We start from the raw sequence: 72,089 nt of genomic DNA, 5'->3' as shown, positions 1-72,089 counted from the left end.
ATCTATTGAGATGACCATATCGTTTTTCTCCTTCAGTAGCTTTAAAAGAAGCCATGGCATTTCTACCAGGAGAAATCACAGACATTTTCATATCCAATTCAGTTGTTTGAAATATCTTGAAATATTATATCACTCATCACTACTTCAAAATTACTAAGGTTTTTGGCTTCCAATAGATCACCTGTGGCTGCAGTCTTCTTGTGCGTAGCTGCTCTTAAGCAAATATGAGTCTAGACGTTCCATATTCTACATTGGTTGTCCAAAGATATCCATGGCTTTTCTGCTATTTCATATCGACAAAATTTTTTCTGTTTCTTTGAAAAGAGAAAGCTGAGAACATCTGGAAACATTTAGAACTCTTCCAAAACTTATTTCTATCACAATGGCATCAAAGTTGACCATGAATTCATGATCATTTCCTTTTAAGTTATATTGAAGGTGTTGATCTAGGACAAAATATTTATTTCAAATAGAGTTGTACTTTGGGGCTTCCAGTGGTTAAGACTCCATGCTTCCAGTGCAGGGGGCACAGGTTGGATCCCTGGTCAGGGAAGATCCCACATGTCGTGTGGTGTGGCCTAAAAAAAACAACAACAACAAAATAGAGTTGTACTTTAAAAGTCAAGCAATTCTGGTGTTTCTTACAAGAAGGCTCTGGTGTTTTGCTTTGTTAAATGAGATATGGGAGCTGTCATTTCATTTGCAACAATATATTTTTGTGGAACAGTCTTCTTAATGTTTGTAATTATTAAAACAAAATGTCAAAATGGACTGAATGTCTATTATGACATGCATATTGCCTTGTTGTTTTAAAATGTGTGTTTTATTATTATTCAGGTATTGCAAGGCCAATTGATCAGGAGAGGACCGCCACTGACAAGATAGTTGGTTATTGTATTCATCTGCTCAGCTGCTATACCCAAACACCACAGACTGGGTGGTTTAAGCAACAGAAAATTTATTTCTCACAGTCCTGGAGGGCTGAAAGTCCATGATCAAGGTGACAGTAGGGTTAGTGTCTGATGAGAGTTCTCCCCTTGGGATGTAGAGTGTCACCTTCTTACTGTGTGCACACAAGGAGAGAGAGAGAGAGAGAAAGAGTTCTCTGGTGCCTCTTCTTATAAGGATACTAATCCTATCTGATCAGGGCCCCACTCTTATGACCTCATTGTTTGTTTTTTTAATTTTTTGGCCACACCACACTGCATGTGGGATCTTAGTTCCCCGACCAGGGTTCGAACCCACATCTCCTGCATTGGAAGCGTGGAGTCTTAACCGCTGGACCACCAGGGAAGGCCCTTATGACCTCATTTAACCTTACTTCCTTAGAGGCCTCATCTTCAAATACAGACACACTGGGGGTTAGGGTTTCAACATATGAATTTGGGGGGACATAAACATTCAGTCCATAATGGTTATGCTCACAGAAGAGGAATGTCACACCATGGGGTGGGGGTTAGGGTCAAAGGGAAGCACTGGAGTCGATCAGGAGGCAGAGTGATTGAGGGGAAAACATGGACAAGAGCCTTTTGTGGTTTCCATGGGAAGGAACAGGTGAGGCAGGATGAACAGGCTTAAGATTGTCTAGTATGAGTAAATTCAGTGGGCTGTGAGGCATAGGGGCCATCCCCAGTTGTCTGGTACCTGGCCCTGGGGTGATTAGAGCAGGTGGACAATGGCCCAAAGTATGGAGCCAGACAGAGGATATGGGCTCTGGACAGACTGGTTTGCATATGAAAGACATGTCGCATACCATCTCTAGGAACTGGGTAGCCCTGGGAGGGGCAGCTCTCCAGGATCAGCAAAGCCTTAAGATGTCAAAGCGTCAAATACAGAAACTAGACAATGTGGTTATTACTTTAATTTGCCTAAATTTTAAACATACTTTCTCGCTGCTAAGTACCACACATATTACCCAAAATTTGTTTTATCTTAATGTGTTGGTGTGTTAGTTATTTATTGCTCATAACCCAAAACTAGTGACTGAAAACAACAAACACTTAGTATTTCACAGTGTCCCTGGCCAGGAATTCTGGTGCGGCTTAGCCAGAAGGTTCTGGGTCAGAGATCAGCCTAGGCTTCAGTGCTGTTGAGGCTGGATGGGGAAGGATCTGCTTCTGAGCTCACACGTGGTTATGGGCAGCCCTCAGTTCCTTGTCACACGGGTCTCTTCACAGACTTACCACAGGATAGGGCAACTGGCTCCCTACACTGTAAGTCACCCAAGAGAGAGGGCGAGGAAGTCCCCAAGAAGCCACAGTCTTTTTATAACCTAATCTCAGAAGTGACGTCCCATAATTTCTGCCATATTCTATTCATTAGAAGTGAGTCACTAGGTCCACCCCAAATCCAAGGGGAGGGGGCATGAATACCAAGGGCAGGATCATTAGGGGTCACCCTCAAGGCTACCTACCATAATTGATAACTGTATTTCAACACAATTGCTTTTCCTTGTAATTCAATGTACTTATTTTTCTGCATTTAAATCATTAATGCTAAGAAATGATTAATGCTAAGACCCATTCTAATAAAGGGTCCAAAGGCTTCTCCAGCTATACATAGCATATATAAGTTGAGACCCTGCTCTAGTGCCAGACAGATAAGGGTTCAAACCCTGCCTCATCTACCAGCCATTCGGACCTTCAGCAATCGCTTCAACTTTGCAAGCACTGGTTGCTCCAACAATAAGGTAAAGATAATAATAGTATGTATCACAAATGTGTTGTAGAGATTAAATTAGATTGTGCATATAAAACATCAACATTCTGCTTGAGTATCTTAAGCACCCAATAAATGATAGCTAGTATCAGTATAGAAAAGAATGTATCTGAATCTCACACATATGCATAGTTTTCTATTTCACGTAATTACAAAGTCCAAGGTCCTGTTTACTGATGGTTGTGTTCCACTCTTTCCCCCTGTTGTATACCTTAAATATCTTAAGGAACATATGTGATGAAGTTCAATGTCTGTACCTCTTCCTGCATCAAAAAGGCCCATGTACAATATTAAGTATTATTGTACCCAGAACTATGAATACAAATGACATCAGCATAGGAACCAGATGCTGGGCCAAAATTGTCCATTGGGAGGGGATGCATAACTCAGAAGCTTCTCACTGACAGAATCTCAAGCCTGATGATTTGCATTTTCAATCAGTAGAACATAGACTACGCAGGACACGGGTAAAGAGTGGAAGGAGAATTGAGGGAAGATCAGTCTTTCCAACTAGCTGTTCCTCTGTGCCATTGCAGTTCAGAAAGGAAGAGGCAGGGAAGGGATGGCAGCTACGCCGTTATGTAATCTGTTTGTGAAATTCTCTTAACAGAGGGAATTGGAAACCCGAGAGAGTCAGGAATGGCTTGCTGCCTACACTTGTTCGTTCCTGGGAATACGAAAACCAGGAAGATAGGATTTGAAAGAGGCAGGCCCAGCACTCTTACACTTTCTGATCCGGGACCTGGATGCAGGTAAAAATTGCTGGACGGCACTAAAGAAGCCTCTGTCCCAGGCCAGTGTTCCTCACCTGGTGTGGTGGCCCTGACTTACCAGCGCACACACAGATCAAGTTACAAAGAAGGGACGTCTGTCACCACAGAGAAGTAAGCACATGAGGTGTTAGTTTTGATTTCCCAGCAATCATGAGGGGAAACTGAAAATACCTTGTTCCCCTCTACTCCCCACCCCTCCCCTGCAACCTCACTCTCATTTCCTGGGTACAGTTTTTCAAAACCATACCAGAGAATTTGATTTGAAGTATATTGATTAGCACTGGAATTAAAATTAAGTCACTCAGGCCAAGGGTACATGGGATGTCTCTGTATTATTTCTTACAACTGATGTGAATCGACATTTATCTCAAAATAAAAAGTGTAATTTAAAAAATGGAGCTACTCAGAATGCACCATGACAGGAAGTAAAAAAGAAGAACCTCCGCACCTCCAAAAAAAAAAAAAAAACTCCTGAAAAATCACCTTTTTGTTATTTTGTTTGTTAGACGAACTTCCTCAGTCAAGCTACACCCATATAGATGCTATTCTGTGCCAAGTGGAAGGTCATGCAACAGAAAATGACACTTCTCTTCTCCTTTCCCCTTACCAAACTGACAAGTTCCTCAGTGCGACTGTAAAGAATATCTCTGGTGGTATAAACAAGAACTGCTAAGAGTATTTGTCCCAGAGAGGAAGACAGGAGAGGGGCCCAGGAGAGAAAGGAAGATAAGCCTGTCAAGATAGATCCTTTCAGACTTTTTGAATTTTATATCGTGTGTACATATTACCTAGTCCAAAGATATTATCCCCCAATCTCACACAGCCTTCGAAGGTCCAGCACAACATGAGCAGCTCTGTGAGCCTCTCCCATCCTGCCAGTTTGGCTCTCAAGCCTGGCTGCCAGCTGAAAAACCTGAGAGCTTTTTGACAAATGCCCACGCTCAGGCCACTCCCCAGACCAACTGAATGAGAACCTGGGTGGAGAGGAAGTCAATAGGGATGTTTAAAAAAAATTCCCCAGATAATGGTAATGTGGGCCTAGGATTAAGAACTTCTGCTCTGGAACTTTATGGAGCCAAGATTCAAGCACTCACCCTAAAAGTAAACACTGAATAATTGGTTACAAAAATTAAAAACATTTGCACACCTTTTATTTCATTTTGTCTCCAGAACAACTCGGTGAGCTGGGCAACATTGCCCCACTGCCCAGAAGAGGAAAGAAGAGTCAAAGTGCAGCAAGTTACCAACGATCCATTTGAGCTTTTGGGTTCTATAGTTCTTTGTTCTTCCTTGTGTTTGACGGTCTCCCCTGAGATTAAAACTGCATTTTGTATTCACCACCCAAATCCTAGCACAACACCTTATACACAGGTGGTGTTCAACTACAATTTATCAGCATAGGGAAAATGAGGAGTCCAGCAGAGCAGCAGGAAGTGTCTCTTAGTCATCCAGAGCTCCACAGGTGTGCTCATGTAAGAGGTTTCCCAGATTATGAGTAAGAGTTAACCTTCTGGTGTCTCTTACTGCTTGTTTACACTTATCAAATCACCACAGTTGCATGTTCAAAATGCGTATTCCTGGGCCCCAGATTTATTGAACCAGGATTTCTGGGGATGACATTCAGGGATATCTATTTTTTTCAAATATATATTTCTGTGTGCGTGTGTGTTGAAATACACATAACACAAAATCCACCATCATAACCATTTTTAAGTGTGCTGTTCAGTGACACTAAGTATATTCACATTGTTGTGCAGCCATCACCACCATCCATCTCTAGAGATTTTTCATCTTCCTAAACTGAAATTCTGTACCCGTTAAAAAATTACCCCCCATCCCCCTCTCCCCCAGCACCTAGCAACCTTCATTTTACTTTCTGTCTTTGTGGAGTTGACTACATTAGATACGTCATAAAAGTAGAATCTCACAGTATTTGTCTTTTTGTGGCTGACTTATTTCACTTAGCATAATATCTTCAAGGTTCATCCACATTGTACCATATAGCAGGATTTCCTTCTTTTTTAAGACTGAGCAATATTTCATTTTATGTACATGACATATTTTCTTTATGCATTCACTCATCAGAGGAGATCAAGGCTGCTTCTACTTCTTGGCTATTGTAAATAGTCTACAATGAACATGGATGTGTAAATATCTCTTTGAGATCCTGTTTTCAGTTTTTTTGATATATACCCAGAAGTGGAATTGCTGAGTCATATAATAATTCTATTTTTAATTTTTTGAGGAATCTGCATACTCTTTTTCATAGTGGCTGCACCATTTTAGATTCCCATCAACAATGTGCAAGGGTTTCAATTTCTCCATGTCTTTGCCAGCACTTGTTACTTTCTTTTTCTTTTCTTTTCATCTTTTTAATTTTTAATTTATTTTTTGGTCTTCGTTGCTGCACACGGGCTCTCTCTAGTTGCAGCAAGCAGAGGCTACTCTGCGTTGCAGTGCGCAGGCTTCTCATTGTGGTGACTTCTCTTGTTGCAGAGCATGGGCTCTAGGCACGTGGGTTCAGTAGTTGCAGTATGAGGGCCCTTGAGCCAGGGCTTCAGTAGTTGTGGCTCACGGGCTCAGTTGTTGTGGTGCGCAGGCTCAGTAATTGTGGCTCGTGGGCACTAGAGTGCAGGCTCAGTAGTCGTGGCACATGGGCTTAGTTGCTCCATGGTATGTGGGATCTTCCCGGACCAGGGATTGAACCCATGACCCCTGCATTGGCAGGCAGATTCTTAACCACGGTGCCACCAGGGAAGTCCCTTTTCTTTTCTTTTTTTTTTTTTTTTTTTTTTTTTTTTTTGTTTTAGTAGTGACCATTCACTACCAAATGTGAGGTGATATCTCATTGTGGTTTATATTTGCATTTCCAGGATGATTAGTGATCTTGAGTATCTCTTCATATGCTTGTTGGCTATCTGTAAATCTTCTTTGGAGAAATGTCTATTCAAGTCCTTTGCCCATTTTCAAATTGAGTATTTTGTTTTTTTGTTGTTGAGTTGTAGGAGTTCTTTATATATTCTGAATAGTAATCCCTTATTAGATATTTATGATTTGCAAATATTTTCTCCCAATTCTGTATGTTGCCTTTTTACTCTGTTGATTGTTTCCTTTGCTGAACTGAAATTTTAAAGTTTGATGTATTCGCATTGTCTATTTTTACATTTGTTGCCTGTGCTTTTGGCATCATATCAAGAAATCATTCCCAAATACAATATCATAATGTATGACATGTTTTCTTCTAGAATATTTATAGTTTCAGGTCTTACATTTAGGTCTTTAATCCATTTTGAGTTAATTTTTGTGTATAGTGTAAGGTAAGGGCCCAACTTCATTCTTTTCCGTGTGGATAGCCAGTTTTCTCAGCACAATTTGTTAAAGAGACTCTCCTGTCCCCACTGTGGTGTTGAAGATAATTTGATCATATATATGAGGGTTTATTTCTAGGCTCTCTCTTCTTTTCCATTGGTCTATATGTCTGCCTTTATGCAAGTACTATATGATTTTGATTACTGTAGCTTTGTAATATGCTTTGAAATCAGAAAATATAAGGCCTACAACTTTGTTTTTCTTTCTCAAGATTGTTTTGACTATTCAGGGTGCTTTGAGATTCCATATGAATTTTAGAACAGATTTTTCTATTTCTGCAAAAAATGCCATTGGAATTTTGATGAGGACTGCATTAAATCTGTGGGCTGCTTTGGGTAATATTAAATTTTAACAATGTTAAGCCTTCCAGTCTTAGAACATGGGATATCTTTTTATTTACTTATGTCTTTTTAAGTATCTTTCAGCAGTGTTTTGTAGTTTACAGTGTATAAGTCTTTTGACTCCTTGGTTAAGTTTATTTCCAAGTATTTTATTATTTTTGATGTTATTTAAGTGGGATTCTATTTTTAATTTCATTTTCAGATTGTTCATTCTTAGTGTATAGAAATGAAACTGATATTTTTGTATTAATTTTGTATCCTGCAAATTTGCTGAATTTGTTTATTAGACTTAACAGTTTTTTGGTGAAGTCTTTAGAGTTTTCTGCATATAAGATAATGTCATCTGTGAATAGAAATATTTTATTTCTTCCTTTCCAATTTGAATGTCTTTTATTTCTTTATCTTGCTTAATTGTCTGACTAGGACATTCAGTACTATGTTAAATAGAAGTGGTTAGAGTAGGCATTTTTGCCTTGTTCCTGATTTTAGTGGGAAAATTTTCATGTTTTCACCATTGGGTATGATGTTAGCTCTGGGCTTTCCACACATGGCCTTTATTATGTTCAGGTAATTTCCTTCTAATCCTGATTTCTTGAGTTAATGAAAGGGTATTGAGTTTAGTCAAATGCTTTTTCTGTATCAGTTGAGGTGATCTTAAGAGTTTTTCTTTCATTCTGTCAATATAGTGTATTTCATTGACTGATTTTTGTATGTTGAACTACCCTTGCATTCCAGAGATAAATCCCACTTGGACAAGGTGTATAATCCTTTTAATGTGTTTGCTAGTATTTTGTTGAGGATTTCTACCTCAGTATTCATCAGGGATATTGGTCTGTAATTTTTTTTCTTTTAGTGTCTTTGTCTGATTTTGGTATCAGGGTAATGCTGAGCTCATAAAATGAATTTGGAAGTGTTCGTTTCTCTTTCTTTTGGGGAAGAATTTGAAAAGAATTGGTGTTAATTCTTCTTTAAATGTTTGGTAGAATTCTCCAGTGAAGCCATTTAGTCCTGGGCTTTTCTTTGTTGGGAGGTTTTTGATTACTAATTCAATCTTCTTACTAATTATAGGTCTGTTTTGGTTTTTTATTTCTTCATGATTCAGTCTTGCCAGGTTGTATGTTTCTAGAAATTTATCTATTTCTTTTAGGTTATCCAATTTGTTAGCATATAATTATTGAAAATAGTTTCTTATGATCCATTGTATTTCTGTGACACCAGTTGTAATGTCTCCTCTTTCATTTCTGATTTTTATTTGTTGAGACTTCTCTTTTTTCTCTTAGTCTAATAATGGTTTGACAATTTTACAGATCTTAAAAAAAAACAACTCAATTTTGTTGATTTTTTTCTACTGTTTTTTTCTTTTCTCTATTTCATTTATTTTTGCTCTAATCTTTATTAATTGTTCCTTCTGATAACTTTGGGTTTTGTTTGTTCTTCTTTTTCTGGTTTCTTGAGGTGTGAATTTAGGTTGTTGATTTAAGATCTTTCTTCATTTTTAAAATATAGGTATTTCCCTCTTAGTTGTGTTTTGCTACATCCCATAAGTTTTGGTATGTTGTGCTTTTGTTTTCATTTGTCTAAAGATATTTCCTAATTTCCCTTGTGATTTACTCTTACCATTGGTTCAAGGGCTAACCTCCCAGTTTTATGAGAAGAAAGTTTCTGTCTAAATGAGGCTATAGATCAGGACAAAGCAGGGCAACCTAACTGCAAGGGAGGCTGGGAAATTTAGTCTCACTATGTGGCCTGGAAAAAGAAATGGGCCACAGCCAAACTGCCTGGGTTTGAATTATGGTTCTATCACTTACTAGTTGTGTGACCACAGACAATTTGCTCAATTTTTTACAGCCACAGTGTCCTCTGTATAAATGAGAGTAATACCTATCTCATGGGGATGATATAGGGAATAAATGAGTTAATATATGTAGAGTACTTAGAGCAGTGCTCAGCATCTAGTAAATGCCATGTAAAGGTTAACTATTAACAGCATTAATACCCTGTAATCAAAATGCTCTACACCTTCACCTCTGACCCAGAGTAAAAGCTGAACTCTTTACAGAAGAATGACTGCAAAACCCTTAAACAATCTGTTCCCAATTAGCTGCTGCTCCCTTCACTATTCAGACCACCCTGACCGCTTGCTCTTCTTCGAAAGAGCCAGGCAAGCCCACACCTCAGGGCCTTTAACTTCCAGTGTCTCTGCCCAGAAGACTCTTCTCCAGGTGTTTGCATGGCTCACTCCAAAACTCCTTCAGATGTCTGCTCAAATGTACCTGCCCTGAAAAACTGCAAGCAGCCCCACTCCAATACTTCATATTCCCCTTTCCTACTTTATTATTTTTATATCTTCCACTGCCATCTAATATGTCATGTATTTAACTTAGTTTTCATACGTATCTTTCTTCCCTGCCGGGCCTTAAGCTCTACAAGGGCAGGATTTTTTTCCTGTTTTTTCCACTTCTGTATCCCCAACACCTACAATAATGAGTGGCATCAAGTGGGTATTCAGTAACTATTTATTCAACATATCAATAAGTTAGCAAATGAATGAATGGTGATTCTCCACTGACACTCTAACATCTCTGGTCTTATTAAATGTTTCTCACAATTGTGATGACTATGATTTCTGTACCGTCAGATATACCACTAAAGGGGTTCAGAACAAGACCCCAAAATGTGCCACTCTGGCATGTGGATTATTTTGAGCTGAAGACAATCAAGACCCAGCAGACTCAAGAAGAACTTTTACCTCTCCCTTAACTGCTTAAAAGAATTTAGTTAGGGAACCTGCCCAGAAAGAGAGCTCTTACCAGAGATAACTTTAATCTGAATGACCCAACTGCATGGCAGAACAAACATCTAATGACCAAACATCTGCCTTTCTCATCATTCTATAAATCACCACCTCCCCTTTGAAGCCCCAGGCCCCATTCCATTCCTTAGCTCAGGATGACATATAAGCCACAATTACCTGTGGCTCATATGTGGTCTCATTGTTTTTGTGGGGCTCCTGCACAAACGTAATTAGATTTGGTTTCCTCCTGTTAATCTATCTCATATCAATCTAATTAACAGGCCGGCCAAAGAACCTAGAAGGGTAGAGGAAAATACCTCCTCCCTTACACAACTCATTAATTATGTGCAACATGCAAGCTGTCTGTTTGAGGTAGACATAGAGCAACATATGAGACAAGGAATTCCATTGTCTCCTAGGAGCTGTGGTTTGACCAGGAACTGAATTACCTGAAATTGGGACAGTCCCAGAACATCCAGAAAGCAAGATTCTTGTAGTCTTAGACCATAATCTGTAGAAGAGTGGCAAGAATAAAGTTTTTGGTGCATCTTTATAACCCAGGGGCCAGTGCAGTGACCCACTCAGCATGTTGAGTCTAGCATATTCTGAGCCTGGCAACATCCAATGACAGTGGTTTATACAGTATGTTAAAACGAACCTTAATTAGTTACAACCAGAATGCAAGTAACTGAAAAAACTTCCACACCACCCCTTTTTTTTAATGGTAGTGAATTCCTTCCAGTATTACAGTCTTTTGCAATTGTGTCTGGAAATCACTTTCTTGTCAACTGTTTCTATGATTGTGTCAATTTGCTGGAAGAGAGCAGTGCAGAAGTCAGTTTTTCAAGGTTTGCATCAAGTCAAACAGCACTTTTTTCCCCATTAAGGTGGGATGTTCTTCCCTTGCTTAAAGTAGCACTAACAGAATAGGTGCTAGTTCCTCACCCAGGGGCTAAATTTAATTTTTCTCCAAAATGAGTGTATTTAAACAAACATTTCACAGAGTGTGTATTGAACAGGATGTAAAAACACCAAAAGCGGTTTCACTGGTCTGGGTGGGGTTGCACTTTCTACCCACAGTTCAGTTGCACCCACCTGTGCAGTAATTGAATCCTCCTACAAAACAAAACAAACTTGAATGTGTCTGGCTGCAGCCAACAGCAATTAAGGGCAGGGTCCTGAAGCTTTGTTTTCCGGAAGGAAAATACTTGGCTGTGACTCCCCTCCACACCATGGTGCTCCCACCCCCTACCCCGCCCCAGCCTGGGTGAGGTTCCTGTGTTTTACTCTCCCAAAGCACCCCTTCGCAATGCTTAGCATTTGTGATTGTCTGTAATTATCTGTCTTCTCACGGTACAACATCAGCTGGGGAAGGGACCGGCTCACTTGGATCACATTCACTACAGTATCCTGGATGCCTGGCACAGTAAGTGCTCAATAACTGTGTATTAAAGACCAACTGACTGACAACCTTCTAGCTGTGATTAACATATGGGAAAGTCAAAAAAGCACCGCATTTAATCAGAGCACCTGAGTCCCATCTTGACTCTACCTTTTCTAGCTTTGTGACTCTAGGAAAGTCACCCAGGCTTTCTGAGCTTCCATTTCTTCATCTGCAAAATGAGAATTATAATAATTATATCCTCCTCTAGGGCATTTCCAAGGAGCAAATGTGATTATGGACCTGTAAGTGCTTAGTAGACATTCAAAGCACATCAGCCAAATTCAGCTAAGTGGTGAACATTTCAGTGTTGATGCTATAAAAGATGGTAGAAAATGGGTAACTTAAAAATTGTAGATATGGCCATCTCTGTATTTGCCATCCGAAGTCAGTTTATTTGAGATTAAAAGGATATTCATCACATATGGGAAATTGTTGAAGTGACAGCAAACAAACACACATTTATTATCTACCTTCTCTTGTTCCAACTACTTTACTGCAAGCTCCTTGAAGCCAGGGAGCTCACTGAGTGCCAAGTCCTAGGTCAGGGTCAGGCCTAACTGTATTCAGTACATGTTTACTGAATGAATGACTACCTGATCTAAATGATCACTACACTTCCTCCAGCTGTTGAATCTGCCTGTTCCTTCAGGCACAAGGCGTGTGACTAATGCCCGGGAATTGAATTTCTTTACCCATATCCAAACTCTGTCCAGCTTTTAGTGTTTATGAATCCACCCCTGAACTTTGTTTCCTCTTCGCATAGAATTATACCTAATCACAAATCCTCTGGAATAGCCAAATGACACACTAATTTCTACGGGTACCTACAGATTCTGACTTCCCAGGGATGTCATAAGGACACCCATCCAGGCAGAAGTTCTAGGAAACTGGCCCAATAAGAAAAGTTGGGCTTGGGAGGAGGAGGAAATGGGAGTTGTTGTTCAGTGAGTATAGAGTTTCAGTTTTACAAGCTGAAAACTTCTGGAAATTGGTGGCACAGAAAGTGAATATATTTAATAATACTGAACTGTGCATATAAAAATAAGTGAGTCAGTAAGTTTTATGCTATGTGTATTTTTACCACAATATTTAAAACTGTAATCACTGGAAGTCTCCACCATACACTCAAGAAAGAGGGTAAGACCCTCAAGGGACAAAGATATTGCATTTTATTTATAACAGATTTTATATAAAGCTTAGGTGTTCTTATCACCTCTGGAATTCTTACAGATATTGATACATAGAAGCACTGATCTATAGGGTCAAATGGAATAAAATATTGAATATCATCCAAATATTTCATATTCCCAGACTGAAAACTGAGTTTAGAAAAGTGTGTTCACACTATAAAATAGTGTATAAAAGTTATTAAATGCACAAAAAACATGGACCCAAATTAACTCTGACATTTTAGAGTTTTTTCCCCAGCTTTATTGAGATATAATTGACATATAACATTGTGTGAGGAACTTCCCTGGTGGCCCAGTGGGTAAGACTCCACACTCCCAATGCAGGAGGCCAAGGTTCCATCCCTGGTCAGGGAACTAAATCCCGCATGCCACAACTAAGGAGTCCACATGACGCAACGAAGATCCTGTATGCCACAACTAAGACCCAGTGCAGCCAAAATAAATAAATAAATATTAAAAAACAAAACAACATTTTGGGAGTTTAAGGTGTACAACCTGTTGATTTGATACACTGACATATTGGAAAAGATTACCACCTGTAGCCAACACTTCCATCGTCACATGATTACTGTTTCTTTTTTGTGGTGAAAACATTTAAGATCTAGTCTCTTAGCAACTTTCAAGTATATAATACGGTATTATTAGCAGCACTTCGGTTTTGAACAAAAGTTTTGTAACTAGAAACTTCTCTAGCAACAACTGCAGACCTGGTTTTTGGCTGTTAATGTTCTACAGCTCCATTCAAGTTACTCTGCTGAATTTGCATGCCTTTTGTCTTCTTGTTTCACAAGGCAAGCTTACTAAATGCCTAAGAGAAATAGGAAGGGTTTCAATATTTACATTTCCCTTCTTTAGAAATTTTCTTCAGAAAATTATCTTTAGAGATAAATTTCATCCAACAGCTTTGCCGCTTGTCATATTTAAAAATTTTTTTCAATGACAGCAACATTCTAATCACAGCAAAGTACAGTTAATCCAGGGCTATCTTGCATTCCTCACTCAGTTTTGTTTCTTAAAGCATTCAGCACCTTTGCCCCTGCCTTTTTACAAAAATGTTCTCTACTGCTTTGTCTCCAGCTGTGGTTTTCTGTTTTTTCCTCCTCCTTCTATGACTCTATCTTTCCTGCTGCCTTTGCTCACATGGTTCTCTCCTCTGTTCACTCAGTGAATATTTCTGGAGGGACTGCAATGTGCCAGGCACTGTGCTCCCAACAGGGAGCAAAATGGATGTGGAGCCTGCTTTCTTGGGGTGCCCCTGAGAGCAGAGAGACAGATCTGGATCAAATCATCACAGTAAAAAATGCAGACTTGCGAATCCTGCCACCTGTGGAACAAAAACAACATTCACAGGAAGATAGACAAGATGAAAAGGCAGAGGGCTATGTACCAGATGAAGGAACAAGATAAAACCCCAGAAAAACAACAAAATGAAGTGGAGATAGACAACCTTCCAGAAAAAGAATTCAGAATAATGATAGTGAAGATGATCCAGGACCCCGGAAAAAGAATGGAGGCAAAGATCGAGAAGATGCAAGAAATGTTTAACAAAGACCTAGAAGAATTAAAGAACAAACAAACAGAGATGAACAGTACAATAACTGGAATGAAAACTACACTAGAAGGAATCAATAGCAGAATAACTGAGGCAGAAGAACAGATAAGTGACCCAGAAGACAGAATGGTGGAATTCACTGCTGTGGAACATAATAAAGAAAAAGGAATGAAAAGAAATGAAGACAGCCTAAGAGACCTCTGGGAAAACATTAAACGCAACAACATTCACTTTATAGGAGTCCCAGAAGGAGAAGAGAGAGAGAAAGGACCTGAGAAAATATTTGAAGAGATTATAGTCAAAAACTTCCCTAACATGGGAAAGAAAATAGCCACCCAAGTCCAAGAAGTGCAGGGAGTCCCATACAGGATAAACCCAAGGAGAAACATGCCGAGACACATAGTTATCAAATTGACAAAAATTAAAGACAAAGAAAAATTATTGAAAGCAGCAAGGGAAAAATGACAAATAAACTACAGGGGAACTCCCATACAAATAAAATACAAGGGAACTCCCATAAGGTTAACAGCTGATTTCTCAGCAGAAACTCTACAAGACAGAAGGGAGTGGCATGATATACTTAAAGTGATGAAAGGCAAGAACCTACAATCAAGATTACTCTACCCGACAAGGATATCATTCAGAATCAATGGAGAAATCAAAAGCTTTACAGACAAGCAAAAGCTAAGAGAATTCAGCACCACCAAACCAGCTCTACAACAAATGCTAAAGGAACTTCTCTAAGTGGGAAACACAAGAGAAGAAAAGGACCTACAAAAACAACTCCAAGACAATTAAGAAAATGGTCATAGGAACATACATATCGATAATTACCTTAAATGTGAATGGATTAAATGCTCCAACAAAAAGACACAGGCCTGCTGAATACATACAAAAACAAGACCATATATATGCTGTCCACAAGAGACCCACTTCAGACCTAGGGACACATACAGACTGAAAGTGAGGGGATGGAAAAAGATATTCCATGAAAATGGAAATCAAAAGAAAGCTGGAGTAGCAATACCCATATCAGTTAAAATAGACTTTAAAAAAAAGAATGTTACAAGAGACAAGGAAGGACACTGCATAATGATCAAGGGATCAATCCAAGAAGAAGATATAACAATTATAAATATATATGCACCCAACATAGGAGCACCTCAATACATAAGGCAACTGCTAACAGCTATAAAAGAGGAAATGGACAGTAAGACAATAATAGTGGGGGACTTGAACATCTCATTTACACCAATGGACAGATCATCCAAAATGAAAATAAATAAGGAAACAGAAGTTTTAAATGACACAATAGACCAGATAGATTTAACTGATATTTATAGCACATTCCATCCAAAACCAGCAGATTACACTTTCTTCTCCAGTGCGCACAGAACATTCTCCAGGATAGATCACATCTTGAGTCACAAATCAAGCCTCAGTAAATTTAAGAAAATTGAAATCATATCAAGCATCTTTTGTGACCACAACGCTATGAGATTAGAAATGAATTACAGTGTGTTTACGTTACGTAAAAAACGCAAACACATGGAGGCTAAACAACACGTTACTAAATAACCAAAAGATCACTGAAGAAATCAAAGAGGAAGTCAGAAAATACCTAGAGACAAATGACAATGAAAACACGATGATCCAAAACCTATGGGATGCAGCAAAAGCGGTTCTAAGACGGAAGTTTAAGCTATACAAGCCTACCTCAAGAAACAAGAAAAATCTCTAGTAAACAATCTAACCTTACACCTAGAGGAACTAGAGAAAGAAGAACAAAAAAAATCAAAGTTAGCAGAAGGAAAGAAATCATAAAGATCAGAGCAGAAATAAATGAAACAGAAACAAAGAAAACAATAACAAAGATCAATAAAACAAAAAGCTGGTTCTTTGAAAAGATTAACAAAATTGATAAACCATTAGCCAGACTCATCAAGAAAAAGAGAGAGAGGACTCAAATCATTAAAATTAGAAATGAAAAAGGAGAAGTTACAACAGACACTGCAGAAATACAAAGCATCCTAAGAGACTACTACAAGCAACTCTATGCCAATAAAATGGACAACCTGGAAGAAATGGACACATTCTTAGAAAGGTATAACCTTCCAAGAGTGAACCAGGAAGAAATAGAAAATATGAACAGAATAATCGTAAGTAATGAAATTGAAACTGTGATTAAAAATCTTCCAACAAACAAAAGTCCAGGACCAGATGGCTTCACAGGTGAATTCTATCAAACATTTAGAGAAGAGTTAACACCCATCCTTCTCAAACTCTTCCAAAAATTTGCAGAGGAAGGAACATTCCCAAACTCATTCTATGAGGCCACCATCACCCTGATACCAAAACCAGACAAAGATACTACAAAAAAAGAAAAGTTTAGACAAATATCACTGATGAATATAGATGCTAAAATACTAGCAAACAAAATCCAACAACACATTAAAAGTATCATACACCATAATCAAGTGAGATTTATCCCAGGGATGCAAGTATTCTTCAATATATGCAAATCAATCAATGTGATACACCATATTAACAAACTGAAGAATAAAAACCATATGATCATCTCCATAGATGCAGAAAAAATTTTTGACATATTTTGACACTTTGGCCAAGAAGCACATGAAAAGCTGCTCAACATCACTAATTATTAGAAAAATGCAAATCAAAACTACAGTGAGGTACCACCTCACACCAGTTAGAATGGGCATCATCAGAAAATCTACAAAGAAGAAAAGCTGCAGAGGGTGTGGAGAAAAGGGAACCCACTGGCACTGTTGGTGGGGATCTAAATGGATACAGCCACTATGGAGAACAGTATGGAGGTTCCTTAAAAAAGTAAAAACAGAATTACCATATGATCCAGCCATCCCACTACTGGGCATTTACCCAGAGAAAACCATAATTCAAAAAGACACATGCACCCCAATGTTCACTGCAGCACTATTTACAATAGCCAGGTCATGGAAGCAACCTAAATGCCCATCTACAGACGAATGGGTAAAGAAGATGTGGTACAATGGAATATTACTCAGCCATAAAAAGGAATGAAATTGGGTCATTTGTAGAGAGGTGGATGGATCTAGAGATTGTCATACAGAGTGAAGTAAGTCAGAAAGAGAAAAACACATATCGTATTTTAACGCATATATGTGGAACCTAGGAAAATGGTACAAATGAACTGGTTTGCTGGGCAGAAATAGAGACACAGATGTAGAGAACAAACATATGGTCACCAGCGGGGAAAGCGGCAGAGGGGTGGTGGTGGTGGGATGAATTGGGTGATTGGGATTGACATGTATACACTGATGTGTATAAAATTGATGACTAATAAGAACCTGCTGTATAAAAAAATTAATTAAATTAAAATAAAAAATTAAAAAGAGAAAGGGAAATGTGGACTTGCAATGACAGCCCATGACAGGGGCAGTGGGCCATGGGGAGATAAGGCAAGGCCACTGGGGCTGAGATCTGAAGGATGGGTAGGCATCTGTGGACCAGGTGAAGCAGTGAGGCCATAACCCCAATGTTCAGTCTCAGGCAGCTCCATTGTCACCAACATCCTTGATTTGCATGGTGCTCGGAAGTTTTCAGCCACTACCACACACCACACATACATCATGCTGATGCTCTGTGGAGGGGAGGGCAGGCATTAGTAGCTCTTCATGTAATTGAGGACACAAGATTCAGAGCCATTAAACAGTGTACCCAGAACCACGTGGTCAGTAATTAGCACCACTGGACTGACCCCAAGTCTCCAACCCTAAGTCCTGGGAATACCATTTTCTTTTCCTTGGTGACTCACTCACATGACTGCAACAAAAAGTTCTCAGACCCACTTCCCTGGTTCTACCTTCTCTTCAGATGCATGTTTCACATTAGCAGCTGGATATGTCTATGTGAGCATCCAAATAGTGACTATTAGTCTTCTACAAAAACCAGTTTTGCTTTTAAAGTTTCTTACATTTGTTCTAATAATTTTTTTATTATTTTTTAAATTTATTTATTTTTTTTGCGGTACGCGGGCCTCTCACTGTTGTGGCCTCTCCCGTTGCAGAGCACAGGCTCCGGACGCGCAGGCTCAGCGGCCATGGCTCACGGGCCCAGCCACTCCGCAGCATGTGAGATCCTCCTGGACCAGGGCACGAACCCGTGTCCCTTGCATCGGCAGGCGGACTCTCAACCACTGAGCCACCAGGGAAGCCCTGTTCTAATAATATTGTTGTGCCAGAATCTTGGATTCATTCTCTTCTTCTTTGCCTTGTCTTTTGGTAAGTCATCCAATCCACTGAGGGTCCCTTCACAAAGACTTGTACATCTGTTTCTCCAATGTCGTCTCCATTTCTATTCCCTTTATTTTTGTCACTGTTTCTTCAGACCTATCAGGCAGCAAATGTCTGTTGTGACTACTGTGTGTAAGACACTGTGTTGCCCTCAAGGAGTTTACAATCCAAAGAGAAGATAAGACACACCTACAAACATCCAGAGATTAGAATATCACAAACATCCAAAGTGCTATATTGTTATATAAATACTTAAAAAGTACTTCACAGGACTTCCCTGGTGGTCCAACTGGTGACTCTGTGATTCTACTGCAGGAGGTGCAGTTTCGATCCCTGGTTGGGGAGCTAAGATCCCACATGCCTCGAGGTGTGGCCAAAAAGTTAAAAAAAAAAAAAAAAGTACTTCACATGTGTCAAGAACTTTTCTAGCCACAGGGATAAAAAGAAGAAGACATGCTTTCTGTGCTTGAGAGGACTTACAACTGAGGAGGGAGGGAAGGACCAACGTGTAAGCTCCACGAGGGCAGGGATTTTTGTCTGCTTTGGTTCACTGCCATATCCCTAGCCTTTAGAATGTTGCTGGGCACATAGCAGGGCCTTAGGAAATATTTGTTGAAGGAATGAATGGGTGAGCACATCTGTAACAGCCCTCTGGCTTCACTTTGCTCTTTATCAAAGGTCCCCACCTAGAATACAAGTGTGAACTGAGGCCAGACTGGCTACTAGTTTACAAGAGCAATACATACACTCAAAATTTTCCCACCCCTCCCACAGTGACCAACTGTTCTTAACCCCAACATGTGATCCTTGATTCTTTTTTCTTTGGGGATGAGTTATTGCCCAGGGAGCTCCTTAAATCCTCATGATAATAGGTTCTCTGTGGGTTCATCCCATCAATCCACCTGAGTAAATGTTCACTGAACCCAACTGGCTACAATCCCAAAATACCACTCCTCACCCACACCCCCATCACCTTCAGATCACCTGAACTCTTTACCTCAAGATAAGCCTTATTAATATTTTGATGCATCTTATTATATATTCATACATCTAGTATAATTTTACATGAAAGGGGTCATTTCGTACATTATTTTTATTGTGGATACTTCTTCTTTCTCGTCTCTCCTTTTGTCCCTTCATAGCAGAATCTTGCCCTCCATCTCCACCCCCAAGTAAGTCATGTTAACAACCTCGTGTGTCTCTCCATACCTTTCTCTTACACAATTCTCTACAGATTTACATATGCATACATGGATATGGCTTTTTGTCACGACTTTACAAAACTGAAACCATATCTACTTTCTGCATCTGGCTTTTCCCACTCAAGAGTACAAGGCAAAAATTCCAGCAAGTCATCTGTTAAACTTCTACTTCATTCTTCTGAAAGGCCACATTATATTCCATAGTGTAGATTTGTCACAGTTTATTTATTCATTCTCCTTTGGTGGACATTAATTTTGTTTCTAGCTCTTAGCCACTATGAGCAATGCTATAAAAACATCTTTGCATGTTTGTTATAGGATAGAGTCCTGGGAGGGGCATTGTTGAGTCAACAGATACGTGTATTTTATTTTTAGAGAAGTTTCATTCAGGTAACAAAAAAAATATATCATTTATTATGTGAAAGACACAGTTTTAAGCATTTCATGAATATTAACTCATTTATTAATGCTATGTTGCCTTCCAAAAATGCTCTAACTTCCCATTTCCACCAATAGGAAACACTTCCTATGTTCCACTAGCAAGTAACAGTATGACTCCTTTTCACTTTTGCCAATCTAATGAATGTCAGGTAATATCTTACTGTTACTTAAGTTTGCATTTCCCTGGAACTAGTGGATTTAAGCATCTTTGTGGGTCTTTGGAGTTGCTCTTCTGCATTTTGCCAATTAATTTTGGTTGCAAGTTTTCTGTTGGGTTGTTGATTATTTTTCTTATCAATTCATAAGAGCTCTTTGTATATTAAAACAAATCAATTCCTTTTCTATTGTATGCATTATTAATATTTTCAGATCTATTGTTGGCCTTGTGGACTTTGCTTATGATAGGTTTTGCTTTAAATTTTTTACAAATTTCATGTAATCAAATACGGTTAACTTTATAGCTTCTGGGCTTCTTTGTCCATGTAGTTGCCTAGATTTTTAAGATTATATCTAAGCCTTTAATTCATCTGCAGCTTATTTTCTTATATGGCATAAGGTGGAGTCCATTTTTATTTTCTTCCAGAAAGAAGTCAGTTGTTTATTAAATGGCCCATTTGATAAACCTCTTTCCCTGGAATTAAACTACCTATTTCCCCCAAATTAGACTACTACCTTTTCCCTATATGAATGCCTCATTGGAATCTGAGTCTATGTCCACACTGCACTGATTTGATTATGGTAACTTTAGGTTCTGATTATCTGGTACTGTTTTCCTTTTTCATAGTTGCCTTAACCTAATATTGGACATTTATTTTCCCCAGTGAACTATATGATCATTTTAACCAATTCCAAGAAAAAAAAAAAAAAAAGCAACCTTGTTTTTATCCTAATGGAAACTGCATGAAATCAATTTTAAAAGAATTGACTTTTTCATGATATAAGATTTCTCATCTAAAAACATGGAAGACATTTCCTGCTATTCAGCTCTTTTTTGTGTTTTAACAAGACAGTAAGTTTTTTTCTCTATATTTTCTGTTACTTTCTTATTAGAATTATTCCTAAGTAATTTATAGTTTTTATCACTATTATATATGGAAAAATATGTTCCCATTTTAATTCTTTTCTGGCTCTTATTAGAGCAGAAAAAAAACTTCAGATTCCTGTATATTTATCTAGCATCCATCCACCTTATCACATTCTCTTAAGATAATATTTGCTATTGGTTTGGGGTAAATAGTCTTTTGCCTATTTAAATAATTTTCTCCTATACCTACCTACTTAAATTTTTTATTCAGATTGAATGGTTGCTGAATTTTCACAAGTGTTGTTGGAATATCTACTGATGTTTTCTCTTTTTTAGTTTAACAGTGTAATAGATTATGGTGATGGATTTGGATATTGAACCACTCATGTGATTGTGGAATAAAACTTGCTTATTTACTGTTTTTTTATTTTTTATTTTTTTTTTAATTTTTTTTTTTTGCGGTACGTAGGCCTCTCACTGTTGTGGCCTCTACCATTGCGGAGTATAGGCTCCGGACGTGCAGGTTCAGCGGCCATGGCTCACGGGCCTAGCCGCTCTGCGGCATGTGGGATCTTCCCGGACCAGGGCACAAACCCGTATCCCCTGCATCAGCAGGCGGACTCTCAACCACTGCACCACCAGGGAAGCCCTATTTTTTTATTTTTTGATGTAATGAAGTCTTCTATAATCTAATATTTTATTTATAATTGTCCTCTCTAAATCATCAGTGAGATTAATCTATAATTAATAATTATAAGTAATCTATTCTTTCTTAAGTTTTGGTATTAAAATTATATTGGCTTCAAAACATGAATTTAAAAGATTTTTCTATGGCTTGGAGTAGCTAAACCTCCATTTCTAACCAGCTCCCAGGTGATGCTAATACTACCAGTCCGTGGACACACTTTGAGTAGCAAGGGTCTAAATTACTTAGCACTGGAATTATCAGACTTTAGAGGTAAATTAAAACTCAGCTGTGAGGCCATCTGGTCCTAGAGTCTTCTCACTGTTGACCTCCAAGCATCTTATCGTTGGTCCATTCATGTTTTCCCTCTCTTCTAGGGGTCTGTTTTAATAGTTTGTATTTTGCCAGGAAATCATACATTTCCTGTAGGCTTTTGTGGTCAATGCTGTAGAGTTGTCTAGAGTGAGTCTCTCAAATTTTTAAATTTCTCAGGTACCTGTAGTTATGACTCTTTTCTCTTTCCTAACCTCTTCTATTTTTTTCTCTTTTTTTCGTCTCTTCAACCTTGCACGTTGTTTGTCTGTTTTATATAAATATATAGTTTATCAATCTATTCAATAAACTTTCAGAGTTATTTCCAGTAGATTTTGACTAATTTATCCTTCTTACTATTTTATTCTTTCTATTATTTTTATATAACATTAATTTCAACTTTTACCTTTATTGATTTCAATTTCCTGATTTTCTTTTCTAAATTTTTAAGATGAATATTTAGTTCCTTTATTTTTTTGGTTTTACTTTTAAATTGTGAAGGCATTTTAGAGCTCTAAATGCTCCTCTTAGTACTGTTTTCAGGATCCTATAAATCTCAATAGAAGTGGATTCTTTTTCATTGGTTTCCAGAGAGTTATGAGTTCCCTTTTATTTCCACTTTGATCCAAGACTTAGCAGGGAGTTTTTCCCTTAATTGCTAACTATTTACAGTTTTTAGGTCACCTTTTATCATGTATCTATAACTTTTCATTTTTATGAAAAAAATATTTTCTTTATTTGTAGGATGGAAGAAGTCCTTATATGTACTATATCAAGTTATTTTATTATGTTATTTGGCTCATCTGAATAATGTTTTGACTAGTAACATTGTATTATTTTGTTGATCTGAATGATTTTTTTTCCAGTTTTTTTTTTTTCCACGCAGCATGTGGAACTTCCCCAACCAGGGATCGAACCCATACCCCCTACAGTGAAAGCACAGAGTCTTAACTACTGGACCACCAGGGAAGTCCTTTCCAGTTTTATGCAGATAAAATTGACAAACAGCACTGTATAAGTTTAAGGTATACAGCATAATGAATTTTTTTAACTATTAATTCTGGCTAATTGTGAGAGGTATTTTGAAATCTCTCATTTTAATTGCATATTTATCAAGTTTTCCTTACCTACATGTATTTAGCTTCTAAGTCCTTTGATGTCTACTTTATGACTGCTACATCTTTATTGTTTGTCTTTTATCACTATATAATAATGTTCTTCATACTCTAAATGCTTTTAGCCTCTGCAGTTCCATCGCATCTGATATTAATGTTACCATTCCTGCTTTCATTTGTTTTTCACTTGTTTAATATTTCTCTACCTATCATTTTATTTTCACGTTTTTATTATCACCTTGTTTCAAGTATGAATCAATATGTCCAGTGAGCCACATCTTCACACTGATATATTTCTAGTACTTCAAACTTTAGCATTCTAACACTGAGTTCATCATTTCCCCCCTAAAACTCTTTCCTCTTCTTTATTTTCTATCTCAGTTGTGATAGAAAGCTCTTGTTCTGCTGTTTGTTCTGAAGAGAGTATCCAGATATCCTTTTGCTGGACCATCCCTCCCTCGCTTCCAGCCCAGGAGCTCTGGATGGCGTTTCCTCATGCCTACTTCAGGATGGGCATGTTACTACAGCCTAGACAATTAAAAGACAATTAAACATCACCTTCTCCTAGCCTGAGGTACCCAAACAGAACTAATGCACTACAACCGGAATCAAAAAGATGGTGGCTGTCTTTCAGAAGAGGCACTTGAGAGCGCAGATTTGGAAACCAGACCACCTGGGCTCAGATCCTGGCTCTGTCTCTTATTTTAACTTTGAGCTAGTACTTAATCTGCCTCAGATTTCTTACCTACCTCATTCTTGTGAAAATTACAAGTGTCAATATATGTAAAAAGTTAGAGCAGTTGCCTATTATATAAGAAAATGTGAGTGTTCTGTTAGAATGGGAATCATCAGAAAATCTATGAACAACAAATGCTGGAGAAAAGGGAACCCTCTTGCCCTTTTGGTGGGAATGTGAATTGATACAGCCACTATGGAGAACAGTATGGAGGTTCCTTAAAAAACTAAAAATAGAACTACCATACAACCCAGCAATCCCACTACTGGGCATATACCCAGAGAAAACCATAATTCCAAAAGACACATGCACCCCAATGTTCATTGCAGCACTATTTACAATAGCCAGGTCACAGAAGCAACCTAAACGCCCATCGACAGACTAATGGATAAAGAAGTTGTGGTACATATATACAATGAAATATTACTCAGCCATAAAAAGGAATGAAATAGGATCTTTTGTAGAGACGTGGATGGATCTAGAGACTGTAACACAGAGTGAAGTAAGTCAGAAAGAGAAAAACAAATATCATATATTAACGCATATATGTGGAATCTAGAAAAATGGTACAGATGAACCGGTTTGCAGGGCAGAAATAGAGACAGAGATGCAGAGAACAAACGTATGGACACCAAGGGGGGAAAGCGGCAGGGGTGGTGGGGGTGGTAGTGTGATGAATTGGGAGATTGCGATTGACATGTATACACTGATGTGTATAAAATGGATGACTAATAAGAAAAAAGTGAGAGTAAAAAGTTTTGCTAAAAATTAAAAAAAAAAGAAAATGTGGGTGTTAACTATTGTTATTCTTTACCTATTTATTATACAGAATCTGGGAGGACAAGCCTGGAGCTGTTGGCAGCCCCTGTACCACTATAGGGCACATGAAGCCTGAGAAGGATTGAAGTCGGCATGAAGCAGAGCAGAGCCAAGATCACTGGGCCCTGATCACAGGATTGGGCCTGGGTCCCAAAGCTGGCTGTACCCAGGATTTTTCAGACGTGAGGCAATAAATCCCTTTTTTTGCCTAATATTCTGTGACTGGAGTCAGAAAGAGTCTTAAATGATATAATGGTCAAGCAGTATGCCAAGCTAGAAACTTGAGACCCATTTCAATTTTTCCCTCTCACTGTCCACATTCCACATAGCAAGTCTGCAGATTCTATCCAACACTTCCTCAACTTCCTTCCATTATGATTCCTTTTTCTCACATCCTTAACTCAAGGGAGGAAAAAAAAAAAAAAAGTAGTATTTGCTGAGTACCTATTACGCACTTATAGACTGCTAGGACATGTTCACTTAAAAAAAATTAATTTATTTATTATTTATGTATTATTATTTGTGGCTGCGCTGGGTCTTTGTTGCTGCGAGTGGGCTTTCTCTAGTTGTAGCGAGCGGGGGCTACTCTTCACTGCGGTGCATGGGCTTCTCATTGTGGTGGCTTCTCTTGTTGCATGGGCTCTAGGCACGTGGGCTTCAGTAATTGTGGTTCACGGGCTCTAGAGCGCAGGCTCAGTAGTTGTGGCGCACGGGCTTAGTTGCTCTGCGACATGTGGGATCTTCCCGGACCAGGGCCCATACCCATGTCCCCTGCATCGGCAGGTAGATTCTTAACCACTGCGCCACCAGGGAGGCCCCATGTTCACTTTTTAATTCTGACAGTAACTCTATGAGGAATTTGAAGCACAGAGATGGTGACTAACTAGTCCAAGTTCACACAGTGAGCCAGTGGTGGTGATTCCCACTCCAGAGGCCACACTTGGCACCACTATGCTATACTGTCTTGATAAACATTTACTCAACGGCTAACCCCAGGAGCAACATCTACAGAACTCCACTCCAGGTAGTGCCCACATGACACAGGCCAGTGGCTACTTAGTCCTTTTTGAAAGCGGCAATGACCCTCTCTAAAGCAGTCTAGTCAATATCAGGAGTCACACACACCCAATCTGATAACTTTTCTCAGGGAATTGGTCATCAACCACTAAATCTACCCATTCTCAGCCCCAAACCTTGTGGAGCCTGTTTGCAAAGAAAAGAGCAACACTAGCTAGGTTGTGGCCATGCCACATCTTTCAATCCTAAAAAGACAAACAAGGGACTTCCCTGGCAGTCCAGTGGTTAAGACTTTGTCTTCCAATGCAGGGGGTGCAGGTTTGATCCCTGGTCAGGGAGCTAAGATCCCGCATGCCTCATGGCCAAAGAACCAAAACATAAAACAGAAGCAATATTGTAACAGATTCAATAAAGATGTTGAAAAAAAAAAGACAAGCAAATGGCAAACAAAAAAAGACAAACAAATGGTGATTTTCTCAGCTGGAATTCACACACACACACCAGTTCACCAGTCTCCTTAAAAATATAGTTCTTCATGGAGTCTTTCCTGAATAGTCATATAAAACTCTTTCTGCCACCATTCCTGGGTTCCTCACATAGTCAGTTAGAATGTTTATTGCTTCTCCTACAGCTGTCTCCTTTCAGTTCCTCAAATCTGCTGAGCTCACACTGGGACTTTTGCCTGAGACTGGGACACTCCTCCCACCTGTCTCCACAGAGCCAGCACCTGCTCTTCCTTGGATGTCTGCTTCAGGGAGGCCTCTCCTGCCCACCCTGCCTAAGGTAGGTCCTGCATTCCCACCACCACCTTATTCAGAACCTCAGCCCCTTGACGACACTCTTCCCAACGCTTAGAACAACATGCTACTATTTTATTCACTTGTATGCTGACGTGGGGTTTGTTTGTGTTTGCATGTGTTTTCCTCATCTTTCTCCTTTATTAGAATGAAACCGAACAGGAATCTTGAGAGCAGGAAACATGTTTGTTGCCGTTGTATCCCTAGTATCTCACATAGGCCTAACGTATAGCAAGTACTCTCTCTCTCTCTCTCTCTCTCTCTCTCTCTCTCTCTATATATATATATATATATATATATATATATATATACATATATATATATGTTTGTTGAGTGAACGAATAAAACAACCAGAGACTAGAACATAGCACCTGGGGGGTCTGATTTCACTCCAATCACAGATGACCTGGTGGGCCCCTTTTAAAACACTTGATTGGTATAAATGGGCAGAATGGGTAAAGTCCCCAAACCCTGGATCCTTCTCCTTTTGATAGAATTCCACTGATCCCCAAATGATTCTTTTCCTATTCCTATGTAGCTTGCTTAGACCATAATGCTATAAAGACATTTTAATGTGATACCACCAGTCCCTGAATTTCTCTCATGCCTCTGTCTGGCTTGGCCTCAGCTTTAAAGTCATGTTAATGACAGAGGCCTCCACCTGTCTTTCAAAGGGCTCGGCATCCAGCTGGGGAATGAGGCAGGTGAGATACCCTACTGTGGAGGATAGGGGTACCCAGCAGGCTCTGGAAGAACCTAAAAAACAGAGTCTTGTCCTGAGGAAGAGCAGGGGTGACAGGGGAGGGGGAACACGACTCTACTGCGTATCCTCTGTGTATCTGGACTCTCCCATATTATCTCGTTTAATCCTCACCATGGTCCTGTGATGTGGATGTTTTCACCACCATTTTATAGTTGAGAGTTGTAGTGGAAAAATATGGGCTTTTATGTCAGATTAGCCTGGATTCACATTTCCCCCTTCCCAAATTAGCTGCTGTAGGGCCCTGGGGCAAGCTACTTAACTTCTCTGGGCTCAGTTTCTTTATTTCTATTATGAGGCTAGTAACAACTACAGTTGTTATGAATATCTAATGATGAAGATACATGACACATTCGTTGAAGTGATTTTGTGCTCAGCACATACTAGATACTCAATACATCATAACCTTTTTTATTAAGAGATTTGCCCAAGAGTCACATAATAAGTGGCCTGGAACTTGATGACCTCTTGCTTTGTAGGATCCTAAGGATATTTTCTCTAAGGCCATTTGGTTTGTCTCATTTCCCAGGTCATGAGCTCTTCCAGGACAGGATGGTATCACCTCTTTACCTCTTTTTTGGTTTAGTGGCCTATATATGCAGTGGTTATAACTCACACTCCAGTCTCCTGCTGTAAGATAGCATGGATTATGCTGATAATTAGGTTTTCTACTCAGTGGTATGTGTGAATATTAATAGACTAGGCAAATGGTCCTCTGAAATAAGTGAGCACCCAGGTCCCCCTGTCCCCCTTATCCTCCACCTCAAAGAACAACTCCCTCTGTACACACATCTAACCAAGGAGAACATAAAGCAGTTTCAGTGATGTGACTCATTCGTGTTTTATGCACAAACATCGTGAAAGAAAATAAAACTTATCAGAGTCACACCAGGAAGGATGAAGGACATTTTAACTTTGATAAACTAATAAATTTTTAGTCAGCAACCTGGAAACAGTTGAGGTTTTTATATATAGTATTGTATATCTATGTACCTATCTTCTGATTCATGAAGTGATTCACTCCCCCTCCCATCCCTATGCCCAATCACTAAGAACTGCCCATTCCTGTTATGATTTTCTGTTCAAGCCACGCTTCTGCTTTCCATCCCTGCTCAGGCCCTCTGCATCCTTCTCTCTCTATGAAATTGTCCCTGCAGTGGTCTCCCTGACGACAGTCTTGTCTTCTAGAATCTAGGCTCCACACTGGCACCAGACAGGCGGCTCCAAAATGCCACTGACCATGTCCCACTCTGCCCCCTTAACCTTCAATATCTTCCCTTGTCTCCCCTCTGCCATACAGCACTTTAGCTTAGAACACAAGTCTCAACAACCTGACAAGAAGGAACATCAAGGGGCTTCCCTGGTGGCGCAGTGGTTAAGAATCCACCTGCTAATGCAGGGGACACGGGTTAGAGCCCTGGTCCGGAAAGATCCCACATGCCACGGAGCAACTAAGTCCGTATGCCACAACTACTGAGCCTGCGTTCTAGAGCCCGCGAGCCACAACTACTGAGCCTGTGCTCTAGAGCTTGCAAGCCATAACTACTGAAGCCCACGTGCCTAGAGCCCATGCTCAGCAACAAGAGAAGCCACCGCAATGAGAAGCCCGCGCACCGCTCGCTGCAACTAGAGAAAACCCACACAAAGCAACGAAGACCCAGTGCAACCAAAAATAAATAAATTGTTCTTTAAAAATTAAGAAATGCTTTAAAAAAAAAAAAAGGAAGGTCAATTATGTCTTTAGCACTTTTTGAGTCTTAAGACCAGCTGCCCAATGCTTACTTTTAAACGTGTTTCAAGACCCTTAAGTGCCTTAGGAAGTAGATGAATTATAGAAATCCTAAATAAATAAACAAGCCTTGGACCCTCATAAAATGTGTTGTTGCCCAATCATAAATAAATCTTGCTCTCTAAGGGGGCAGTGTTGTCAGGCAAATGTCACATAAAATAAACGGAATAAGGTAAAAATGGAGTGTCTGCTTTCTGAAAGGGAGAAACAGTGACCCACACCAGGCAGTAAAGGCAGCCAGGTCATAGTTTCTTTCCTCCAATCCCACCTCCTAACTTTCCACAACCGAACCCCGCCCTTGCTGATTACAGCCCCAGCTGCAGCAACAAAACGATGTTCCCAGAGTCTTCTCCTGGCTGGTCTGAGCTGCTGTCCTCTGCAGTTACCTTGCGTGTGGTAAGTATTTTTGCAATAATTTCAGTGCTACAAACCTCTCGTCTTTCTCTTTCATCCTCTTGCAAAACAAAAATAAAATTATTCTAAAAGTAACGAATTCCGGAGCCAGTAAAACGTTACCACGTAACTAACACAAGGCAGAATTGAATAATAGGTATTAATCACTTGTTTCAGTGAATTTTTGTTAAAACCCACGTCTGCAACATTTAATTGTCTTTTAAATTAAATTTGACAGTGGTGATTCATAAGAGCCTGTGTATATCATGACAGTTTCTTAAAAATGAAGGTACATTTTTTAAGAGAAAAAAATGTTCTTAGACATTGAAAGAAGAAATTATCGTATCATCATTAAGACTGGTATCTTAATATTCTGTTTAAGCAGAATATTCTAAAATTCCTTCTAGAAACTTGTTTCGTTTGTAGCTGGTTTCAAGATTTGCTGTTGGAATTACTTTTGCTAGTGTGGGGCAGGGGGACACGACGTCTGCTTCAGTCATTTTGAGGTTTATTATTATTTTATTGTCCGAAGTTAATTCTAAATGTCTCTGTTTCTATATAACAAAAACAATTTTTTGAGATCATCACAATCTGGCCACTCGTTGCCTGTCCTGATTTGTATTGCTGTTATTATGGGCACTATTACCAAGGCAGATCTCAGTATTTTCACTGTTGAGGGAATGATTAGCTTTTCTCACTTGTATGATTTAAAGAAAGGAGAAAAAGAAGGTTTTTTTCTCCCTCTTACTTCCAGGTCCCTAAGGCAAACACATTTCTTAAAGATGGTGGATAAAGGGCATGTGCAGTTTGGGAGGTGTTATTTCTGACATCTAGATAGATGTACAGTCTAGAGATTGTTTTTGCGGTACGCGGGCCTCTCACTGTTGTGGCCTCTCCCGTTGCGGAGCACAGACTCCAGACACGCAGGCTCAGTGGTCATGGCTCACGGGCCCAGCTGTTCCGCAGCATGTGGGATCTTCCCGGACCGGGGCACGAGCCCGTGTCCCCTGCATCGGCAGGCGGACTCTCAACCACTGCGCCACCAGGGAAGCCCCAGTTTAGAGATTTTGAAATTGTGTGTATGGGACATAACAGTTTCTGTATTCATACACTTGTTCATTCATTTTTTTTTTTAAACATTCATTATTGAACCTTTACTCTGCTCCAGGCACTGTGTTAGGATAAAAAGATGAGTGGCTAGGACCCGTTGTGCTCAGACTCCAATAGAGGTGTGGGACCTGAAAACAACTGACCTTAAAATATAACCAGGACCAGACAGGCATCTTGAGAGGCCTTAAATACACTGAAAATGTGTGGTGTGCTACCCATCCACACCCCTCCATATGTAAAGAAGTCTGATGTGACTGTGATTATTTCCCTCAAAGTTTTCACTATTTTATTTCATTATATTGCCCCAACTTTATTGGTGCCTTAAGGATGTGCTTAGTTTACCTCTTGCAAAGCAATCAACCCTAAGAACAACCCCAATGCACTTGAATGCATTAGCAAAATGCAGAGGAATCCAGGAGGACTGAGCAGGCACCATTGGTTAGCCATCAGTTTTATTGAGAAATTAGCACTTAATACTAGTTTCAAACTCATTTGGGTTTTATGAGGATGGGCGGGGGAGGGGGGATGAAAATGGAGATAAATGTGTGTGCTTTTAATGGTTGCCCCTGTTAGCGCATAGATCATGCTCCGGAAAAATACATCTGGAGGCTTTTGGGAGAAAAACATATTTTATAATTAAGTGTTTATATAGGCTGCTGCTTTTTTCCTGAATTAAATTTAAGCGTTTCATGGCCACCAGGTAATTGTATTTTTACTGAAGTTTTGAGATCCATTTATACTGACTAGAGCACTCACAAATGGTTTTGTTATCTTCTTAGAAAGTATTGGATGGGACTAGCTCAAGTTACGGATTACAGACACTACCCAAATTCACCATTTTGTAACTTCTGACCTTTGATTTTATGGCAAATGGCCAGCACTCTCTTAACCCTCTTTACTTCCATCACCAGTACAAGTTGTTGGCATTGGGTGGGATGGGAGGCTCTTCCCCCCCCATCCCTCGCAAATAGTACAAAATCTAAAATTATTTAACAAAGTTGACTGTTTACCAAAAAAATTTTCTAAAAAAATCAACTAAGTCCCTTCAAGATGTTTGTGCTGAAGTGGATGCAGCTATTAGCTATCTTTTACCAGGTAAGTGATCTTCAACCCACATGATTCAAAGGACAGATGATTCCAATTCAAAACTGAGTTGCAGCAAGATTTAAAATACAGTCCTGTACATCATAGGTCTACTAGGTTTTGGTTTTGGTTTTGGTTTTTGGTGGGGTTTTTTTGTGGTACGTGGGCCTCTCACTGTTGTGGCCTCTCCCGTTGCGGAGCACAGGCTCCAGACGCGCAGGCTCAGTGGCCATGGCTCACGGGCCCAGCTGTAACGCGGCATGTGGGATCTTCCCGGACCGGGGCACGAGCCCGTGTCCCCTGCATCGGCAGGCGGACTCTCAACCACTGCGCCACCAGGGAAGCCCTCTTCTAGTTTTTTTAACCAAGATATTAAATCTGAGACAGTTGCAGGGTTGCTATACTGCTATGACCAGATACTAGATATGCCAGGCATGGGTAGAGCCAAGCCCTCTGCAAGTCCAGGAGCTGGTGATACCCTCTTCTCTTTTTGGGATTCCCCCCTGCTGAGCTCCTATTGAAGACAAAGTGTTCTAAGAAAGATGTGAAGAGAGAAACAGAATAAAGGCAAGATATGAGTCTGGGGAGATAAATAATTGCCTAAGTGAGGAATGTGATTTTAGTTGAGAGTTTTCATAGCTGCATATGAATTGAGACTTCAGAGGTAACTCCAAGATTCATTCACTCAACCAATAATATTTCAACCTTTAATTCTGCAAACAGAAATAAACCATGGGATGAGCTGGAAGAACTCAGATTAAACTCTTTCTTGGAAAGACTCTTTCTGCTCCTTTATACCAACTCAAGAGTCATGGTAGAGGTGTTAACTAATTAGATAATAATTCTGAGCTAGAGCACAATGATTGGATCCCACTTCTACAAGAGATAAATGTTTGCTCCCCAGTTATAACAGAAAGGGAAGCAGCCTTCTCTTCACTGTAGGATAAATGATTTTATTGCCACATTCGGGTATGTTCATTAAAAGGTGTTCCTGCACACAAGAAAACTTTTGTTAGATTAAATGGAAGGATATAATCACAGATGTCAATAGTGGTTAACTTTGTATGCTGGATTTAATAGAAATTTTTTCTTTTGACACTTTTGTGATTTTTAGACATGTCTTCATTGATCATATTAGTTGAGCTAAGTTTTTAAGATTGTACACATTTGGGGTGAAAATTAAGTGGGAGGGGAAATTTGAAATTAGAGGGGAAATGTGTGTTTTATTTTTGTGTAAAAGACTTAAGCTCCATGGGCTTCCCTGGTGGCACAGTGGTTAGGAGGTCCACCTGCCAACATAGGGGACACGGATTCGAGCCCTGGTCTGGGAAGATCCCACATGCCGCGGTGCAGCTGGGCCCGTGAGCCATGGCCGCTGAGCCTGAGCATCCGGAGCCTGTGCTCCGCAACGGGAGAAGCCACCACAATGAGAAGCCCGCGCACCACAACAGAGCAGACCCTGCTCGCCGCAACTAGAGAAAGTCCACGCACAGCAACAAAGACCCAGTGCAGCCAAAAATAAATAATAAATAAATTTATGAAAAAGAAGAAAAAGGCTTAAGCTCCACCACTTCAGTACTCAAATCATCATTTTGGATAGACTTCCTTTAATAATTATAAAAATTTAATTCTCAACCCTCCCTGCACCTTGGAATCACCTGGAAATCATTAAAAATATCAGTTCCAAGGCCAGACCAATGGGCCAGAATCAGAATGGAGCCAAGTGGTTGGTATTTTTAACAGGTCAACTCATTATATAATCTAAGTTTCCATATTGTAATTTTTCTGTCTTCACAGCATTGACCAGGAAGTTACATTACTTAGAATTAGACTCTACGGGCATTTTACTGCTTTCTTCTATTGTCAGAATGGGTGGGTTTTGGTAACATCTGATATGAAAGTTTTCCAGCTCTAGGGCATAGAACTTGGGACTTTGATCAGTCATACAGTCAGATGTGATTCACTGGTGTGTGCACAAGATGTACTGCTTAACAAAACACCATCAGCTTGTTTTAAATGGATATTTAAATACTGGGGTTAGCCTGTGTCAGCCAAGTCTCCTTACTAAGCTTCCCCACTGGTCACTTGCTAAAGCAGTTTTAGAATGGGTTTCTGAGAAAAACACAGACTTTTCTGCAGCCATGCCTTTGGCTTATCTCCGTGTTGAATTAGGATAGCCGTTAGCTCACCTCCATGCTACACACTAGGATGGCCTTTTATTCAGGTACATGTCCTGGTTGCATCTTTTAATTTTTATAACAGTGCATTTGCCTTATACACCTTTCCTTCTGTGTACCTGTTGCTATTGTATAATAAGCAACCCTAGTTGGGAATCTGAACTCAGTTTCTTGCCAGAGGCTTCTAATTAAGCCTCACTTCTGCCCAAATCTTATCAAGCCCCAGCTGGTGAAAATACTATTCATGGAAGTTTATAAAAGAATATGCATCCATGTGTTTCACTGAACAATCTAAAAAATCTGATTTTTAATCTTGAATCATCCCAGATTATCAGAGGGGTAAATACTTAGATGGGATCATTTTAGCTTCTCGGTGATTGCTTTCAGTGATTCTACCCTAGCATTGTGCTGTAACCCTATATTAGGGTGTAGGTTTGGGAAAGTCATTGTTCTATTTATTTTATAGATACTGATAAAGGCTTTAGCCACTGCCTGTCACAAATAATCTCCTTTTTGAGGAGCTTGATGAGAAATTTCTCTAGGTCTCAATCTGTTTTCATTTTATGGACATGATCAATCTCCTAAATGTTTATTTTCCCTCTTTGCTTTGCCTGGTAGTGATCTCAGAGGCACAGCAGTCAGCGCTCCTGAAGAGAGATCTTAGTTCCCTGCCCAGGAATTGAACCTGGGTAGCCTGGATGGAAACCAGGAATCCTAACTGCTAGACCACCAGGGGCTAGAGGCTAGAAGCAAGGTGGCCCTAGCTCTTTCCCCTGTTTGAAAGCAAGAATGTTTCAAGGAGGCAAAAACTGTAAAAAACAGGTACGAAGTTTATTATTAGAGACACAGCATAACATGTGGCAGAGCACACAGAGAAACAGTTTACTTATTTAAGTCAGAAGCAAGGCAGAAATACATACCCAGAGAGAAAGGGTATGGGCATCCTCTCTAAAGAGGAGGAGGCAGTAAGTCAGAAGCTACAGAAATACACACCCAGAGAGGAGTGCAGGAGTCCTGAATGAGAAAAGCAGTGAAGAGGTGATTTAAATCCCTTCTATAGGACAGTCCTTCCTGGTCTTTGTTTAGATTTGGCCAATTATCTTGCTTCTTCCTTCACACCTGACTGGTCCTAGGATGCTCCCCAACATGCATGTTCAAATTTTTGTTAAGATGGATCCCACTGCAGAGGCCTGTGGGTGCATGTCCACACTTTTTATCGGGTGGTGCCACCTACCTTTTTGACCCCCAAGGAGCCTTCCTGCTCATGTGCAGAAAGGGAAGTTTTCCTGACCTCAGGAGTGGTCATCTTATCTCTTTGCTTCTCAGCAGAGCTCAGCTTCTGCCACTAGCTTTGTCCTTAGAGTGTCTGGGGGAGAACAAAGCTTCAATCTCACTCCGCGTGACAGACACCAGCTGTCCAGCCCAGGGGCCCATCTGTCTCCTACCTCAGTAGGAATCTCAGAGTCTAATTTGCAGCCCATGTTGAACACTGTACAGGAAACTTAGAGCAAGCACCAAATTTACTCCAGGTTTTATTTTCCCTGATTTCTTCATTTTTGTATCTTGTTATGTATGTAAGCTTGTAAACTGCTCAAATCTTTTTAAAAAACAAGACAAGAGTATGAATCAGAATTTCTCAGCCTTGATACGATGGGGCCAAATAGTTCCTTGTTGGTGGGAATGGGGGGCATGGGGGAGGAGGAGGGAGGGGAGGCATCCTTGGCCTCTACCTACTAGATGCCAATAGCAGTTGTCCCCCCACCTCAAGCTGTGACAACCAAAATGTCACCAGACATTACCAAATGTCCCCTGTGGGCAAAATCACCCCCGATTGAAACCCACTGATTTAAATGAATAAATAATCTGATATTGAACATGTAGGGGAGGAAAAGTTTTCCTCGACCCTCTTAGGATCCCTGGCTGGGTCTGAAAATTAAACTAGGACAGTTTGACAGAAGAAATGCCTACAAATTTTATTAAATTTTTACATATATACATGGGGGCTTTCGTAAGAGAATTAAAGACCCAAAGAAGTGACCGGAGGGGAAACTTTCATACTTTTAGACAAAGAAACAGTAAACTTGTGAAGAATTGACAAGACAAAGGGGTTTGCTCTAGGGGTACTAAATGGTGAAAAAGTAACAAGGTTTGTTTACTCTTTTTTTTTTTAAATTTATTCTTTATTTATTTATTTTTGGCTGCGTCGGGTCTTAGTTTCAGCAAGCGGGAACTTCATTGAGGCACACGGGATCTTTCGTTGTGGTATGTGGGCTTCTCTCTAGTTGTGGCATGCAGGTTCCAGGGTGTATGGGCTCAGTAGTTGTGGCGCGCAGGCTTAGTTGCCCCATGGCACGTGGGATCCTAGTTCCCTGACCAGGGATGGAACCTGCGTCCCCTGCATTGTAAGGCAGATTCTTTACCACTGGACCACCAGGAAAGTCCCAAGGTTTGTTTATTCTTGGCCCTAAATTCCATCTCTGGTGTTAAGGGTGTCTGCCCTCCTTCTGGTACAGAGAGGGTACCTTTCACATGAGAGACTTATCTCCTGCTTTCAGGGAAGACAGGTGAAGGGAGAGACCTTTCTGCTTTTGCCATTTTCTCAAACTCCTTCAGCTTAAGATATTCAAGATGCCACATTTTAGGGTAGCTGGTCCTGAACCCCATCAAGCACTTAGTAGTTTCTAGGCTTTGTGGAAGCCACTGTCTTTGGGAAAAACGATCATTGAAGCCCAGTGACCACCCTCAGAAAAAACAAAAAAAAAAAAAAAAGGAAAGAAAACTTAAGTTCTCAGAATGCACATAATTACAGATATCTCATATCCGAAGTTACTGTAACTTTCTGTAGCTTTCTTAATGACTGTGGGAAGGAGGAAGTGAAGATACTATCATTGTCATTTACAGAAAAGGCACGGAGATAGCCAAGTATTGGTGCTATGGTTAGAGCCCAGTATCCTGACCCAAGTCCAGTGGGCTCTTCATCACACCACCAAAGTGTTAAGCAAGTTCAAAGGAGGGAGAGAGGCAAAGCCAACTTGGAGGATTTGGAATGGCTTCATGGAAGAGGTAGCATTTGAGATGAGATGTTGACAGGTCAATGGGGAAAGTGGAGGCAAGAATTCACAGCAGGAACAGTATAGATGGAAAGTTTGCAGAGCAGTGAGGAATCTGACTGGATATGGGAAGGACATGGTCAGGGAAGGACTGGGAAAACAGGGTCGGTCGAGTTGTGAAGAGCTTCTGAGGGCAGGCTTACAGGGTTCTGGTGTGCAAGGCAGTCTTTCCCTAGAACCGTGTGTGCCCGACACCCCTTAACAAATTATAAGATCAAAGTAGAGAAGAAGCTTAATGCATTAGGTCCCCAGAGAGATTAGTGATGGTAGAATGACAATGGGAGCACATGTATCATGTTCTTCTTATCCCCTACCCTCTCCCCAAATTACACACTTTGATGAGCCAAGTCCCCTTCACTTTCTTGATGAAAGGAGGGTGACTGGACTCTCCTGGTGTCCGAAAAGTTCCCAGTCTTGCACTATCAAAAATACAAGAGGGGGCTTCCCTGGTGGCACAGTGGTTGGGAATCCGCCTGCCGATGCAGGGGACGTGGGTTCGTGCCCCGGTCCGGGAAGATCCCACATGCCGTGGAGCGGCTGGGCCCGTGAGCCATGGCCGCTGAGCCTGTGCGTCCGGAGCCTGTGCTCCGCAACGGGAGAGGCCACAACAGTGAGAGGCCTGCGTACCGCAAAAAAAAAAAAAAAAAATACAAGAGGGCTCCTAATTTAAGCATTATCAGGCATGAGCACCATTTTAACCATTAGGGAAAATGGTTTTGAGTGGCATTTTTAAAATAAAAGTAATTTAGTTTCCATTAGAAAATGCCCTACCTTCAATTATGCATAATCTTTTAAAATTTCCTTATAACTGAGAGTTTTCATTGTTTCGATGAAAATTTCAGAAATGACATAATCGGTGGTACATTAGGCAGAATGCTATTGGCATACAGACAATACCGAATTCTGTATGAGATCCAGATAATTGGCTCCAGGTGCAGACTCAGACCCAGGGACTAAAAGGCAGGCCTGCTGTAGAGTGTCTGGGTGCTGGAGAAGATCAAGAAAGGAGATTCCTTGATAGGTGCAGGATCTGAATGTTTCTGGGGGACAAGGCTGCAGGGGATGGAAGCCAGATACAGATGAGTGACTAATCTTCTTTCTTTACTCCCCGTCTATAGAAAAGAAGGGACCATTTCCTCAGCTGTGGCCTACATGGGGGCTTTCCTAGGTGGGGCAGGAAGCCCTCCTCCCACCCCCCAGTTAGTGACCAGAGGCTTTTTGTTTATAGAAATGATTTAGTTTAAATTAGGAAATGCCATACCTTCAACTCTACGAAATCATCTTTTAATTTCCTGATTACTGAAAGTTTGTATTGTTTTGGCTAAAATTTCAGAAATGACGCTGTAGGGGAAGAAAAATAATTTTCCCTCTACCCTTCTATGTCCTCGGCCCCTGTAGCAAAAGATAAAGAAGAGAAAATTCAAGATTAAAAATCAGAAGTTTATTAACACGTGTATCTCATATACATGGGAGGTACCCAGGGAAAACTGTAACTCTCACAGGTGTCTTAGAATTCAGGCTTAGGGACTTCCCTGGTGGTCCAGTGCGTAGGACTCCAAGCTCCCAATGCAGGGGGCCCAGGTTAGATCCCTGGTTGGGGAACTAGATCCCATATGCCACAATTAAGACCAGGTGCAGCCAAAATAAATAAATAAATAAATAAGAATTCAGGCTTAAATACCATCTTCAGATAAAGGCAAAAGAGAAAAGGTGGGGATAAGCCATTTATGGGGAGGTGGCCGGGTAAACAAGGGTAAGGTTTGTTATGCAGACAGTAACTCCACTGAAGAGTTTCTTGTGATTTAGAGTCATCCTTCTTTTCTTGGTAGGAGAGGGAGACACCCTTACAAATGGACATTTCCTTTATAAGTATAAATTTCCCTTAAAGGGTGACTTCTACTCTGTTTTCCAGTCTTCTCCTGTGTCTGCTGTTTCTCAAAATAATCAGCTCAAAATAACCGTTATCCTAACGAGGCATATTTGTGGATGGCATTTTCTGGTTTACAACATAACTGGTCTAGTGTGACACAGAGGCTGCAGAATTCTGCTTGAGACACACAGGAGCTGGAGGAAAGGAGTGGGTCTATAGAAAAGAAGATGCAGATGCTCCAGATGCAGACTCAGACCTGGGACTAGAAGACAGGCCTGCTGTGGCATGTAGATGCTGCAGAAGCTCAAAATGATCAAAAGCAAACCTTTCTCAGTTGACTTTATTTTACTTTCTTGTTCCAGAAGTGGGTTGCATATAACCCATGGAATTATCTGGTAGGAAGCTGAAAGCCAGAAGGAGGTGGACAGAGAAAGGAGGGGATGGAAATCGAGGGAATGAAGAGCCCTGGGAAGCCCAAGTGAGTGATAGGCAGTGGTCTCGCCCGATGCCATCAGGATAGCTCAGACTGGCTGAGAGAAATAGAGCCCACGCAGGAGCCGGGCTAGTCAATGAAACTCCTTCCACAAGACAGAAGCCTTGGTAGAATGGAAGAGCTCTGACTTTGGCTTTAGCTCATCTGGCTTTGAACCAGCCTGAGTTGTTTAAGTTCTCCTGGTATCAGATTTCAAAATAGAAGGCGAGATGGTTATAAGGCTAGAATCCAACATCTTTAAGATTGCCAAACACGGAAACTGGCAATAGCAACTGCTCAAGAAATTTCAGTTTTCCTTCCTCTATTCATGAATAAACAATTGTGTTTTCCCAAAGGAAATGCTCTTAAAAGAATTTAGATAGAAATCAAATAAATCACTGCCGCCATTAGTATGCTTTGGGACCCTATGGGGGAGGGGGTGGAGAGAAGAGCAACCTTGGAAAGCCCGCTGTTTTCACCTCCTCCCCCTCTTCCCATTCCTGGAAACGCAGGGAGCAGTAACTGCCCCACATTGGTATTACCTCATACCAAAATCATTCCCCCAATGCTCCAGATAAAATACAGGATGCCCAGTTAAATTTGAATTTCAAATAAAGAATGAATAATTTTTTAGTATATCTCAAATAATGCTTGGGACATAATTATTCAAATTTAACTGAATATCCTGTATTTTTTCCCTAAATGCAGCAACTCTATTTAATCATTTAACCATAATTTCTGTTTCTCTGAATCTTAAACCTAGATGCCTGCTTCCCAGATTCTTTAGCAATCTTTAAGTAAAAAATAGTGGCGTTAGCAGGTATTGGCTAGGATGTGGAGCAACTGGAACTCTCATACATTACTTATGGGAGTGTAAATTGGTACCACCACTTTGGAATACTGTTTGGCACTATCTATGAACCCTAGGACCCAGCAATTCCACTCCTAGATATCGACACAACAGAGATACATACATAGTTCACCTGAAGTTATGTACAAGAATGTTATAGCAGCACACTGTACTATTGATAATAGTCCAGACTGGAAATAATACAATGGTAGCACAGATAAATAAATTGTGTTATATCTATACAGTGGAATATTATACAGCAATGAGAATGAATGAATTCTTGCAGCACACAACATGGTCGAATCTCACAATCATAATTTTGAGCAAAAGACGCCAGGAATAGAAGAATAAATAAAGTATATAATTCAATAAATATGTCTCAAACACAGGCAAAATGATCCTCTGGTGTTAGAAGAAAGGGTAGAGGTAGCCTCTGGGTGGAGGGTTAGACTCCCTTTGAGAGTAAGGAGGGCTTCTGGGGTTCTGTAAGTTTCTAGTTCTTGAATCAGGTTGTGGTTACAAGAATTGTTCACTTGGTGAAAATTCATCAATCATGTTTACAATTTCTATACTGTATATATAGTACATTAAAATGGACTAAGCCTGACTTCCCTGGCGGTCCAGTGGCTAAGGCTCCACACTTCCACTGCAGGGGGCTCGGGTTCGATCTCTGGTCAGGGAATAAGATCCCATGCGCAGTGTGGCGTGACTAAAAAGAAAAGTCTTTTAATTTAAAAATAATAATAAAATAAAACAGACTAAGCCTTATCAATGACACCCAATGACTTTGGTAGGTAAACCTTATTTTTCTAATTTTAGAGGTAAGGAAACCAAAGTTTAGACTTTTTAGTTGACTTTCCAAGTCCACACAGTTAAGAGGTTGAACAACGAGGATTTTATCCCGTCAGCTCAGCTACAAACTATGGCACTTTTTACTACATCACGCCCAATCTCTTTATACCGTTTCTTTTACATTTGAATTTCTTCCTTTTGAAATACCTGTTCAAAACATTTTGATTTCTGATTCCGTAATTTGAGCCTTTCAGACATGAAAATGGCCAGACTTCTCACTCCCTCTGAGGTTGTGAGGAACAGCAGATGTTTCCCACTAGAGCGAGGCTAGCGTCAGACTGTAGGGTGAGAACGTGAGACAGGATGTGGTCCAGACCTCAACAGACACAGATTAGAGTCCCTTTTTAGCCAGTTCCTAGCTGCCAACTTCTAGCCACTTAGCATTTCTGTGACTCAGTTTCCTTGCCCGTTAAATGGGGATGATAATACCCCACAGACTTGTGAGGAGAATTCAATAAATTAATACATGAAAAGCATTTAGTACAGTGCCTAACACTTAGTAGGCATTTACTTAACCAATGTCAGGGAGAACAAAGGAGTCCAAAGAGGCAGAAGAAAAAAAGAAAAGTGTCTGATTAGGTATGGAATTCCAGATAGCCTGTTTTCTCCTTAACCCTACCTACAAGCTCCCCAATTTAAAAATGGCAATAAATACACACTAAATCTTATTTATTGTATTAAAGGGAAAAAGTAAAATTTTAAAATTGGTAAGCTCTGCCAGACATGTAAAACCAGTCAAATTATATAATGAATCACATCTTCCCCCCCCCAGAAAAAAAGATACATGAGTGTACTTAACACAATGTAGGAGAAGGAACACAATTTTGCAGGCAAGAAATGCTTTCATTTTCAAAGTAACAGAAACATACCTTGAACACTCCTCTGCCCAGATTGCACTGGCCAATGAAAAATCACTGATTATGTACTTTGTACTGCATACTGCAATGGAAACATACTTCTCTCTTGTCTGTATCTTTCACTTCTAGTGAGATTCTCTCTCAAGCCACAAGATACAACCTGCCCAGAACCTATTTCTTAACTGTAAGTACTTTGAAATGAAGCACTTCTTTAAAAGCTTATCTAGCCCTGGGGGGGGTAAAATTTTCTTTAATAGTATTTGATTTTCTTGTTATTATTTCTAACATGCAATATTTCGAGGTCCAGCCGAAAGACCAATGTTCTCTTATCTAATTGCTTTAAATTTAGTTAAGTTAGTCAAATTCAACAAGTGCCAGGCATGTGTGAGGTGCCATGCTTTTCATAAGGTAGTCTTGAATCCTCATCAACTATTGCTTTCAGCAGGATACATATATTAGGCATTGTGTTTATAACTTGATCATTAATTTCACTCTTTATTTCATACATAGGCATGTTTACTCATGCTAGTCTAATTTCTTTTGAAACTATTTTGCTTGATTTTTTTTCCATTAGAAAAAGAAGACGGAATTTTATAGATTTAGCTAATGAATCATGAGAATCCTTGAATTTTTGGTATGACAGTAAGAAAAACGGACTAGAAGCCTTCAAACTTAAATTCTGGTGCTTTATTTATATGTATAAAGAAAAAGACCCTTCTCATCTCACATTTGTTAACTTCTGAGATGAGAAATTAGGAAATGGAAATGTTTCAATCAAAGCAAAAAAAATTAAAATTTAACATTGATAAACACTAGAAAGAAAAGGAAAATCTAAGTGATATATTGATTAATATTTACGTAATTAATGTAGTAGATTAATACTAATTAATATTAATAAGATAGGGGCTGTCCTTCTCAAGAGTGAGGTTTTCCAGGGCAGGGGAGACAGGTATAAGGTTAGTTGTAACTAAAACTAATGGATGAAATTAGGATGTTTAAAATGTGGGCCAAATCCTGCAAGGTTTCTGGGCATTGAGGTCATTCCATGAAAGGGGTCTTCTAAAGAAAGGGGTCTCAGTCTCTCTTCAAAGCTTGTCCACCAAGATTCCCATTTCAATTCCTCCTGCCTCCATTTTTCCTTTTTCCGGAGTGGCCCCCACCAACTTTTTTCGTCACCTGTCTGCTCTGTGGCATCAAAGACAACATGAAACGAAACAGCTGTGTGGTCCCTCAGTGATGGGCAGAGCTACCAGCTGTGGAGAGGAAACTACAGACTCTCCTGAACCCCTACCATATCTAACACAAGCGCTACACACGTTGGGTGTCCAGTACTGTTTGCTAATGTGGGCTGGATCTGCAGTTATTCTTAACAGAAGAGAAATAAAAACGCCCAGGGCCGTGGGTTACAAAGTGTCCTCTGTAAGGGCACTGATGCTGGAATCTCCTGAGATGCCAGGCCTCTGCATGGGCAGGCAGCCCAGGGGTGAGTGGCGCTAGTTCAGCCTGTGCTCCTCGGGAAAGCTGGAGGCCCTGGCATGGCTACATCTGCCTGGAGAAAGGGATGGTATTTTTCTAATTCTCACCAAGCTGTGTCTATGCAGAGGGGCCACATTTCTCTACATGACAGCACCCTATGCCATAGGGGCAGCAGCCCTGAGGGTGCTCGGTACAGATTCCTGGACCCCAGCCCATCCCACCTAAATCACAGTCTCAAAGGATAGTGCTCAGGAATCTATATCGTAAACAAATTCTCCAAGTGGTTTTTACGCACAGTAAGCATTGAAAAGACCACTGAACAGAGGAGACAAGCTTGTAGACAAGGTCCCAGAAATTCTTGGAAACATTACTGGGCACTAAAATGATTTCAGGGAAGTTGTCTTTTGTTATCTTCCCCTTAACTCCTGCTGTCGATCTTTTACCTTGAATGGTTAAGGTTAAAGACTACTGGGTATTTAATGGCTGAAGCAAAGAGATTTGCAACCGTTTAGGATATTTTGAGTTCGTTTTTATTTTATATTTTATTGCAACCTAAAAGATGGCTAGAATTGTGAAATGACATTTAAACCACAGAGCTGCACAGGAGTAAGTGTGCTTGTTTTCTCTTCTGTTTGATAGCTACCAGGGAGCTCTTTCTGGAGTAAGAAATCTCATGTGAGAAGTTACAAAACCTCTTTCAGAATAAGCTACATTGGTCAAAAGGAAGTCTGGGGCACTGGTTCCTAGTGCTGTTGTTCTGGGCCGGATAGAGTAGCCTTCCGCCCTGCTGTAGGTAACCTTCACTAGAGGTGAACCTTGAAACCTCCTGGGGCCCCCAATCTCTGCACAGATCTAGGTGCCAAAGTCCACAGAAACACCTGGGGTGCCCCAGTTTTCCATATTCAAAAAAGGAAGTCAAAAGTAGTGAAAGAAACAGAAACCGAGAGCTTTTGACTTTGGGGCTAAAGACTGTTGAGGCCACTACACTGAGAAAGTAAACTGTGGTACAAACTAACTGGCAGTCAGCACATGGATATTTCCCACGAAGCTGCTGGCTACAAAATGTGCAGATTACCATTGACTGAACTTCAAAGGCACTCAGAGAATGCTCCAGTCTCTCCTTTAAGGGCTAACAGCAGCCAATCTGAATACACAGATATATAAAGTATGTACAGAGTGAGGACACTTAGGAAAAGGAAAGGATGGTTAGATAATTGCAGGCAAGTTTTTATTTTGAAATCTTCAGATCATTCTATTCAAAATCACAGCATAGACTTCTTAAAAAAATAAGCAAGTTAAATGAACATGTTTTTCCTGAGAGAGATCATGAGAAGGGTATAAATTCATTAATTCAGCAATTGGTTACTGAATGCCAACTTGTGCCAGGCACTGGCCAGGGGCTAAGGAAAAAAAAATTCAGACAGCTATAGGATAATCAGCACAACCCTTTACTTTCTTTTTTGTTGTTGTTTTTTGTCACTGCATTTGCTTTTTGTTTCCAAAATGGGTATTTCTTGTGTTGATTATAAAAGGAATAAATGCTAATTGTAAAAACTTTTTTCAGACAATGCTCAAAATTATAAAGATAAAAAAATCTACCAGCCAATCACCTAGTGATAACCACCAAACATTTTGTAGAGCCTTTCCTGTTTTTTTCTGATATTTGATTATTAAAAAGAAATACAAAAGAAAGTTTGAATTTCCATTTTTTTTTTTTTTGAGGTACGCGGGCCTCTCACTGTTGTGGCCTCTCCCGTTGCGGAGCACAGACTCCAGACGCGCAGGCTCAGCGGCCACGGCTCACGGGCCCAGCCGCTCTGCGGCATGTGGGATCTTCCCGGACCGGGGCACGAACCCGTGTCCCCTGCATAGGCAGGCGGACTCTCAACCACTGCGCCACCAGGGAAGCCCAAGATTTTTTTTTTTTAATACTTAATGTCAGATTTTGTCCTCTCTTTGTGTACCTATAATCATTTTATTAAAACTTAGAAAAATATATGTTTGCAGACTACACTCACTAATGGGAAGAGAAATACCTAGAGCTGTTTTCTGATGGTGATAAAGTTCAACAGACAGAAACCTTTAAAAATAAACGTTTTAAAGCTTCTTCCTTCTTTCTAAAAAAATAAAAATAAATTCGTTTAATAGTCATCCAGAAACACTGTGTCCTTCACATGAGGCTGTTTGCTAGGACTCAGGGGATCATTTATAATAATTGACCTGGTTAATTTACAATTAGCTATGATGAAACCTGGGCAGATTTAGACATGTTTGAACCATTTTTGATATGCTTTCAATTGTGTGGAAAAACATCCAAGATGTTGCCTTGTTTCATATACTGCTCTCTCTTTTTGTCCATGGGAACTACCAAACTAGCCAGGCATTACTGGGCAATGCAATCTAGAAAGAAACCCAGTTAATTCAAGAAATAGAAAAAGTGTAAAGTAATATGGAACAATGGAGGTAATTTGCTTGTTTTTGACACTGACCTATGAGGGAAATAAGACAAGAAAGCATTAGTATAATCACATTGCCTGAGTATCTCAAAGCACTGTATTTTCAATTTTAGTGTTTTTCTTTTGTCCTGAATTCTGAAGTGGAAATGTATTACATCTCAGTGTCTAGCACACTGTGAGTGAATCAAACATATAATAAGTACTTAATTCAAGAAGACAAGGAAAAGTACCTTCTATTAGACTACATTGAAGTTGGTGCTAAAGGAATAAATATGAAAAGAGAGATCACAACAAACCAATGAAAATGCCACCCTGTAATAAGTGCTGTGATGGAGCAGGGCTCTAAAGCTAAGGGGCAAAGGGAGGGACAGGGACTGTGGAGTGAGCCAGAGAAGGATTTGAATTTCATAATTTACTTAAACTCTCTGAGCCTCCATTTCCTCATCAACTCAATAAAGATAATAATTCCTACTTGGCAGGGCTGTTGCCACATTAAGTGGACAGTGTGAGTCTAGCACAGTGCCTGATATAGGGTAGAATTTCAATGAATATTAGCTGATATTATTGCCAACAGATATTTATGGAAATCATCAAAAGAAATTTCCTTGCTGCATTTTTGTACATTTTAGCCATACTCCCTGATACTAATCTGATTTTTTTTATTGTTCATTAAATTCATCCCTAGACTTTATCTCATAGAAGGTACTCATAGAAGGTAATTTTCATTGTCTTCTTGAATTAAGTACTTATTATATGCTTGATTCCCTCACAGTGTGCTAGACACTGAGATGTAATACATTTCCACTTCAGAATACAGGGCAAAAGAAAATACTCTCAATAAGCACAGAAGGTGGATAAGTCAGAAACCATTTCCATTTTTACAGATTAGTAAGAGGAAATTTAAATGACTAGTTAAATAACTAGGCTGATCGATGACTAGTCCAAGATCACACAGTTTAGGAAACCAGAATTTGAGCAAAGATATTCTCACTTCAAATCAAATCAATGTTGCATGACCCCACACTGCTTCTCATGATGGAGAGAAATTAGGACTAACCTAACAAAATGTACTTCATAGTAAACGTTGCTGGGGCACACCATCAGGGCTTGCCCCTAACACGTACCGAGGGTCTGTCAGCACTGACAGTCTGCACTGTCAGAGGGATACAGGCTCCAGGTAAATTTGAAGTGAAGGACCAACTTGGATGAAGGAAGATTGGAGAGGACTACTGTGATGTTGTGGTTTTTAATAAGAAATACATATTTGGTCTTCATTCCTGTTCATGGCACAGAGCTCCTAAAATCTTTGGAATTTCTTACATGGTAAGAGCAATAAAGGTGTCTTGTTATTCATAACAAGCCCCTCTCAACTACAGAGGAGTTTATGCTAATGAAGTGACTTTTTTGAAAGCCCTTGAGGGTGCTGGTTGCCAGGGAAACCAATCTTTGTTTAGAGGGTTGGAACTTTTTGCCCCAGATCTCAGACTTCCAGGGGAGGGGAGAGGGGTTTGCAGACTGAGTTCAATCACCAATGGCCAATGATTTAATCAATCATGCCTATGTAATCAAGGCTCCATAAGAACCCAAAAGGACAGGGTTCAGAGAGCTTTAGGGTTGGTGTACTGGGAAGGTGGCCCACCCCAAACTCCACAGGTTCTGAACCTCACCCTCTGTATCTTTTCATCTGGTTGTTCATTCGTATCCTTTAATAGCCTTTGTAATATATCAATAATCTAGTAAGTAATCTATTTTCCTGAGTTCTGTGAGCCACTCCAGCAAATTTATCAAACATGAGGAAGGGGTCATGGAAACCTCTGATCTAGTTGGTCAGAAGCACAGGTGACAACCTGGTCTTACAATTGGCATCTGAAGTAGGGGAGGGAGGGCAGTCTTGTGGGACTGAGCCCTTAACACATGGAATCTGACACTGTCTCCTGTAGACAGTGTCAGAATTGAGCCAAATTGTAGGACACTGTATGGGCAGGCTCCCCAAGATGTCTGTTCTCTTGTTCTCTGTACATTCTCTGCTCACCAGTCCCTGCTTCACCTACATTCTATTCAGATGACTGACCTTCCCTAATCAGCAAATACCTACGCACTTGCCCCCTGCCCCAGCTAGTGATCGTTCTAAGCTTTAGATCAGAATATCTCCCCTGTGATAGTTTATCAAAGGGGTGGTGAGAGGCTGTGCTCCTCTGCTGGTTTCCCTGGTAACCAGTGAGCCAACCTGATGTCAATCCCCCCTAAAACTGGTAACCTCCCCCTCCCCCCATCCCCTGCCCTGGGACCTAAGACTGGTGGGCTGTCACTCCAGGACCTTGCTTCAGAAATGTAAGATCCCCCTATCCATTAAACCATTGATGTTTCTGTCACTGACTCTGGGCTCTTTCTTCGGTCTCTGGACAAGTACAGGGCTCGCAGGCCTGCCGGGTGCAACCCAATGGACCCCCATCTGGTGTTGCAGAATTGCTTGGTGTGGAAAAAAGCTACCACACATTTGGTGATCACAGGTGACAGTGTTCTGTGAGTAGACAGAAAACAGGGGAGTTTTTCCTTTACAACTACTCATCAGAAACAAGTCCACAGCAAAAGGGAACATAAAAGAGGGGCAAGAGGAGAATGGTTGCAAGTACACAAAAGCTTAGGATGGTGCAATTTTACAGAAGTCCGTTTCCGTAATTCACTACTCCTTCTGTCAACTGAAAAAAAATGCACAACGTGAGTGTTGTGAGTTAAGTTTTATTTGGAGCCAAATGAGGACTATAGCCTGGGAGAACAGCCTCGCAGATACCTCTGAGGAACTGCTGCGAAGAGGTCGGAGGGGAGGTCAGTATGCATGCGATTTTGGTGAAGGGGGCACGTGCATCAAGCACACATTTTGGCAGAGGCTTGCTGCTGGTCACGGGGAGCAGACGCCTCCGTTAATGATTTTAGTGCTTTTCTAGATGAGAGAAGATGTAAGAAATGGGGCTCATAAAATCTTCTCCTAAAAAATATCTAACTCTCTGAAGGCCTGTTCTGCCAGTGTTTCCCAGAACACACAGTGCCGCATTCCTGATCACCGTGCTGAACTTTCAGGGTGTGTTAAAGGTCAGCGACTGCAGTGGCGGGTGACTTTGTTCTTGTAGAACCAAACAGCGCGCAACAATTTTTAGTTGGCGTGGTCATTATCATGGGTTTCCTCATTTGTTTCCCTGTCTTGTGTGGAGACCAGGCACCTGTTTAAAACAATTCTTTCAACCCTGTTACGTTCCCTAACACCAAGAGAAGAATCTGTGTGTTTTACCAGTTCAGTGAATCCCTTCCCCCAGGGGCCTCTGCAGAAATTCTGTTCTTCAAAGATCAACAAGTCACTTGGTCTAAATTGCCTCACTTGCCCGTGAAGCAGAGTACCTCAAAACAGGCTTCCAAGAGCAACCTCCAGGCTACTTACACCAAGTTTTTCCTTTCAGACCACTGCCACGTAAGACCCTGCATCGAAAATGCAAGCTCCATCTCCGGTGGTCATTGTAACTCAGCCTGGAAGTGGTCCGGTTCCTCAAACCTCTAACTGGCAGACGGGCATGTGTGACTGCTTCAGCGATTGCGGCGTCTGTAAGTGCTCGGGAAATTGAGCCCGTAACTGATGCGGAGGTGAATTACCAAAGACCAAATCCTTCCCTCACTCCTCCCTTATTGTGTAGTAAACGTTCCCCACTGATGCCAAAATACCCTGTGTGTCAGGCAATGCTTTGTTAACAGAAAAATCCTGTACGGACTGTAAATTAGTTGTTCTCCACCCTTCGAAGAATAGTCTTACTCCTAAAATAAGTTCTGGAGTTAAGATAATAGGCAAAAAGCTGATAACTCTAACAATGAACAGACTTGGCCTAATGACTATAAATAGACCATACATCATATTAAAAGAGACATTTCAAGTTTTACTTGATTAAAAAAAGACTGCTCTTGTTACACATAAATTAAACTCATTATTTTATAGTTACACTGTGCCCAGTAAACAAGGGATAATTTTCATCCATGGTTTCAGCATGAGCTCAGAGAAAAATTATTTTATTTGTACATTTAGCTTTGTTATACACCTAAGAATAAAGAATTCTAAAGGCAATTAACTTCTCATTGGGTAAAATATCTCTGACTCTCCTTGTTTTTTGTTTTGTTTCTTTTATGAGAGCTCTCTAAGTAAACTTGGGAGAGAGGAAGTTTGAGAGAAGATGGGGGTGTCAGAAAGGTCAAATGCTTAGTTCTCAACACCAAGCAGGAAACAAACAAACCTGCCTATATAACAAATTTTGCTCTGAGGTTTTTGTTTTTGTTTTCCTGCCTCCTTGAAGTCTACACAGTGTTCTGAGACAGGAAAGGAAAATTTGTTAACCTTTAACTTATCACTGGAATTGAAATTTGAAATCGAGTTAATAATTACATTGAAAAGCCTAAAGGGGGGCTTCCCTGGTGATGCAGTGGTTAAGGACCCGCCTGCCAATGCAAGGGACACGGGTTCAAACCCTGGTCCGGGAAGATCCCACATGCTGCAGAGCAACTAAGCCCGTGCGCCACAGCTATTGAGGCTGTGCTCTAGAGCCTGCAAGCCACAACTGCTGAAGCCTGTGCGCCTAGAGCCTGTGCTCCGCAACAAGAGAAGCCACCACAATGAGAAGCCCATGCACCGTAATGAACAGTAACCACTGCCTTCTGCAAGTAGAGAAAGCCCGAGCGCAGCAACGCAGACCAAACGCAGCCAAAAATAAAGATAAATAAATAAATTTTTTAAAGTAGATTGTAAAATAATATTTAAAGTAATATTAGATATTAAAAATAATATTTTTTTTAAAAGCACAGAGGGAAAGAATTACCTAGGAAATGGAACAGTTGGGTTTATTGATTTGCTCTCATTGTCCTACTGGATGACCTGGGGTGATGACTTACATTTCTCAGGACATTAGTTCAACATCTGCATATCATAGTGATAATGAAACCACAATAATAAAACCTTCTAAAGATGAACATTTTAATCCCCTAACCCCTAGTATTGTTACTCAAATAAGTGAATTACAAGTCCTGATATGAGCTTAATATCTTCATACAGAATTTCTTAATTGTAGATCTGACCAAATCATTCTCCCTTCTTAAAATATTTCAGAGGTTCCTCATGACTACCATGACCCATTCTGAGCACTCGTACTTCCTCTTTATCCAGTCTCCAACCTGCCATGGGTCCAGCTTCATCCCCATCCCATCCCTGGCTCCAGCCATGTTGAATGAAAACCAGCCATTGCCTAGACATACCATGTTATCTAAAGAGGCTCTTTTCCCTTTCCTTTACCTATAAAATTCCTAATCATCCTTCAATATTCAGATCAAGCAACATTTCCTTCCCAGAGCACTGGAGACCCCATTTGTGTGAGTGACTCCTTGGCATCCTGAGTAGGTTTCTGTTGGAGAATTTTTCATATGATCTAACTTCCCTTCTAGACTTCAGACAGAGGCATTGTCAGTACTGAGGATAATCTCTGGAACGTGGCTAGGTTTCAGTGAATCATTCAATACATGGATGAAGGCAGTACTACAAAAAGAATACAGACTTTCCAAGGTGTGGTTATTCCAGAAATGATTGGGTGGGGAGAAGGGAGAAGCTGATGCGTTGCTGAGCAAAAGCAGTGAAGATGGACTTGGCAGCAGGATGTGTGACAAAGGCCCCAGGATTTGGACCGCCATTCATGAAAGCACACTAACTTTCAGCTGTGGTGGGGGCAGAGTGGAGTAATTTGTACCTCTGATTTCATGTGTCCAGGTCTCTGTGGCACACTTTGCTTCATGTGTCTTGCATGTCAAGTTGCATCTGATATGAATGAATGCTTTCTGTGTGGAACAAGTGTTGCAATGAGGACCCTCTACAGGACTCGATACGGCATCCCGGTGAGTCTCTTACGACACTGTATCATTCAAGTATGCGCCCACGTTCAAAATAATTGTCATAAACATGGAGACAATTTGATGGTACCCATCATCATACGAATTTGATTAGTAGGAGTTTCCTAGCATCTGCAACCTTGTATTCCATTACTGTAGCAATAGATCCTCTGGTTATGGGACCTCCTTCTATGTTTCTGTGAAAACCTTAGAAAATAAACAACTCTTGTATTTACAATGTATGTCATACAGTGGAAGAGGAATGTTCAGAGCCTACTATGCCCCAGGTATATTACATATGTTACATCATTTAATCCTTACACCAACCCCATAAAGTAAGTAGGCCCACCAGGCAGAATTCCTTCTTACTCAGGGGAAGTTGTTCTTTCTCTATTAAGGCCTTCAACTAATTAGATGAGGCCCACCCACATTATGGAGGGTTACTCTAAGTCTACTGATTTAAATGTTAATCTCATCTGAAATATTATCTTCACAGAAACATCTAGAATAGTGTTTGATCTAATATCTGGGTACTATGACCTGGCCAAGTTGACACATAAAATTAACCATCACAGGAAACAAATATCAATAAATAGGCAGAGGGCTTCCCTGGTGGTGCAGTGGTTGAGAGTCTGCCTGCCGATGCAGGGGACACGGGTTCATGCCCAGGTCTGGGAAGATCCCACGTGCCACGGAGCGGCTGGGCCCAGTGGGCCATGGCTGCTGGGCCTGTGCGTCCGGAGCCTGTCCTCTGCAACGGGAGAGGCCACAACAGTGGGAGGCCTGCATACAGCAAAAATAAATAAATAAATAGGCAAAATATTTTAGGAACTTATCTTATTCCATTGAAATTATTTTATTTTTTCATTTGAAAATATTTCTTACTTTTTTAATTATACAAAATAATACATATATAGGTAATTTTATGACAAATCCAAACACAGAGGTATATAAAATAAAAAGTGAAAATCTCTACTCAGTGATAAATTCTATTAGTAACTTGGTGGTCTCCTTCCTCAGTTTTCTTTTTCCTATGCCTATAAGGCATATACATATAGATTAGATGTAGCTATAGCTATAGATCTAGACATATGGGGTTTGGGATTTGCAGGGCTCTTTTATTGCTTTTTTTTTTTTTTAATGAGTTCATACTATATTGCAACCTGTTTTTTCCACTTAATATATGGTAGACACCTTTTATGTCTGTAATACAGATTCTTTTTAATATCTGCATAGTATTCCATCATAGAGATAACATACTTAATCACTTCCTTATTGATGAAAGGTTAAGTGATATTGCAGTTTAAATAGTTGTACGTATATGATTTTGTACATGCACTGGTATTTTTGTAGGATAGTGTACTAGATTAGATTGACAGATCACAGGATATGCACATTTAAAATTTGAAAAATACTGTCAAGTATCCCTTCAAAAAGATTATATCAATTTATAACTTATTAATATTATATGTGTGCCAATATAATATTTTTTCATGTTGCCTGTCAGAGAGGCAAAAATGGTATTTCCTTGTTGTTTTAGTTAAATTTTTATTAGATAGATCAAGCAACTTTTTGAAAATTTATTGTCATTTTTCATTTCTTCTATAAATTATCTGTACATATACTTTGTTCATTGTTTTATTGAGTTGTTTGTCTTTTCTAATTGATTTGTAGGAGCTCTTTATTTATTACGCTATGACTATTTAACATGAAAGTTATCAACTTTTTTAAAGGCTTAGTACATAATCAATTTTTTTAAATGCTCATTAGGAGTTTGAAAAATTAATAACAGTCTGAAACTAAAACTTTAGTTGGTTTTGACAAAATTTGGAAGATTGGAAGGAAGAGGAAGAAACAAAGATATTCTAAAGGCTTTGTCTGGCATTGATAGATAAATACACATTTTTTTATAAAAAGAACATTACTGAGGTATAACTGACTTACAATAAACTGCATATATTTAAAATGAACAATTTGATGTTTAGACATATGTATATACCTGTGAAACCTCACAGTCAAAATAGTGAACATATTCATCACCCCCAAAATTTACTCACATCCCTTTGCAATCTTTCCTTCTTTCCCCTCCCCTCTTCCCCAAGTAACCACCAATATGCTTTCTGTCACTATAGATTAGTTTTCATTTTCTAGCATTTTATATAATAGAACTATACAGTGTGTAGCTTCTTTCACTCAGTATAATTATTCTGGGATTCTTCAAATCGTTGTGTTGTGTAAACTTAAATGTGTTAAGAGGGTAGATCTCATGTTAAGTATATATTTTTAACCCAAACAATAAAATTAGGAAAAAAAAGAAAACATTTGAATGGCAAATAAGAACATAAGAAGATGTTCAATATCATCAGTCGTTAGAGAAATGCAAATTAAAACCGCAATGAGATACCACTACACACCTATTGGGATAGCTAAAATGAATCAGCCTAAACCACACCAAGTGTGAGCAGATATGGAGGAACTGAAACTCTCATGCACTGCTGATTGGAATGTAAAATACAGTTTCTTAAAAAGTTAAATATACACCTACTTTTTGGCCCAGCCATTCTGCTCCTAGATATTTACCCTACAAAAAAAATATATCCATACTAAGACTTGTACACAAATGTTCAGAGCAGTTTTGCTTGTAATAGCCAAAAACTAAAAACCACCCAAATGTCCCCCAGCAGGTGAATGGATAAACAAATTGTGATCTATCCATATAATAGAATACTACTTAGCAATAAAAAGGAATGAACTATTGATACCCACAACAATGTTGATGAATCTCAAGATAAATATAATGTTAATAGCCAGGACATGGAAGCAACCTAAATGTCCATCAACCAATGAATGGATAAAGAAGATGTGGCACATATATACAATGGAATATTAGCCATAAAAAGAAGCAAAATTGAGTTATTTGTAGTGAGATGGATGGACCTAGAGTCTGTCATACAGTGAAGTAAGTCAGAAAGAGAAAAACACATACTGTATGCTAACATATATATATGGAATCTTAAAAAAAAGAAAAGAAATGGTTCTGAAGAACCTAGGGGCAGGACAGGAATAAAGACACAGATGTAGAGAATGGACTTGACATGGGGAGGAGGAAGGGTAAGTTGGGACAAAGTGAGAGAGTGGCATGGACTTATATACACTACCAAATGTAAAATAGCTAGTGGGAAGCAGCCACAGAGCACAGGGAGCTCAGCTGGGTGCTTTGCGACCACCTAGAGGGTTGGGATAGGGAGGGAGGGAGGGAGATGCAAGAGGGAGGAGATACAGGAACATATGTATATGTATAGCTGATTCACTTTGTTATAAAGCAGAAACTAACACAACATTGTAAAGCAATTATACTCCAATAAAGATGTCAAAAAAAATTTTTTAATATATAATGTTAAGTTGTGGGTAAAAATTTAAGGGTCATTGCTAATAAAAATTAGTTGTGGAACATCTAAAACTACTAAAGGGAACAAAAGGAACCAGGAAAGGTCTATTCAGCCAAAAATGAAAAGAAGGAAAAAAATACCATTTGATGGATACCAAACGTAAAATAATTTGGCTATCTCATGGGTGGGAGTGATTTAGATTTCTCAGCTGTGTTAAAATGTCTTTACCTTTTATTATTTCTTTTAGTGTGTTTGTGGTGAGTCTTTGAGAGTCTGACCTCCTACGTGATAGGTGAATAGCTGCCCCACTTATCTCACCCCTCTTCTCTTCTGGGGCCCCAAAGCCCACATTAGGGTCATCTGTTAAACTGCTCTGCAGGCTGTGTTCCAGGCAAGGCCACAGCTGGCAGCTCTGGGCTGGCCCAGCTGCTCAAGCTGGCATCAGTTAACCACTCATCTTTCATTCCCCAGCCCATTCTTCCTCCTTTCTGAACTGAGAGTTTTGGGTTTGGGGTTTATCTAATACCGTGCCTCTGACTATGTTAGGTTTCATGTTCCTTAGCTCTGTTTTACTTTCTCCATCAATGTAATCCCATCTGCTTCATTTTTTTTTCCAAAAATTGCTCATGATTTCTGGCTCACTAAATCCCCCAATCCCTGTTTTCTAGTACAGCTTTCATTTTAGTTAACAAAGCTCTGCAAGAACATAGTTTTTAAAATTATCTAATTTATAAGGTTTGTTAAGGAAAACAGTACTCCCCAAACTTCTCTCCCCTACTTCCTATTTCCCAAGGCTGATCTTTGGGTGTTTACCTCCATATCTCCAAATAGTAGACTCGTATTGCTACTTTTTGACTTTGTAGTTTGGGGCATTGTCTCTGGACTTCCTACTGTGGAAGATGAGAATTTAGTTCTGTTTTATCCCCCTTCCCCACCATGGACATGCACCCTACCCCTACCTCACTCCTTCCAATATAGTTATATATAATTTTGGTTGAATCCGTATTTAGTATTTATATTATGATAGCTCTGCTTGCTCTTCAGAGTTGAGTTGAATCGTGTAGTGAACTATGATTGCCTTTTCTACTAAACTTTGTTTTTCCTACTATTAATAATGTTTGGCTTTTTCATTGGGAGTTTTTCATTTACTTAAGAGTAGTGCAGTCCCAAACTCTTTCCCAGTTTTCTAAATCTCTTCCCCAAACATTCAATACATCAGACATTCTATCATTTTCATCTCCTTGATGAAATCACTCCCTGACCCGCTACCCGTTGAACTAGATGCTTTTCACTCCTGGTGCTCTGCTTTTGCCCTGAGATCTCCTTCGCCATGACTGGAGATTCCATTAACCGCTCCCCCATGTTAGTCTCTGGTTTCTTATACCTTTCTTGGTTTGCTCCTTCACTTTGGTGGAGGCATCCTCTAGTAGCTTCCTGAGAAAGAGAGAGGGTAGAGGAGAAAAGAGATTTTACTTCTGAAACTCCTTATTTAACCCTCATATTGATAGTTTGGTTAGATATCTTCTATTTTCAATATCACAAAGTATAGGAAAACATTTGATTTCATAAAAAGAGACAGGAGCTATATAGAGAAATCCACTAACATTTTCCTGAATGTATCTATCCAAACTCCAAATTCAAAGGATCAATGTCTTCTGCTTCTCTTCAAAATGTCTTGAAAATCCACAAGTCTTAATTCCCAAATAGGTGGATTTTACATTTCTGTTTCTTTTATATTTTCAAACAGGGATCCATTTGTGATGACTATTTGGTGACCCTTTTCTGTCCTCTGTGTTCTGTTTGCCAAATCAAGAGAGACATCAACAGAAGGAGAGCCATGCATACTTTCTAAAAAAACAATGGTAAGTCCCAGAATCCGTGAATGTTGAGAAATAGAATCAAGGTCTTTGTAAACTAAGCATTATTTTGAATAATAATTCAATAATAACTATTATTTAAGTCTCTCAAATGTTATCTTAATATAAAGATTGACTTTGATTTCTTCAAATGAAGAAAGCTTGTTTGGGCTGCCATAACAAAGTAACGTAGCTTAAACAGGTTAAACAACAGGAATTTATTTCTCATAGTTCTGAATGCTGGGAAGTCCAAGACCAAGTATGAGCCAGTTCGGTTCCTTGGTGAGGATGCTCTTCCTAGCTTGCAGTTGGCCACGTTTTTGCTGTGTCCTCAAATGTTGGAGAGAGAGAGAGAGTTTTGGCCTTTCTTCTTATGAGGACAGTATTCCCATCATGGGGCCCTCACCTTCATGACCTTATCTAAGCCTAATTACTTCCCAAAGGCTTCACCTCCTAATACCATCACACTGGGGGTTAGGGTTTCAACATATGAGTTTTGTGGCTGGGGGGACACAAACATTTAGTTCAAAAAAATAACTCTATATTTTGAAACTATATTTTAGCAAATAAAGGGATGGTGACTTCTCTAGACTTCTCAGAATTCTGATGGTCTATTAATGAAGCACCACTTGCAAAATACAAGAGTGTGGTGAGATACAAAAGAAGTGGAAAGCACTTTCCCTGCTAATACAAACAAATTGATGAAAGAAACTGGTAAATAATTATAAAGTAGTAGAGCAAATGAAAATTATGCTATGTAATATTTGGATTAATTGTGGCATAATGCATCTATAAATAATGAGGTGAGGTTAAACAGGAAAGAGAAGGTGAACTTTGAAAGAGATGGAATAGAATACAGAATATTTGGAAATGTTCTGTAGAATGTCATCATCTGAAATTCAGTCAAGTCATTTCCAACTCATTTTTCCAAGATTCTCAGAATTAGCTATTGAGGATATAGTAAAGTAGAAATCAACATGATTTTGTCAGTCTTCTATAGAACGTATCTTGAGTATGGGAAGAAAACATTAATTTTCCCATTCTTTGCAAAAATCCCACTTCCTTTCTCAAGTGAATGAGAACTTTGTATAAGTTAACAAACATAACTCTTGGAAGATATGTTTTCAAATATTCATGCATTTAGCAAATAATGCCTCAAGTACCTAGTACCATGCAGGATACTGTTAGGGACTGTGGGGAATGAAGGGAAATAAGCTGGTCCTCTTCCCCTTAGAGACTTTATACTCAAAAAGAAGGCATTAGAAAACCCCTCAAATAAAATGCAAACTTTGAATAATGCCTTTAGATGAAGTGCTATTTTATGCTCAGAGGAAGGAAAGATGATATCCTGTGAGAAGTGTAAGCGAAAGTTTCTTGAAAGAAGTGGTTTTAATTCTAAAGAGGAAGTGAGCATCAGGGTCACAAGAGGAAATAGATGGCACTCAAACTGTGATAATACAAGGATTTAATGAAGACCATTTACAAAGGTGTGGATGGGAGGTACAGGGAAATGACAGGGGATTGTGCAACAACAGCTGAACCGTTACCATCCCTAGGCCTCGGGAGGATGGGAGGGAGCAGTTACCTGCATCCCAAAGGAGAAAGCTGTGTGACGGCTGCCCTGAGAGGACCTGAGCAGCCTGGGGTAACCCCTCAGGAAGGAAACAAGGGGAAAACTACCCTGACCTCATTTTCTGATGTCCTTCTGGGCTTCCCATTGGTTGAACACACCAGGAAGGCAGAGAGAAGAACAGTATTGCTGGGGACCACAGGTCAGCCTCCCAGACCACAGGGCAGGACAGACAATGGTAGAAATGGATTGGATGGGGAAAAGGGAAGATTTTTGACACAAGATGAATAGAAATGGGTGTTGCTTCCCATCAGCAACATTAGTGAATCTATAGAGGCAAAAAAAGGAAAAAACATCTTTTTGAGCTTAGGTTTGACTTGGCAGGGACATATGGTATAAGTAGGAAAATAATGAGAAATGAAAGATTTAAAAAACTGATTTGGGGCCTTGGCATGCAATGTAGTGAATACTGGGCTAATGATTTGGCCTTTTATTTGGTAAGCACTAAGGAGTTATTGCAGGCTATAAAAGAGTAACATATGTAGACTTATACTTTAGAAAAATTAACCCGGTAATGGCATGTGGCACAGACTGGACAGGATGAGGTCAAAAGCAAAGATTTGGCCTTACACCATTTCAACACTTTACCTAAATAAGCACATGAGACTGTTTGGAAAAAATATCTACCCACACGTATACAATAATAAATCCTGGCATTTGAGCTTTTTTTTTAACCTCAAGGAAATTATCTCACTGAAATTTTGAGCTGGTTTGACATAAAATATCTTGGTGGTCCCGACTCCTGCTCATCAGCTTGGACCCTATATTATTCATTGACAATAACACTTTAGATATACAAATATCTGAAATGGGAGAATAAAGAGATAAAGATAAAAGAATAATGTGATTTACATTAAAAACAGATTGAGACAAAGGGATACAAGAATGAACTGAAAAAGTTCCCAGTAGCCAAAACTGGAACAACTTGAGCAACAAAATAAGGTAGTATTGGATTATAACCCAAAGTATAAAATAAATATCTGAGTATCAGTCCATGCTGATATGTATGTAATGGCAATATTATTCATTACTGTGACCAACCTATATGTAAGAATAAGTTTTCTTCAAAAATACACTAATGCAGGGACTTCCCTGGGGTTCAGTGATTAGGACTCTGTGCTTCCAATGCAGGGGGCGCAGGTTCGATCGCTGGTTAGGGAACTAAGATCCCACATGCCGTGCAGCGCTAAACAAACAAACAGATCAGTGCGGGAGACCTTGAAGATGGAGAGGAAGAGTAAGACACGGAGATCACCTTTCTCCCCACAAATACATCAGAAATATATCTACACGTGGAACAACTATAGAACACCCACTGAATGCTGGCAGAAGACCTCAGACCTCCCAAAAGGCAAGAAAGTCCCCACGTACCTGGGTAGGGCAAAAGAAAAAAAAAAACAGAGACAAAAGGATAGGGACGGGACCTGCACCAGTGGGAGGGAGCCGTGAAGGAGGCAAGGTTTCCACACACTAGAAGCCCCTTTGCGGGCGGAGACTGCGAGGGGCGGAGGTGGGAAGCTTCGGAGCCGTGGAGGAGAGCACAGCAACAGGGGTGCGGAGGGCAAAGTGGAGAGATTCCCGCACAGAGGATCGGGGCCGACCAGCACTCACCAGCCCGAGAGGCTTGTCTACTCACCCGCTGGGGTGGGTGGGGGGAGACTGGGAGCTGAGTCTCGGGCTTCGGTCACAGTGCAGGGAGAGGACTGGGGTTGGCGGCGTGAACACAGCCTGCAGGGTGTTAGTGCACCACGGCTAGCCAGGAGGGAGTCCGAAAAAAGTCTGGACCTGTCAGAGAGGCAAGAGACCTTTGTTTTGGGGTGTGCGTGGAGTGAGGATTCCTTCCCAGTGTGTGCACAGAAGGCAGAACACTGCCTAAGCGAGCTCCAGAGATGGGCGTGAGCCACGGCTATCAGCTCGGACCACAGAACGGGACTGAACTGCTAACACTGCTGCCGCTGCCACCAAGAATCCTGTGTGCCAGCACAGGTCACTATCCACACACTCCCTGGGAGCTTGTGCAACCCGACACTGCCAGGGTCCTGGGATCCAGGGACAACTTCCCCGGGAGAATACACAGCGCATCTCAGGCTGGTGCAACGTCATGCTGGCCTCTGCCGCCGCAAGCTCGCCCCACATCTCAATAATGACTACCGTACCCCTCCCTCCCCCTGGCCTTAGAGAGCAAGAGAGCCCTAATCAGCCGCTGCTTTAACCCCCAGCTCTCTGGGCAGGGAACAGACTCCTGAGGGTGGTCTACTCACAGAGTTGGGGCCAAAACCAAAGCTGAACCCCAGAAGCTGTGTGAAAGAATAAGAGAAAGGGAAATTTCTCTGTGCAGCCTCAGGAGAAGCAGATTAAATCCCCACAATCAACCTGATAAACCCTACATCTGAAGAATACCTAAATGGATAACGAATGTTCCCAAAATTGAGGCAGTGGACTTTGGGAGCAACTGCACACTTGGGGTTTGCTTTCTGCATTATTTTTTTTCTGGTTTTATGTTTATCTTAGTTTAGTATTTAGTGCTTATTATCATTGGTGGATTTGTTTACTGGGGTTTGGTTGCTCTCTTCCATATATATATATACACACACATATATATATTTTTCCCTTTTCTCTTTTTTGTGAGTGTGTATGTGTATGCCTCTTTGTGTGATTTTGTCTGTATAGGTTTGCTTTTACCATTTTTCCTAGGGCTCTGTCTGTTCGTTTTTTGTTTTTGTTTTTTTCTCTCTTCCTTTTCTTCTGAGCTGTATGGCTGGCAGGGTCTTGGTGCTCCGGCCGGGTCTCGGGCCTGAGCCTCCGAGGTGGAAGGGCCGAGTCCAGGACATTGGACCACCAGAGACCTCCCGGCCCCACATAATATCAATTGGTTAGAGCTCTCCGAGATCTTCATCTCAACACTAAGACACAGCTCCACCCAATGGTCAGCAAGCTACAGTGCTGAACACACCATGCCAAACAACTAGCAAGACGGGAACACAACCCTACCCATCAACAGAGAAGCTGCCTAAAGTCATACTAATTTCACAGACACTCCAAAACACACCACCAGACATGGCCCTGCCTACCAAAAGGACAAGATATAGCCCCAACCGCCAGAACACAGATACCAGTCCCCTCCACCAGGAAGCCTAAATAAGCCACTAAACAAGCCTCACCCACTGGGGGCAGACACCAAAAACAACGGGAACTACGAACCTGCAGCCTGCGAAAAGGACACCCCAAACACAGTAGGTTAAACAAATTAAAAAAAAGGGGGAAATTGACAGTAACACAATAATAGTAGGGGACTTTAACACCCCACTTTCACCAATGGACAGATCATCCAAAATGAAAATAACTAAACACAAGCTTTAAAAGACACATTAGACCAAATATACTTAATTGATATTTATAGGACATTCCATGGAAAAAAAACAGAATACACTTTCTTCTCAAGTGTCCATGGAACATTTTCCAGGATTGATCATATCTTGGGTCACAAATAAAACCTTGGTAAATTTAAGAAAATTGAAATCATATCAATTATCTTTTATGACCACAATGTTATGACACTAGATATCAAATTAGAGGGAAAAAATCTGTAAAAACTACAAACACATGGATGCTCAACAGTACACTACTAAATAACCAAGAGATCACTGAAGAAATCAAAGAGGAAATCAAAAAATACCTAGAAACAAATGAAAATACAACACAAAACCTATGGGATGCAGCAAAAGCAGTTCTAAGAGGGAATTTTATAGCAATACAATCCTACTGTAAAAAACAAGAAAAATCTCAAATAAACAACCTAACCTTACACCTAAAGCAATTAGAGAAAGAAGAACAAAGAACCTCCAAAGTTAGCAGAAGGAAAGAAATCATAAAGATCAGATCAGAAATAATTGAAAAAGAAATGAAGGAAATGATAGCAAAGATCAATAAAACTAAAAGCTGGTTCTTTGAAAAGATAAACAAAATTGATAAACCATTAGCCAGTCTCATTAAGAAAAAAAGGGAGAAGACTCAAATCAACAGAATTAGGAATGAAAAAGGAGAAATAACAACTGACACTGCATAAATACAAAGGACCATGAGCGACTACTACAAGCAGCTATATGCCAATAAAATGGACAACCTGGAAGAAATGGACAAATTCTCAGAAAAGTACAACCTTCCAAGACAAACCAGGAAGAAACAGAAACTATGAACAGACCAATCACAAGAAGTGAAATTGAAACTGTGATCAATAATCTTCCAACAAACAAAAGCCCAGGAGCAGATGGCTTCACAGGCGAATTCTATCAAACATTTAGAGGAGAGCTGACACCTATCCTTCTCAAACTCTTCCAAAATATAGCAGAGGAAGGAACACTCTCAATCACGTTCTACAAGGCCACCATCACTCTGATACCAAAACCAGACAAAGATGTCACACAAAAAAAGAAAACTACAGACCAATATCACTGATGAATATAGATGCAAAAATCCTCAACAAAATACTAGCAAACAGAATCCAACAGCACATTAAAAGGATCATACACCATGATCAAGTGGGGTTTATCCCAGGAATGCAAGGATTCTTCAATATACACGACTCAATCAATGTGATACACCATACTAACAAACTGAAGGATAAAAGCCATAAGATAATCTCAACAGATGCAGAAAAACCTTTTGACAAAATTCAACACCCACTTATGACAAAAACTCTCCAGTAAGTGGGCATAGAGGGAACCTACCTCAACATAATAAAGGCCATATATGACAAACCCACAGCAAACATCATTCTCAATGGTGAAACACTGAAACCATTTCCTCTAAGATCAGGAACAAGACAAGGTTGTCCACACTCACCGCTGTTATTCAACATAGTTTTGGAAGTTTTAGCCACAGCAATCAGAGAAGGAAAAGAAATAAAAGAAATACAAATCAGAAAAGAAGAAGTAAAAGTGTCACTGTTTGCAGATGACATGATACTATACATAGAGAATCCTAAAGATGCTACCAGAAAACTACTAGAACTAAACAATGAATTTGGTAAAGTAACAGGTTACACAATTAATGTACAGAAATCTCTTGCATTCCTATACATTAATGATGAAAAAACTGAAAGAGAAATTAAGGAAGCAATCCCATTTATCACTGCAACAAAAAGAATAAAATACCTAGGAATAAACCTTCCTAAGGACACAAAAGACCCATATGCAGAAAACTATAAGACACTGATGAAAGAAATTAAAGACGATACAGACAGATGGAGAGATATACCATGTACCTGGAGTGGAAGAATCAACATTGTTAAAATTACTATATTACCCAAAGCAATCTACAGATTCAGTACAATCCCTATCAAGCTACCAATGGCATTTATCATAGAACTAGAACAAAAATTTTTTAAATTTGCTTGGAAACACAAAAGACCCTGAACAGCCAAAGCAATATTGAGAAAGAAAAACGGAGCTGGAGGAATCAGGCTCCCTGACTTCAGACTATACTACAAAGCTACAGTAATCAAGACAGTATGGTACTGGCACAAAAACAGAAATATAGATCAATGGAATGGAATAGAAAGCGCACAGATAAACCCACACACATATGGCCACCTTATCTTAGACAAAGGAGGCAAGAATATACAATGGAGAAAAGACAGCCTCTTCAATAAGTGGTTCTGGGAAAACTGGACAGCTACATGTAAAAGAATGAAATTAGAACACTCCCTAATACTGTATAAAAAAATAAACTCAAAATGGATTAAAGACCTAAATGTAAGGCCAGACACTATTAAACTCTTAGAGGAAAACATAGGCAGAACACTCTATGACATAAATCACAGCAAGATCCTTTTTGACCCACCTCCTAGAGAAATGGAAATAAAAACAAAAATAAACAAATGGGACCTAATGAAACTTAAAAGCTTTTGCACAGCAAAGGAAACCATAAACAAGACGAAAAGACAGCATTCAGAATGGGAGAAAATATTTGCAAATGAAGCAACAGACAAAGCATTAATCTCCAAAATATACAAGCAGCTCATGCAGCTCAATATCAAAAAAACAAATAACCCAATCCAAAAATGGGCAGAAGGCTTAGACATTTCTCCAAAGAAGATATACAGATTGCCAACAAACACATGAAAGGATGCTCAATATCACTAATCATTAGAGAAATGTAAATCAAAACCACAATGAGGTATCACCTCACACTGGTCAGAATGGCCATCATCAAAAAATCTACAAACAATAAATGTTGGCGAGGGTGTGGAGAAATGGGAACCCTCTTGCACTGTTGGTGGGAAGTAAATTGATACAGTCACTATGGAGAACATTATGGAGGTTCCTCAAAAAACTAAAAATAGAACTACCGTACAACCCAGCAATCCCACTACTGGGCATATACCCGGAGAAAACCATAATTCAAAAAGAGGCATGGGGCTTCCCTGGTGGTGCAGTGGTTAAGAATCTGCCTGCCAATGCAGGAGACACAGGTTTGAGCCTTGGTCCGGGAAGATCTAACATGTCTCAGAGCAGCAAAGCCCATGCACCACAACTACCGAACCTGCATTCTAGAGCCTGTGAGCCACAATGACTGAAGCCTGTGCGCCTAGAGGCCATGCTCCACAACAAGAGGAGCCACCACAGTGAGAAGCATGCACACTGCAACAAAGAATAGCCCCCACTTGCCGCATCTAGTGAGAGCCCATGCACAGCAGCAAAGACCCAACGCAGCCTATAAATTAATTAATTAATTAATTAATAAAAAGAGTCATGTACCACAGTGTTCACTGCAACACTATTTGTAATAGCCAGGACATGGAAGCAACCTAAATGTCCATCAAGAGATGAATGGACAAAGAAGATGTGGCACATGTATACAATGGAATATTACTTGGCCATAAAAAGAAACGAACTTGAGTTATTTGTAGTGAGGTGCATGGACCTGGAGTCTGTCATACAGAGTGAATTAAGTCAGAAAGAGAAAAACAAATACCATATGCTAACACATATATATGAAATCTGAAAAAAAAAAAAGGTTCTGACGAACCTAGGTACAGGACAGGAATAAAGATGCGGAGGTAGAGAATGGACTTGAGGACACGGGGAGCGGGAAGGGTAAGCTGGGACGAAGTGAAAGAGTGGCATGGACATATATACACTACCAAGTGTAAAATAGATAGCTAGTGGGAAGCAGCTGCATAGCACAGGGAGATCAGCTCGGTGCTTTGTGACCACCTAGAGGGGTGGGATAGGGAGGGTGGGAGGGAGGCTCAAGAGGGGCGGCATATGGGGATATATGTATACATATAGCTGATTCACTTTGTTATATAGCAGAAACTAACACAACATTGTAAAGCAATTATATGCCAATAAAAATGTTAAAAACAAACAAGGAAGGGAGAATAGACAAATCTCCCAGAAATACAGAATTTTAAATAATTTATGTAGGTACACCTCCCCCAAGGAGATAGAGCATAATTCCCCACCCCTTAAGTGTGGGTTTGCATAGCAACTTTCTTTCAAAATGTATAGTATGAAAAGGAGGGAAAAAACTAACTTCACAGTGGAAAAACCTGACAAAACTACCTCAGCCAGTTAATATCAAAGTTAATATCAGCCAGTTAATATCAAAGTTAATATCAAAGTTAACATCATCAGTGGTGTCCTGTTGATAGCACATACCCCTAAAATAATGTGATGAGATTGGCACCTTACCTCTAGGGTTTTCCTCTCAAAACCCCACAACTCCAGTCTAACCATGAGAAAAACATTAGACAAACAAAAATTGAGACCCATTGTACAAAATACAAAAATTGAGGCAGATTCTCCTCAAAAGTGTCAAGATCATCAAAAACAAGGAATGTTTGAGAAACTATTGCAGTTTAGAGGAGCCTAAGGAAACATGATGACTAAAGGTAATACACCAGCTAGATGGGATCTGGAACAGCAAAGGAACATTAGGTAAAAACTGAGGAATCTAAATAAAGGATAGGCTTTGATTAATAATCTATCAACATTGGTTCGTGGTCACAAACCTAACACAGTAAGATGTTAACCAATAAGGGAACTGGTGCAAGTTATATGGGAACTCTCTGTACTATCTTTGCAACTTTTCTGTAAATCTAAAATGATTCTAAAATTAGACCTTTATTAAAATTTAAAAAGTAGATTGAGAAAATTTAACCCTATTTTTTGTCTGTCCCTTATAGGTGAAGAGCTCTTTTTTTTCTTTCCTTTCTCCTGTGGTCTCTCTCCTGACCTCGTGAAGAGCTCTTACTGAAGCAACTAAAACCAGCTCCACACCTCTTCAGCTTGAGTGCTTCTCCACTTTTTGCAATTGAAATATGATTGGTATGTTTAATCACAATCAATGGGGTAAAAAAAATTGAACTTTGATTTATTTTAAAGGAGTGTTGTCCCTTAGTTTTGCTAAATGGTCCAGCTTAGTTTCTCCTTGCTATTAAATTTTCTGGCTTATAAATTTTGTATTACATTTAAAATATAAACCAAATAAAAGATTTTACTAACATGAATCTTTATGCTTCTTTGCTCTCAATAAAATGTCCTTACGTTATTAGTCAATTTCAGGGGTCAATCTCATAATTTGGTTCTCGTAGTTTGGTTTCCTGGCAGGAGATTTCGGTCCACAGCTACTCAGCTCTCTTTCCTCTAAGAAGTTTAAGAGATAGAGAAAACGGCTACAGACAACTATTCTAAGACACTTATGGTACATTTAGCCAACACTTTTGCTCCTTTTCACGTAATCTATAAGCATTATCAATGCTGACAAAGCAACAATGCACTATGCTCTGCTTCCCAACTGCATACCTGATGGTTTCATTGTTGTGTTATTGATTTTCTTTCTCTTTTGGATATGAAGTATCAGAGCAAGTAATAAAAATTCAATATGATTCAATTTTGGTTAAATATTGATGCATAAATTTGTGAAGAAACTATTTTTTTCACATTTCTCAACCTGTTTGATCCTCTGCAACATTGTACCTTGATGAAAATCTCACTTCCTAATTTCCTTTCGTTCTCCTCCTACACTTCTGAGTCCATTTCATTTGTTGGGGTGGGGGGTTGAGGGAGGCAAAACTAACTACTATAATTAGATATTTAACTATAAGTATATTGTGAAATTTCAGTGAGATAAAATGTAAAAGCACCTGGAACTTAAGAGGCATTCAACAAACTTGAGTGTTTTGCCCTTCTTTACTTGCCTTATAGATGTAGGTACTTTGCAAGGGTGTTTCCTGGGTCCACTCCTTTTACAACTCATGTTCTTCTTAGAGTCCTCTACCCCCGTGTCTTCAAACGCCTCCTATACACCAAGGAGGACTGTATTCCTAGTTTCTCCCTTACTATTGATCTTCAGAATGTCTCTTCAGCTGCCTACTAAACAAGTCCATATGGATGTGCCCTACCCCTTCTCTACACAACAGGTCAAAAGATATTACCACTCAGTTGTTTAAGGTGAGAAATCTAGATATCAGTGAAACCTGAGCTGTCTCAGCATACCATTCTCCCTTCTCCTCACATCTAATCCAACACCAACTTCTGTCACTTAAACTCCACTTAATACCCCCAATGGATGATCTATTTTGTTTGTTGCTGTATCTGTGGTGCCTAGAAGAATGCCTGACACCTAGTAGATACATACTGAAATCAATTATTAAATGAATTAATCTGTCCTCTCTTCTTTGTCTGCACTGCCATGGATGTAGTCCAAGCCCTAATTATGTTTTTGGAGACTCACATTCATAGCTCCTGAACTAGTTTCTCTGCCTCTAGTAACTCCAGCTCCCACTGCCTTCTCTCCAATCCATCCTATACACAGCTTGCCATGAGTAAACTGTAAACATCCTTAAAAAATTTGCCTGGTGCTTCACAATATGACCTCAATCTACCTCGTTAGCCTATTCTCCCACTATTTTTTCACTCTACAAATTCCCTATTTTCCCTACTTTCAACACACATACTTTTTTCAAATTTCAAATTCCAGCTCTTCATTGTTATATATATAGGAAAGAAACTGACTTTTGTATATTAACCTTGTATTCAGCAACTTTGCTATAACTGCTTATTAGTTGCTGGAAATTTTTTTTTGTTTTTGATTCCTTGGGATTTTCTACATAATCATGTCAACTTTGAATATAGTTTTATTTCGTCCTTTCCAGTCTGTATTTAAAGCTTAATTTCCTTTTCTGGAGTTATTGCATTACCTAGCACTTCCAGTACAAAGTTTAATAGGAGTGGTGAGGGAATTCCCAGTGGTTAGGACTCCGCACTTTCACTGCCAAGGGTGTGGGTTGGGGAATTAAGATCAGAAAAGCCATGAGGTAAGGCCAAAAAGAAAAAGTGTGGTGAGAGCAAACAACTTTACTTTGTTCCTGATCTTAGGGGGAAAGAATCTAGCAATCTAGTTTCTCACCATTATGATGTTAGCTATAGGTTTTTTGTACATGTTCCTTATTAAATTGAGGAAGTTCCCCCTGTATTCCTAGTTTGCTGAAAGTTTTTATCATGAGTAGGTGTTGGATTTTGTAAAATGATTTTTCTGTACCTATTGATGTGATCAAATGATTTTTCTTCCTTAGCTTGTAGATGTGATGGATTACATTAACTGATTTTTGGATGTTGAGCCAATTTACACACCTGGAATAAATCCCACTTGGTCATGGTGTATACTTCTTTTTCTGTACTGCTGGACTTGATTCGCTAATATTTTGTTAAGAATTTTTGCATCTATGTTCATGATAGATATTGGACTGCATTTTCCCTTTCTTGTAATGTCTTTATCTGCTTTTGGTGGAAGGGTGATGCTTGCCTCATAGAATGGATTAAGAAGTGTTCTCTGCTTCTATTTTCTGAAAGAGATTATAGAGAGTTGGTGTGATTTCTTCCTTATGTGTTTCATAGAATTCACCAGTAAACCCATCTGAGCCTGGTGCTTTCTGTCATGGAAGGTTATGAATTATTGATTAAAATTTTTTAATAGATATAGGCCTATTTAGATTATTTCTTCTTGTGAGGCTTTTGGTAATTATGTCTCTCAAAGAAATTGGTCCATTTCATCTAGGTTATCAAATCTGTCAGCACAGAGTTGTTCATATTATTCCTTAATTATCCTTCTATTCTTCATAGGATCTGTAGTGATGGCCCCCTTCATTCCTGATATTAGTAATTTGCCTTCTCTTTTTATCTTAGTCTGGCTAGAGTTACCAATTCTATTGATCTTGTCAAAGAACCAGACTTTGGTTTCATTGATTTTCTTTATCAACTTCCTGTTTTCAAGTTTCACTGGTTTACACTCTATTATAATTTCTATTATTTCTTCCCTTCCTCTTACTTTGGATTTAATTTGCTTTTTTTCTAGTTTCCTAATGTGGAAGCTTAAATTATTGACCTTAGATCTTTATTCTTTCCTAAGATATGCACTGCTTTCACTGCAACCCACAAATTTTGATGAGTTGTATTTTCATTTTCATTTAGTTCAAAATATTTTTAAATTTCTCTTGAGATTTCTTTCTTTTTTTTTTTTTTTTTTTTTTTTTTTTTTGCGGTACGCAGGCCTCTCACTGTTGTGGCCTCTCCCGTTGCGGAGCACAGACTCCGGACGCGCAGGCCCAGCGGCCTTGGCTCATGGACCTAGCCACTCCACAGCATCTTGCCAGACTGGGGCACGAACCTGCATCCCCTGCATCGGCAGGCGGACTCTCAAACACTGCACCACCAGGGAAGCCCGAGATTTCTTCTTTAATCCATATGTTATTTAGAAGTATTTTATTATTTATTTATTGGCTGTGTCAGGTCTTAGTTGCAGCATGTGGGATATTTGTTGCGGTGTGGAGGATCTTTCGTTGCGGCACGAGGGCTCTTCACTGTGGCTCACAGGCCTCTCTCAAGTTGTGGCACACAGGCTCTAGGGTTTGTGGGCTCTGTAGTTTCTGGCATGCGGACTCTCTAGTTGAGGCACATGGGCTTAGCTGCCCCACAGCATGTGGGATCTTAGTTCCCCGACCAAGGATCAAACCCACGTCCCCTACATTGGAAGGCAGATTCTTTACCACTGGACCACCAGGGAAGTCCCAAAGTATGTTGTTTAATCTCTAAGTTTTGAGGGAATTTCCAGATATCTTTCTGTTACTGATTTTCAGTTTCATTTCACTGTGGTCTAAAAGCATACATTTTAGGATATCTATTCTTTTTTTTAACTTGCTAAGGTGTGTTTTATGGCCCAAGATGTGGTCTACCTTGGTGAATGTTCTACGTGAGCTTAAGTGTACTCTGCTGTTGTTGGATGAAGTGGTTTAGAAATAACAATTAGATCCAATCGATTGATGGTGCTGTTGCGTTCAACTATGTCCTTACTACTTCTCTGCCTGCTGAACCTGTCCATTGCTGATAGACGGGTATTGAAGTCTCCAAATATAGTAGTGGACTCGTCTACTTCTTCTTGCAGTTCTATCAGTTTTTGCCACATGTATTTTGACACTCTATTGTTGATGCTCTGATTTTAACTGAGCAGTTTATGATTACATTTTCTCCATCCTCTTAGCTATCAACTATATTTTTAAAAATTTTACAGTTCCGAAACTTCAATTTGTCTGCTTACATTACCCATCTGTCCTTGCATGTTGTCTACTTTTTCCATGAGAGCCGTTAGCAAATTAAACATAGCTGTTTTAAATTTCTATTCTGTTCTGAGAATTTCAACATCCCTGCCATATCTGAGTCTGGTTCTCATGCTTGATTTGTCTCTTCAAATTGTGCTTTTTCTTGCCTTTGATCACCCTTTGTAACTTTTTGGCTGGAGGCCAGACATGACGTATCAGGAAATAGGAACTGAGGCAATTAGTCTTTTAGTAGAAGGTTTTATGTTAATCTAGATAGGAGCTAGGCAGTACTTAACATTTTCTGTAGCTCTAAGTGGCAGAGGCTTGTTTCCTCTATTTTCCTTGTTGTTTTGTCTTCTTCCCTGTTGTGTTTTTTCCCTAAGAATTCTTTGTTAAAGTCTGTCTTGGAGCTCTGTCATACTCCACAGATACTACACTGGAAGTCTGTTGTCATGGTGGAAGGGTATTTGGGAAGCATTCAATAATCTTATATCTCTGTCTTTTATTTGGCCTGGGTCCCTGGGCTGTGATTTTCAGAAGTATTTCTTAAGACATTTTTTTCTCTTCTCCCATGATATAAGAAGGCTAAAGGGGGCTGAAATTGTCTAACTTGCTTTTCCTCAGGTGAGATAAGGCTCTGGTAATTTCCTTCAGAGGGCAGGACTTTGTCATGGAAAATGATATGGGTGTATTTCAAAATAGTTATCTTCTCCTCCCCTGAAACACAGGGGATCCCTGATCTTAATCATGAGAACTTGGTGGGGTTCCTGGGGATAAATCCTATAAAGTGTGGAGGTTCTCCTAAGAGTGGGGTTTTTAACTGTCAA

General features: G+C 39.8%; 1 protein-coding gene across 2 annotated transcripts; it reads left to right on the top strand.

Annotated features, from left to right (window-relative positions):
• Positions 1-41,993: 41,993 nt before the first annotated feature.
• PLAC8 (placenta associated 8) lies at positions 41,994-67,176 on the top strand. 2 transcript variants are annotated; one of them, XM_024755894.1, is made up of 5 exons: positions 41,994-42,131; positions 49,332-49,473; positions 51,668-51,792; positions 56,923-57,037; positions 66,853-67,176. In XM_024755894.1, exons 2-4 carry the CDS (start codon positions 49,362-49,364, stop codon positions 57,025-57,027), a joined length of 342 nt encoding a protein of 113 aa, XP_024611662.1. In that variant the 5' UTR covers positions 41,994-42,131; positions 49,332-49,361; the 3' UTR covers positions 57,028-57,037; positions 66,853-67,176. The 2 variants fall into 2 exon arrangements, with proteins under 2 accessions (XP_024611662.1, XP_024611663.1); XM_024755895.1 differs by lacking the exon at positions 41,994-42,131 and adding an exon at positions 48,544-48,705.
• Positions 67,177-72,089: the final 4,913 nt, after the last annotated feature.

Source organism: Neophocaena asiaeorientalis, unplaced genomic scaffold, assembly GCF_003031525.2.
Source record: "Neophocaena asiaeorientalis asiaeorientalis breed wild unplaced genomic scaffold, Neophocaena_asiaeorientalis_V1.1 scaffold173, whole genome shotgun sequence".
NCBI classification, from domain to species: Eukaryota; Metazoa; Chordata; class Mammalia; order Artiodactyla; family Phocoenidae; genus Neophocaena; species Neophocaena asiaeorientalis.
This window is presented reverse-complemented; position numbering and strand designations above follow the sequence as displayed.

Coding starts and splice junctions, on each gene's coding strand:
- PLAC8 (XM_024755894.1), top strand. CDS start 49,362: ATGCAAGCTCCATCTCCGGTGGTCATTGTAACTCAGCCTGGAAGTGGT. Junction 49,474..51,667: donor CTTCAGCGATTGCGGCGTCT/GTAAGTGCTCGG, acceptor TCATGTGTCCAG/GTCTCTGTGGCACACTTTGC. Junction 51,793..56,922: donor GGACTCGATACGGCATCCCG/GTGAGTCTCTTA, acceptor ATTTTCAAACAG/GGATCCATTTGTGATGACTA.